Source organism: Tauraco erythrolophus, chromosome Z, assembly GCF_009769465.1.
Source record: "Tauraco erythrolophus isolate bTauEry1 chromosome Z, bTauEry1.pri, whole genome shotgun sequence".
NCBI classification, from domain to species: domain Eukaryota; kingdom Metazoa; phylum Chordata; class Aves; order Musophagiformes; family Musophagidae; genus Tauraco; species Tauraco erythrolophus.
Genome location: NC_141496.1, coordinates 63,874,966 through 63,933,393, shown reverse-complemented (window position 1 = coordinate 63,933,393; position 58,428 = coordinate 63,874,966). Strand labels below are relative to the sequence as shown.

Here is a 58,428-nt window from a genome sequence, read left to right as displayed (position 1 = left end):
AATATTTTACTGACCTGTCTTTCGAAATACTCAGGACTATACCAGAGAGGTCAAGCAGACCACCAAGTGAGATGCGGTTTGAAGTGTCTGCAGCTGTCTAGAACGTTATCCAGTAGAGGGGCTGATGTTTTTATTTATTACGGAGACAGAAGCGTGGTAAAATGCTCCAGTCTTTAACAGTACTTTGCCAAAAAGAGTAACGTATTCTTTTTGTTTAGGCAGCTTGAGAGGCCTATGGATTTTTTTTTTTAAAAGTTGTTAAAGGCAGTAAGGCTTAGCCATTTATAGGCTGGCATCATCCCTGTTGAAAAGCAGAGGAAAACAAGGTTGTGCCATCTGTTAGTAATTTTCATCCCAGTTCTGACAGCCAGACTGGACTGCAGCAGTATGGTTTTGCTCCTGATGAAAAAGCTCTGCTCCAGCCTTCCCATTTTAATTCTCATCCAGTCCTTTTCCTTCTACAGCCTCACCTAGCATCAGCCAAGGGTCATAGTGGCAAAAAATCAGGTGGGGAAGGTGGTAAAGGTGGATTTCCTTTTGTATCATAAGGTCGAGGCAGGGCAGAGCTGTAAACTGCAGAATTATTAAATGAAAAGTTCATTGTGTCTGTTGTCAGGTAGTAAAGATAAACACTTTAATTTCCATTCCAGTAATTGCTTTCAGCTCCTTAAGAATTAAATGAATTAAATAGCAATGAACTGGCATTGTACTTTGCATTTCTCTACATAGCATTTAATTGAAATATAGCTAGGAAAACAGCATATATAATAATGTCTGCATGAATCTAGATAGGGTTTATTAGGTTCAGCACAGCTGAAAATCTATTTCAGAAATACATCTTGGAAGGAAGATTAAATACATCTCCAAGGTTTGTATTTTTTTAGTGCAGCTGCTCTGATAATGTTCTCTGAAAGTATGAGTCACAAAGCTAATCCTGACACAAAGCAAACAGAACAGGTTTTGACCTTTCTTAATTTAAAGTCTTCATTTTGCATGCAGAGACCCTTCATCTCTTCTGAGACCAGAAAGATATGAAAGGCACTTTCAGAGCTGAGCTGCACTTCTGTTTCATTCGTTTTCTTCCCTAATTAGCTAGCCTAGGTTTGAGTGAAACTATGCGCTTTTGAAAGATTTAGGTTTAATTCCGCTTCACACAATCCAGCAAGAATCTTTAGCTTTTGGAAGTGCCCATCCAAATTCACTATCTGAAAAGTTTGTTTTCTGGAACAACCGCTAGTACCTCTACATGTTACAGTGTGTGGTACAGTCAAGACGTTTTCTGCAATACAGATTTTTCATTCAGGTAGCTTTTTGGTGTTAGCTGAGTATCCGTACAGCCTGCTACTTTGGATGAAGTTGCAAAACACAATGCATGAACTAGTGTTCTTCTTCTGATATGCGACTATAATTTTTTTCTTACGCAGATTATAAACCACTATATTTTGGGAGATTTTTATAACATATTGTAACCACGTACTGCCTGTTCATTTAATATTAAAATAACAAATTTAATAAAACAATAGTTGCACATTTGGAAATAAAAATACGTAGATTGATCCCATATGTAGACTACATTAAAATTTAGCTAAACTTTCAATGTAACTGCCATCTTAATGCTTGTGTCTGATTTGGACACTCTTTTTTATTTTTGAAGTTTCAGTTTAAGTGGTTAATTTCTAGAATGATAATGAGAAAATATGCCAATTGTTCAAAAAAAATTACTTCTCTGATTTTGTGGAGCAATAGTCGTGTCTCTGACTTCAGATTAGATGCTAGAAATTTAGCAGAGGTAGCTTTTCTCTCTTTGTGTGTTTCAAACAAAGCATATGTCTTTTGCTGTTCTCAAGGAAAATTTTACATAGGGCAAATCAGCTATGTAAATAAAATTAATTCACTAGTTATTAGAAAACTTGCTAAAATTTGTAGACAGGATCTCTGGAGATTGGATATATACTGTACCTGTTCCAATCTGTGATTGGGGATGTCCTCTGCAGCTGGTATTCCTGGCTACTTTGAAACACAAATCAACAACAAGGGGAAAGAAAGGTTTGCATTCCAGAGACAGAGACTATCCTACTCCTTGAAGAAAAGGTCTGTAACTTTGAGCTCAAGCCTGTTTATACAAAGCTAGAGAGCAAGGTGAAAGAAGTGTTGCAGAAAATCGTTCTTATTGTCTGAAATACACTGTAGTCCAGTTTGCCTCCTGTAGGCTTCAGCTGTCTAACAGTTAAGAAGTCCTAAGTTCTGGTGGGTTTTTTTTGTTGTTTGTTTGGTTTGTTTGGTTGGTTTTTCACAATGAGTGGTGACTAAGAGACACCTCCATTCAACAACGTTAAATTCAACAAGAAACTTTATCAAAATGGTCTTGTTCTGTGGCAAACAAAGTATCACAGCTTCTTACCAAAGCACTATTACACTTTGGAAGTGTGATTTCATAGATTTCATTTCATAGATTTTCTAGTTTGGAAAAGACCTTAGAGATCATCCAGTCCAACTGTGATGTATCATGACAGTAAAATTCATACTAGCTGTAATCGAGACAGCTGTAAAATTGAGACTATATGCTCATTTACTGAAATCTCTTTCAAAAGGTCATTGTAGTCAGTTTACTGTATAGTAATCTCTGAAATTCCTTGCCATTTAAACATCGAACCTCTGTATTACAAAGAGTGGAAGTTATTCTGACATTTCAAAATTTTTAGCAAACTGCATTCCTTTTTCCTAGACAATACCAATTTGAACAAATTTTAATAAAGGTTAATGACGTGTTTTATGCCTACACGGCTGTATGTGTACTAAACTGGATTAGTTTTAGGCAAAGACAGGGTCCAAGGTCCTGTGATAGAAAGGAAAACTTGGTGAATAAAAAACTGAAAAAAAAGCCCACTAAAGAGTCGGCACTTTTATTCCACAAATTAATTTGGTTGTCTTCTGGAAGAACAAAAAGCATTTTTTGAAGGTCACAAGACTGACTGCAGCACTACTGTGCTGGATCAGGTTAACCAAGCCAGGTAAGGTGCAGGTGCAGCTGTACAGTGACCTCACTGCAGCTCTGGTCTACCAAAGGAGCAGCGGATCAATCAGTCTTTAGGTGCACGGAAGCAGCTTTTAAAAACTTGCTAGAGACTAGCGTTATATTCAACCACTTGCGTTCAGTTAGACTTACCACTGAAGTCTGTGTTTTTCCTTTTTACAATTTGATGATAAATTGCTTGCCAGAATGGCTACTTTCTGTATATAAGCCTTTTCATTGTCTCTAGTCCTTGAAGAGAGACTAAATGATCTTAAATTCTCTCGCTGTCCATTTTGTGCTTTCAGCCAGAGAAGTAATGTCCTCTGAGTGCTTTTTACAAAATTTTTTTACATTTCAGAAGTGGCCAAATGAAACTTAATTGAAACTTTATGCAACCAATTCTTATTCATACAGACATGGAAAATTTCAGTTTGAGAAGAAGTAACTATAAATGAATAGAAGAACTATGGCATACAAGTTCATCGTTTTCCACATAATGTTAAAAGCAACAGATAACACTACCTCATAGCCAAGTATATTTAGGATTACAACGAACAATGTTCCAAAATGGGTACTTTTACTAATTTGCTTGGACTAGAAGGGCCATAACTAAAGCTGTAGTCATAGAAGTCCTGGCCCAAAGAATTACGGCAATTTGTATTATTACTGCATTCCTCTCAAAGGGAGCTGTTGGAAGTTACCTCACCAATTTCATCCACTTCAGTATAAAGTCAACTGGGTAAGCAGTAGTGGACTTCCCCAGCAGAACAGGAATAACTTCAACTTCCACAACCAGCTGTGCACTTAACGTCTGATCGCAGCCAAAAGCCAAAGCTGTTCACACATTACCAGAGACAAAGCTGAAGAGTATGTTAGATAGAGCAGCATGTATTTGAACTGTAAGGCCACTATGAAAGTTAGAAATTAAATACAAATCGTTTTCAGTAAATCTATTAACTACAGAATGTCATTGAAAAAATAGTAGATACAGTCTTTTCTTGAACAGCTCAAAATTTTACCTGATCATTAAACCACCTGTCAATTATATTAAACATTCTGAAAAGCTTAATATATAAGCTTTTTGGGTATTTCCCATGTAAACTCTTCTCTCCCAAAGTGCCCATAGCATGCTGTTTTTTGATAGATTGGCCTCTTCAAATCCAGCTCCCGTAGTTAAAAGAAAAAAAGAAACAAGTCTTACACTTAACTCTACTCCAATGTATATTATGACTTAGACACATCAGAAGGATAATCAGTATTACCTCTGGAACAAAGACAATAAAACCTAGGTGTTGTTTTCTTGCCCAATCACCCAGATTTAAAGCAGTGTCATGGTTTAGGCTGCTCTGGCAACCAAACCCTACACAGTCGCTCACTCACCCTCCCCCAGCCCCAGGAATGAGGGAGAGAATTAAAGGAGAAACGGGAAACACGTGGGTTGAAATAAGAACAATTTAATACAGATAAGTAACACACAGTGTAGATGCTCACCACCCCCTCTTATCCGAAGCCCATCTCGTCCCAAAGCTGCAATCCCGGACAAACGCGAGGCCCCGAAACAGAGAGGGGGAGAGAGAGAGATAGTACTCTGAGAGTGGGAGAACTGGAAGAGAGAAGGAAAAAAAGGCAAAAGAGCAAAAGCGCAGAAGCACAAAAGAGCAAACGCAGCAAAAGAGCCAAAGCACAAAAAGCCCTTCTTTCCAGCTGTCCCTCACTTTTACACTGGGCATGACGCTGCGTGATATGGAAAATACTTCATCAGCCTGTTTGGCCCTCAATCCTAAGTTTCACCACAAATCACAAGGGGAATCGTGGCCCCCTTTTCCCGGCTATGCTCCCCCCTTATCCCACCGTGCCTCTGCACTCCGGCCAGAACACGGCACACTGAAAAGTCCTTGGAGTTTCACTTCCAACCACAAATATCAGCTTGCTATCAACATGCTTCTCAGAGCGAGTCTCTGAGTAAAACCAAAACAAAGAGCTCTTCTAGCTGCTAAAAAGAAGAGCTAACTCTGTCCCACCTGAAACCAGGACAAGCAGGAAAGGTAGTCAGCTGATGATTACAATTTTAAAGTGACTATAAACAGTCAGCTTGCTTCAAATGTATCAGAGATAGGGTAAGTATGCAGTTAGGCTTTACAAGTGTTACAATACAGAAGCATTGTAATTGGAATAAAGTCCAGCTATAGCTGTGCAAGCATCAATGTGTTTTCTGTTATTGCAAGTGTAATATAGAATATTCTCTAATGCTACTGTGCCGGAAAGACGATGGTGTCAAAAGAAGCAGCCAATGATTATGATCTAGTAGACTGAATAACTGTGACGGTTTAACTGCTTATATAAATGCACAAAGTCACTACTTAGAATAGGGATTAACGCTGGTTATGACTAGATAAATAACAAAGGTGCAAGTCATTATTATTGCTTTTTAGCCTGCATAATATAGCAGATTGCAGCTGTGCTAAATGATTAACCACAGGTATCTACACCGAAGTTGCTCTTCATTTCATGAAAGGCCTGAAACATTTTTTTTCTACTTGGGCTTTCTTCTATTTGGTATTATGTTGTTTAATTATCTGTGAAAGCACATTTAAAATAGCATAAGCTGCTGTAGAAAAGATTGGTAGAGGAATGGCAAAGTAAGGAAAGAAGCACAAATACTAACAGGATAATAAATATGTTTCAGATGGTGAAGAGATGATACTTTCTCACACTTGTGGCCATTTATGATATACAACAGCTAAGTCTTGATTTAAAGAATGTTTTGTGCAACATGATCACGTGCTCCAGTGGCTACTACAGTTATTTGTGCTAGGCCCTGATACAAAAGTCATTGAAATGTAAATGCTGACTAAATGAAAAGTAAAACATCATGAAGTACTTTGGTGCAGAGTTGATTAGAATGGATAGCCAGCATCATTTACAAGATTTTAAAAATTGTGAGGTAACATTTAACAAGGAAATATTCAATAAACAATGCTTATGTTTTTGTCTGCTTTTTTCCCTTCTTACTGCCTACGCCCCTTCCAGGGCTATAATAATGTATTTTTAAAATTTATTATTTTTGAGAACCAAAATCAAGCATCAAGTCAAGAAAAGTGTCTGGGAACCACCACATGAATTACTCATGGCGATGAACTGTCGTAACGACAAAGGTAAAGAAGAGTTTTGATTATACTTGTGATCTGGTAACACTTGGAAAACAGCACCTAGCAACAGAAGTTGCCGTAACACCTTGCATTATCTCAGACTATTGAAAATACGTCAGCTCTACTCTCAGTGTATATGTTCAGGAAATATTCTGAAAAGGAATGCAAAAGGCTGGCCACACCTGCAAATGTTGATATAGCTTGTCAGAAACCTCTTCCCTGTTTTAAGGAAGAAAAGAGACTTCCTGTTTACTGACATGTTGACATTTCTCCCCTCGGAGTCAAATACGCCCAAGATTCCTCTGGAATATAGAGACTAGAATGATATTAATAGCTCTGGATTTAAAAGATAAGTGAATCATTAAAAGCATTTTCCTCAAATAATGGGATAGCTAACACGTATGGTTTAGCATTTTAGAGCAGAGATTTTTAAACCCGCATTGCTCAAAGTGGCAAAGTGGTTCCTCCGTTCATGGAGTCAAGTTTTTGCTAGTATTGATCTCAGGCTTGAGCTCCCATGTCAATTTTACAGAGTCTAATAAGAGGTGGGCTCACAGTGTGGCTGCTCCCTTTAAGGAGGAAACAGATAGTGTTTCTCTCCATTAGTTGCATATTTCACGAAACTTTTACTAAGTCCAGCCTGTCAAGTTTGGTGAAAATCAGCCAAGAGATTCGGAAGTTCTTCAGGACTGAGAAGATGAACGTGTACCATTAGGCCTTAGGAAGATGTACTACGAAGAGGCAAAAAACTCTACCTCCTGAAAGTTCACGGAAAGAATCATATGAGTTAGTCACAAAAAGGAGAAAAAGAAAGAAAAATGCTAGGGTCAAATTACAGCTCCCTGGAATGTAGGTGGGTAACTGCTGATAAGGACGGGTGCTGATCTGCTTCTCTCCTCCAGCCCTTTCTTCTCTCAAAGAAAAAGGTAACTCCCGTGCTTCTTTAGGTGTAAGGATTGTGTTTGTCTAAAAGACCTGCTTTTTCAGGTCCAGAAATATTCCAGAGGGGAATATATCTGAGTTGGCTGCAAGAGGCAATGTAAGTAGATTCGAGTTTTCTTCTCCTCTCTGACTGCATGGTAGCCTCAATGACACTTCTGATTGCAACAGAATTTTCACTTCAAAGACAGCTCATTTGTGGCAGGATTTTTATCTTGTTCTGTTTTTTAAACGCATACAATATTTCAATGGCTTACCAAATTTAAGAGAGCATTTAAGAAAGCTGGATTCCTTTTTAGTTAAGTTTCATTGACTTTGGAAAGGCTGCATAAGACTGAATGACAACTAGAGACAGGCTCTCAGTGTTCAGTTTTTCTAATGCAGAAGGTAGGTTACACTTACACCTCATGAAGAAGCTAGTCACTTAAGGGTGTTCTTTTCTCTTCTGGGCTAATGGGCAATATCCCCAGAACAGCAACAGCAAATACCATACTGCCACTATTGTGGTAGGGTGCCACTCAGCTTCTGTGCATGAGAAAGGAAAAATTACAGCACGTAATGTCCCACTCATTTCAATGGGATTGCTTGCAAAGCAAGGGCACCAGAACCTTTCCATCTTGTGGCAGCTGTCTCACAAGTTGTTGCTGCCTGAAGATCAAAGGCAGGGAGACTGTACTTACCCTAGTACTTCTTTCAGAAAGAGCCAATATTTCTGGTGCCTTCCAGAGGAGGCAGGGATTGGTCGTCTCACACACAGTGTAAACAGACTGGAAGCCTAACTACACCTAATGTTAAATTTTAATTCTACTTTACCAAGCACACTACCACCTGGCTAATGAACTGCAACATAGCACACTACCAGGGTTACTGGGAGATATAGCACGGTATAACTTAAACTAAACTTACTTATTCAGTACATTTTGTGACCACATTTATGAATTGGCCTTTGTATGTTGTACTGAGTGCATGGATGAGGGAAAAGTAGAAATGACAGTAATTATAGATTTATGGTGAAGGTGATTTAGCCATGAGGTTAGGAGCCAGAAACTTTTACACTAAATTGTTAAAGAAAGCATTAAATAGCATACAAACCTTATGATAGCTCCAAGGTGAAGATCAAAGTTTCTCTGCACAATCTCAAGCAGCTCTTCTTCAGATCTGTCTGATGTTCCACAATGAAACACTGAGATCTCAAGAGGGTGACTCTGATCAATAGCATATGATAGCTGTAGAACACACGCATGCCACCCAAACACAGTTAAAACAGTCCTTCCTACATTTTGCTTAAGAGAAAGGAAAGGCTTATCTTCTGTATCAGGAGGAAGATTTCATGCACATCGTGTCTGCATAAACAAAGCTAGGAGATATGGTTTTGCTATTTGTCTTTTATGTTAGAAAAACATATGGTTTTTATGTTTTCCTCAGAAAATGCTCAGCCTGGTCAAATATCAGACCAAAGCGACATTCCTTAAAAGCAAAAGAGGTATTTTCTAATTTTCCTCAGATTTTGACGTTTTGCATCCTTCAGCCTCAGCTAGATACAAGGTTCTCATGCCGTTGAGACTGGACACTCTGAGATCTAGAAATATTTCTGGGTTTTTTGCTGAGGCAGAGAAAAGATTACGTAGGACAAGATGAGAAAAAGCTTTACATGTTCCTAAAGCACTGGCAGACTTGTTTTCCCAGAATGAGTTATTTCCATGCACTCACTGGAAATTCATTCCATATTTCCACGTACTTTTGAAAACACGGCTATCAGAAGCAGCAAAGTATCTCAGGAGGTATTCCCTGTGATTTCACTTCATTCAGAAGAGAATAGAGGAGCTCTATAGCTCCTTTCTAAACCTCCAAGAATCTTTTCATTAGTTTCTTTTCACCACAGCACTGCACAGCACAGCACTGACAGGTTCTCCTGAAAAGTATTTCCTTTTATCATTCAGTCCCTTTCTAAAATACAGTCCTGCAGCAGTATAGGCTAACATACACTTCATTTTCTTCCATCATAGTGTATTTGGATGAAAATATGTTTTGCTCAAAAGTCACTAAGCAACGCAAACTGTTCTGTGGCTTTCACTGGTCTTCCTCATTGTGTCTGCTTTCTGCAGATTTCAAGTAGTAGTAGTCCAATCACTTGGTTCTGTCTATATACTTCTTAGTAATCAAGAATTTATTTTTGTTAGAAACTGTCATAATCATGACTATCTTCCCCTTAGGTAATTTTGAGATCACGCTAAGCCTGTTTTTCGTTAACCAATAAGCTGACAATTTTATATCTCATTAAATAAAGCCTACATGGTATTGGTGATAATATACAGCTGATTAGTCTGCAGTTCCCTCCATTATTGAATCACAGAATCATAGAATGGTTTGGGTTAAAAGGCACCTTAAATATAATCTAGTTCTAACCCCCCTGCCATGGGCAGGGACACTTTCCACTAGATCAGGTTGCTATTTTGCCCTTTCAGTATGAAGAGGTGGTTAGCATGGAAACAATATCCATAGCAGAGCCAGCTCAATTGTCAGTGTCAGCAGAGGCTGGCCAGTTCTTACTGTAGCATGCAGACACTAATGTGCTGAAAACAGTTTTGTATTTCCACTTGACACATTTTTCCTTTTGTTAATCTTTAATCCAGCCTTCTGAGACTTCATAGGACATTCACTTTTCTGCTCTCCCATCCTCCTGTTTCCTCCCATTTTACCTTCATTGCTAATAGTTGACATCTCTGTAGTTTAATGTTAACAAAATGAATCTTGCCTTGCCTAGAGTCAGGCTCAGGTATTTAAGGAGGGTCTCTGGGAATTATTCGAATAACAACATTCCCACCTAACTCAAGAATTAAGAAAGAGATGTATGTGTTCAAAAATGCCACTCAGAATGTGCGTACCAAAAAATCAGAAGTTTGTCTTCTGTCCCCTCGCAAAAAAAAAAAAAAAACAAAACCAAAAAAACAAAACCAAAAAACCCTAACAAAAAACTATCAACAATTTGCTAACCATCACTATTTGCGCTTGGCTTATTCCCAATCTCACCTTTCCTTGACTAACTCCAAACTTCAAGTTTAATCAGGTATCGAACACATGCACAACATCTAAAGCAAACGGGATTACTCCTAATTGGGATGTCTGGATACTATGTCATTGATCATAACCACATCCAGCAGGCCTCTCCTCTGGTCAGATCACTGCTACTTTTACTGTAGTAATTTGTTGTACAAGGTTAAAGTTATTACATAGCAGCTACTCAGAATAAGTATGTGTATAAACTGATATTGCAAGCTGCCTAGACAAACCTCAGTTGTTTAGCATTCATACTGGGTTGATGTTTAATGGTGAAACTGTCTAGGTGTCAAAACACCTCTTTCAACTTCTTAGAGTTGTAGTCCCCAAATTTCATGCACAAGGAAGAAAGCACATTTCTTCCCAGCGTATAAGACTGGTGAAAGTTTTTCTGGTTTTAAACTCTTTAAAACAATTGAATTTTGTTTTTATTCACACCTCACACCATAGTAGTATACTAGGAACACATGGTCCATGGTGGAGGTGCACAATTATGTCTAGACACTGCTAACATAGCAGTTTGTAATGTGCTGTGCAGCCCAGGTTGGAGTGCTGGGCATGCGTGTGTGTGCAGAGGGTCACTAGAGTGGCTGCAAGCAAAAGCAAGGACGATGCAAAGAACTACCTGAACCAGGGATGGCAATAGAGTTGGAGAAAGAATACTACTGAGAACACACTCCTTGTTTCGGGACCATCGTGGCCTGTGTCTTTGGCTTCCTTCATTGGGCTCCTTAACAACATACCCCCCCGAGAAACTTCCTGGAACCCCATTCTAGTATGAGAAATGCTTTTCTGAAACTGGAGTGGGGCTGTGATCGTAGTATGTATTCTGAGGGGTGACCACACATGAGACAGAATTTCTGTTATGGTGTATCACTTTCACGGTTGCTTTTACCTGGATTAATACTCTTTTACAGAGACCCGCTTTCACCAGAGAACTTGCAATCCAGCGAGCTGTGTACGCTGCAGAACGATCAACTTTGGAGGGATCTTTTCCAGAGAATGCACCTCCACCATTGGCTCCCCAGCCGCCATAGGTATCAACAATGATCTTCCTGCCAGTCAGTCCGGCATCACTCTGCATGACAAACAATTGAATGCATTCATGAGACACAACAGTTTACCCAATCCCACACTAGGTTATTTGGTACAACCTTATTTTGCATTTGCCACAGATGTGACTAATTGTTCACTGTGTTTGCCTTCACATGCAACTGTTTAATGAATGAGGTCTACATGACTGGAGTATTTTTCAGAGATATACTAAGCTGATATACTACCATTTTGAAGACTGGTAAGAATGTGGCACATCTGCAAACATCACAAAAACTGTGCTCTCTTCAAATCAACAATCATGAAATACTGTCTCTGGATTATAGGCCAATGACTTCACTCAGTAACAATGGAGGACAAGAATTTAGAGACAAAAGCCTTCCTGAAAAACAGATCACGTATGACCTAAAAGGTTAACAAGCTTCACTTAGATACATATACTGAAGGGGAAGAGGGAGCTTCATAGTGCTGCATCTCAGTGCTGCCAGCACAAGAGTACAGAGTCTAGCTGTGTTTACCTTAATGGTTCACTGGCGGCACAAGGACCGCTTGGTACTACCTTTCTTTTTCCTTCTTGCCTGCCTATGCCCCAGATAATGGAATCCCACGCTCTTGCATGTGCTTTTGCCTGCCTTCTGCAACCTGATGAGCTGATCTAACTTGTTCAACCAGCAGAGAATTACTAACTTTCTGTCAGATTAGCAAAACTAGTGACTGCAAGCTGATAAATGAACTCCAAAGTGTTGAGAGACTGCATCCTCAAAGAGGATAAACTGCAAAATCTGCTAATTTTAAATCCCCAGCGAAGTAATATGGGAGTAAAACTGACTTTTATTCCTCAATGAAAGCAGTATCCCTAGATCATTCCAGTGTGATCATAAGCATACCTTGTAGTTTTAATTCTTCATTGAACTCTTTATACAAAACTAGATAGTTTTGTGTAACAAAAGTTTTTACAATTTCACAACAATGACTTGCTTACCTAGTACCAGCACCTGGGAATCAGAGAACGTGTAAAATTCTAATGAGTATTGCTACTTAATACAGTCAGGTCTTCCCTGAAATTTGTTCAGCTTTTTGAAAAAAAAAAGAGAAAAAAAAATGTTTAGATTTTCTTGGTTAAAAGTATACCAGTGTGGGAGACTGAATTCCCCTGAGACTGTGGGAGACAAAATAGTTTCCCATGAGACCATGGAACACAAAAAATAGAAATGCATGAGAACTGCAAGCAACAGATAACAAGAACAGATGTGCTGGACACGGGACTGAGAACAGTGATCTTGCGAAGAAGAGAAAGATGTTCTTACAGTAAATAAGGACTGGGACCAAATGCGGGAGTGAGGCTTGCTGCATGTATTTAAGATTGCCAGCTTGGCTCAATAAACAATTTCGCCTGTGCTTTCACCTGGAGCACTCAGTGGGGTCCGTGCCTTACTCCTCCACATACCAGTTCATTGTACTTTTGTGCAAGAGAACTTTTAGAAATGTGTGGCAAAGTAGAATCCAAGTCTGTACAGACTGTCTTCTTTCAAAGTACCATACTTTAGGACTACCTTCTACAAACTTTTCGCTTGGAAGGAGATGATAGATTGTACCCTCATCGAGATATTTCTATGGAATGACTTCTTTAACAACTTTCTCCATTAGCTCCTTCTGTATTTGTTGTAGAGGTATGTCCGGGGCATGATTTACTGAAATCACAAGTGTGTGCATGCGGATGGGCTCCACTGCACCATTTCTCTCCTTGTATTCCATTGTGACCTAGAGAGAAAAAGAAAGGACAGTGAACACTCAAGGCTAAGAGCACCAGTTTGAAAACTGAAAATAAACCTCACAGTTATTTTCTGCAGCAAAAAATAAACAGATGAAGGGAAATGAGATGGAAAATGATAGATTATTGTTGATGCTTAAAATTACTCTAAGAAAATACAAAAAGTACTGAAGTACCACTACCAAAAGACTTAACTAAAGGATATTACATGTAACACCACAGAGAAGCAAAATAACAACAAGGAAGATACAGAAGCCTAAGATTTTACCAGCAGATGTTAAAATCATTCACAGTTTGGCATGTTAATGTAACTTCAAATAGTGAATCACCAAAGTAAAGCCAAAACAATTTTTGGAGGACCCTGCTAAAATGAGCAACTGCAGATCAAGATATCTTGCTTGCTGGAACCAGGTGAGATTCACCTTTCTCAAAGGGGAACAAGGCTCTTAACACAACAGCTAGCGGGACGCATTGACAGGGCTTTAAACTAGATTCAAAGGGGGAGGAGGATAATATCAAGCTTGATCATGACAAGCTGAAAGTGCCTAAAGAGCAACAGAAAGGAATTCCAGATGCTCCAGCCAGGAAGCTAGATTCGTAGGGGGCCCAACTTAAATGCCTCTATGCAAATGCACGTAGCATGGGGATAAAGAAGAGGAGTTAGAGATGGGTGTACACCTGCAGAGTTATGATCTTATTGGCATCACAGAGATGTGGTGAGATGAATCCTACAAATGGAGTGTCAGAATGGAAAGTTACAGGCTCTTTAGAAAGGACAGGCAGGGGAGACGAGGAGGAGGGGTCACCTTCTATGTCAACGATCAGCTGTAGTGCATGGAGCTCTGCCTGGGGATGGATGAGGAGCCGACTGAGAGCTTACAGGTCAGGATTAAAAGGAGGGCAGGGACAGCTGACATTGTAGTGGAGGTCTGCTACAGGCCACTTGACCAGGAAGACCGAGTGGATGAGGGCCTCTATAGGCAGATAGGAGCAGTTTTGCATTCACAAGCCCTGGTTCTCATAGGGAACTACAACCATCCCGATACCTGTTGGAGGGACAACACAGCAGGGCACAAGCAATCCAGGAGGTTCCTCCTGGGCTGTGTAGATGATAACTTCCTTCTCCAAGTGGTAGAGAAACCAACGAGGAGAGGTGCTTTGCTGGACCTTGTGCTCAACAACAAGGAGGGGCTGGTGGGGAACGTGAAACTCAGGCAGCCTTGGCTGTAATGACCATGAGATGGTGGAGTACAAAATTCTTAGGGCGGCAAGGAGGGCGCACAGCAAGCTCACTACCCTGGATTTTAGGGAGCAGATTTCAGCCTCTTCAGGGATGTGCTTGGTAGAGTGCCATGGGAGAAAGTCCTGGAGGGAAGAGGGGCCCAAGAAAGCTGGTTAACATTCAAGGATCACCTCCTTCAAGCTCAGGAGCAGTGCATCCCAACAAAGAGAGAGTCAGGCAATAACCCCAAGATGCCTGTATGGATGAAAAAGGAGCTCCTGGAACAACTTAAACACAAAAAGAAGACCTACAGAGGATGGAAGCAAGGACAGGTAGCCTGGGAAGAATATAGAGAAGTTGTCTGGGCAATCAGGGATCAGGTTAGGAAAGCCAAAGCCCTGACAGAGTTAAATCTGGTCAGGGTCATCAAGGGCAACAAGAAAAACTTCTATAGGTATGTCAGTGATAAAAGGATGACTAGGGAAAATGTGGGCCCTCTCCAGAAAGAAATGAGAGACCTGGTCACCTGGGACATAGAGAAGGCTGAGGTACTCATTGACTTTCTGCCTCACTCTTCACTGGCAAGTGCTGTAGCCACACTGCCCAGGTCACAGAGGCAAAGGCAGGGACTGGGACAATGAAGAACCGCCCACTGTAGGAGACGATCAGGTTCGAGACCATCTAAGGATCCTGAAGGTGGACAAGTCCATGGGATCTCATGAGGTGCATCCACGGGTCCTGAGTAAACTGGCAGATGAACTTGCTAAATCATTATCCATCATATTTGAGAAGTCGTGGCAGTCCAGTGAAGTTCTCACCAACTGGAAAAGGGGAAACATCACCCCCATTTTTAAAAAGAGAAAAAAGGAAGACCCAGGGAACTACTGGGCAGTCAGTCTCACCTGTGTGCCCAGCAAGATCATGGAGCAGATCCTCCTGGCAACTATGCTAAGGCACATGGAAAATAAGGAGGTGATTGGTGACAGCCAACATGGCTTCACTAAGGGCAAATCCTGCCTGACAAATTTGGTGGCCTTCTACGACAGGGTTACAGTGTTGGTGAATAACAGAAGAGGAACTGACAACATCTATGTGGACTTGTCCAAAGCATTTAATGCTGTCCCGCACAACACCAGTGACCAATGTTGTTCCTCAGGGGTTGGTATCAGGGCTGGTGCTGTTTAGCATCTACGTCAGAGACATGGACAGTGGGATCAAGTGCACCCTCAGCAAGTTTGTTGATGACACCAAGCTCCGTGGTGTGGTTGACACACTGGAGGGAAGGGATGCCATCCAGAGGGACCTTGACAGGCTGGAGAGGTGGGCCTGTGAGAACCTCATGAAGTTCAACAAGGCCAAGTGCAAGATCCTGCACATGGGTCGGGGCAATCCCAAGCACAAGAACAGGCTGGTGGAGAATGGATTGAGAGCAGCCCTGAGGAGAAGGACTTGGGTGTTGGTTGATGAGAGGCTTGACATGAGCCGGCAATGTGCGCTGGCAGCCCAGAAAGCCAACTGTATCCTGGGCTGCATGTGGAATCATACACACAGTTACAGCTGGGATTTGACCTTGATGATTTAAACCTGTGTTCCTGACGAGTTGGGAAACACCGATAAAGAGGAAGAACGCTGATAGAAAGGAAAAGAGAGTGTGAGCAGCTGACATGGGGAGTGTGAGAAGCTGACACAGGGAGTGTGAGAAGCTGACGTTCAGCTTAGCAGATCAAAAATGGTGGTTTTGAGGCATAGGCAATAGCAAAGCTAAAACAGGCGTGTGCACTACTGGTTGTAACCAGCCATATAACTAAGCAAAGGGTGCGTGGACACATCGTGGCTGGAAGAATGATCTATAAAAGCTGCTTGTAAATTGCAATAAACATCTCTGGTGTCACATCTACGGAGTCCGTGCATTTCAGCCTCCGCAGCTGCATCCAAAGAAGTGTGGTCAGCAGGTCAAGGGAGGTGATTCTGCCCCTCTGCTCCACTCTCATGAGACTCCACCTGGAGTACTGCGTCCAGCTCTGGGGCCCCCAACATAAGAAGGACACAGACCTATTGGAGCAGGTCCAGAGGAGTGCCGCGAAGATTATTTGAGGGCTGGAGTACCTCTCCTCTGAAGACAGGCTGAGACAGTTGGGGTTGTTCAGCCTGGAGAAGGGAAGGCTCCAGGGAGACCTTCTAGCAGCCTTCTAGACCTTCTAGGAGCCTTCCAGTACCTAGAGGGAGACCTACAAGAAAGCTGGAGAGGGACTTTTTACAAGCGTGTGTAGTGATAGGACAAGGGGTAATGGGTTTAAACTGAAAGAGGGCAGATTTAGATTAGATAGAAGGAAGAAATTTTTTCACTTTGAGAATGGTGAAGTACTAGAACAGGTTGCCCAGAGAAGCTGTGGATGTCCCATCCCTGGAAGTGTTCAAGGCCAGGTTGGATAAGGCTTTGAGCAACCTAATCTAGTGGAAGGTGTCCGTGCCCATGGTAGTGGGGCTGGAACTGATGATCTTTGAGGTCCCTTCCAACCCAAACCATTCTATGATTCTATGAGATGAAAGGCTGTATCCTTTGCTACTTACTGCATGGTTTTACATACATGTAAATGATACAACCATTGCTCCGTCCTTAGGATAGGTTTTCTTACTTTCCCATCCTTCAAAAATTCTTGAATAGATATATCATACAGAAATCAGTCTATTCACCTGACAAAAGGTAGGGATGCAATCCATGTTGCACTGCGACAACAGCAGCAGTATGACTCTGATGTAGTTCATCCCCTCTAAGCAACAGAAATTAAGACTAAAACACCTTGTTGTCTTGAAATGCCACATGTATGGCTTTCCTTTCGTCTCCTGCAGATTTCACAGCTTGGAAGACAGAAATCTTGCTGCCTTTGAGACTGCCAAAGTGCATCACTCTTAAAGCAGGCTGAGTGAATCATCCACTCAGCTCTGCAACACAGTTGTCATCGGCTCTGATCACTGATCAAATATAGTATACATGAGGTTTGAATCAAGAACAGCCCTGTTTTAACTGAGAAACCATAGCATTATCCCAGTCCATGTTTCTGGAATCCTGATATTTATTCAGAAAAAAAACCAAAACACCTGTTTGTCAGTAATTTGTTAATCTTAATCTCCAGGGGGAAAAGAAGCAAAATATAAGTGCTATTTTGAGGAAACCTGCTAAGACACTAATAGAACAAACAACCCATGTGCGCTACATACAAATGTGCTCTATTAAACTCACATCACCTTGGAACATGAAAATGCCAGCACCATTTTTGACAAACATCAATTCTGATTTAGTAGCAGAGAGGGTAAATGATGTCTGTTGTTTCTCACCTTGAGAGTTTATGCATCTGTGTTACAAACCAGTGTTTTTCCGTCTGGTCTAACCCAGGGCCATGTTCCATCCCGTTCCAGAGCCTTTATCCTTGCTGTCAGTTTGTGTGCCAGGAGGACTGTTAAGGGCATACATTCCTCAGTTTCGTCAGTAGCATAGCCAAACATCAAACCCTGCATAGAGAAACAGGGAACTGCATTGAAAACGGGCAAATAAGCCACTCATTTCCATTTCTGCACCTGTCTTTGCCACATAGTACTTTAAAACCACCCAAGTCTAGAAAGACACAGCAGTTAACATGCAGAGTGAATACACTTTGACATATAACCAGCCTGAAATAAAGTTTATGTATCTCCATGCATAAGATTCAGAGCCACAGAAGGGTCTGGTTCCTAAGAATGACTCTGCCATAAGCATCCATAAGAATCCGCTGCAAAGGCTTAATAGACGTAAAGCTCATAAAGACTGCCCAGTCTTCTCCCCACACATGACAACTAAGATAACACTGCATTTGATGTCTAAGAAGTAAAATCAGGCTACTCAAAGAACTTGAAAGACCAGAAACTGACACCTAATGATAAAAAGCTTAATTGTAATTCTGTCCAGTAAGGCCACCGGATAAGGGAAAAGCCACTTTCACTGAAACTGGTGAAGCCATGTTACTTTTTTGCCCATCTGGTGATTATGAGAGTGCACAGTGTTCAGCTGCTTATTCTTCCATTTTGCACAATAGCTTTTAAGGAAAGGCTCTGGTCAAATGCAATTCTAAGTGCCTATGCATAACTAAATATGAGTACGTGCCTGGAATTAAGTTCCATTACCTGATATCCGGCTCCAATGTCATCATCACTCCTGCCATGGGAGACAGCATGCTTGATTTCTTTACGCTGTTGTTCTAAGGCCACTAAAACTGTGTAAGTCTTACAGTCCAATCCTAGTGAAGGGAGTTTTGTAAAGTTAGGTGGTACATTCTTGAGAGTTCACAAATTACTAGAGAAGCTTTTAGGGATTATCTAGTTATTTTGGACAAAACTTTTAAAATTCTAAGCAAGTAATCTTCCTATACTATGTTTTGTATTGCTAGTGCAAGCAGACAATCAGCACTTTCATGTTAACAGTCTCACGGTGTGGTCAAGTCAGCCCTTTTACTTCAAACCTGGGAAGGGTGTGGGGGTTCTGGTGGCAGGAGAGGGGCTTTGCTCCCGGTGACCTCCCTGGTTTTGGAACTGGGTCAGATCTGGTTCTGGCCACCAGATCGGACCCCCATCCCCCTCGGGGTTGAGCTCATCAGTGCCTCTGCGAATTGCCCTATTTAAGTCGGGACAAAGGAACTGGAAAAGGTGCTTTGCCCAGGAGCAAGGAGAGAAGGGAGGAGGGCACTGTCCCCGCTCCCCAGCTCCTGGCCGGGCGGCTGCCTGCATCGGGCCAGCGCCGCCCACTGAGGATGGCGGCGGTGGAGCTGGCTGGGGAACTCGGGGAACACCCCACTCCTGGGGTGCCCACTGGGCTGAGTTCACCCGGAGAGGACTGAGATCTGAGAGAAACAGCCGCATCAACACCGGGTCAGTGAGGATGGAGCGGGAGGAGGTGTGCCGGAGCCGAGTTTCCCCTGCGGCTGGTGGTGAGATAGCAGGCGGCCCCCCTGCAACCAAGACGGCCTCGGTGGAGCAGAGACCCACTCGCAGCCCATGGAGAGGAGATGCCTGAGCCTGAGGATGGTCATGTTGGGACGCACGACAAGGCAGAGAGGCATCTGGAGTCTGCGTGACGACCCACGCTGGAGCGAGTGGCTACAGCTCCCTAAGTATCCAAGACTGTGGTAAAACCCACACTGGGGCAATCCGTGGGGAAGGATTGTTTCCTGTGGGCTGGACTCACACTGGAGAAGTTTGTGGATTTTTCCTCGTGGGTAGGGGATCCACTGGAGCAGGGGAAAAGGGTGTAAGGACTCCTCCTCCTTTAAGAAAGAAGCAGCAGTAACAGCACGGAATGAATTGACCTGCACTCCCCCAGTCCCTGCCCCCTGCTCCGCTAGGGGGAGGAGGTAGAGCCAGGAGGAAAAGGAAAAGGTGTGTGGGGGGGGAAGTTGTCGGTTTTAAGATCTGGTTTTGTTTCTTTTTATCCTCTCAAGTAACTGGTTTTGTTTCCCTTTGTCCTTTTAAGTAACCGTCAATAAATTGTTTTGCTTTTAAGAAAGCTCTGTCTGTTTTGCCCGGGACCATGGTTGGTGGGTGCTCCCTCTGTTCTTGTCTCACCTCTCAGTCCCTTTATTATATTTTTCTCCTCTCCACTTTACTGGAGAAGGAGAGACTGTGTGAGTTTTAGTTGCTGGATCAGCCTAAAACCATGACAAAGACATAAAGAATTCCCTTGAGTATGAACTTCAAGTTTCATAGGCATATGTACCACAAGGACAAGAAACATCAGTGTTAAAGCTTTCAATGTACAAACCTGCAGATGTAACCACCTTCTGACATTTGTGCAAACACTAGTTTTTCTGCATCAGAGAAACAAGAGGTACCTGACACTTTCAAGAATAAGTCTTTTACAAGTATGCCACCTTAAAATAGCTCCCTCAGTACCAGGCACTGAAAAATGCATATCAACATCTGTGCAGTTTTCTCCTAGGCCTGGATATACATTTCATTTTATTTTCCAGAAAATCATAAAACCATAACTTTGGCCACATGCAGAACGGACCCAAGAATGAACACATGAAGGACCTCACTCACCTTTGGAAGAGTCATCATATCCTTTCCTCTTAAGAGTCTGTCTTACAATTTGTTGGTAATCTACTATAGCCTGGCATGTGATTTCTCCACAAAGCAAAATCATTCCAGTTTTTGCCACACACTCTGCAGAAAAAAGATAGCACATCAGAATGTTATTGCTACTATTTTACAGTTATACAGGGAGATCCTGAAGATGGTTCTATGAACAAAGGATTAGTCATAGGGAAAACTCAGTGTAAAGCCCTAGCATACATATGGGTCTGTGTGCAACTGCTCCTCTCTTCAGCTGATATGAACATTAAAATGCCTGCATCAGAGGGGGTCCATCTTACACAATTATGGTCAGATGGACACAGTGGCCTTCCATCAGCAAATGTCTATAAGAATAGGCCAAGTATATAGTGCTATTTCTCCAAATACTTCCCTGATCTACAACAATTTCAGCTCAGGATCTTCCTGAAGCTAAAGGGACATCATTTACTAACAGATGGCATTACCAGTGTTTGATAGATCTTTGTTACAGTAATTCACCAAGTCGTCCTTGGCAACCACAAAAACTTTTAGCATCTACAGGATCCTGGAGCAAGAAGCTTTGCGACTTCATCACAAATTTTGTGCAGAATCATTTCATATTTTATTTTGTTTTTTGTTTCAAGCATCCACCTGGCCTCCAAACTTGTCTGTTTTTTGTTAAAACATATAGCAAACAATGACAAAAAATTCACCACATCAGTACCACTTAGAACCGTCTAGCTCTATTTCATATTCCATTCAATTCCCTGTTTTCCAGACTGGGACATCCTAGGCAGTTCACTGAAAGACACTGCATGGCTATGATCATATTCATTACTCTTGCCATACAATCTTACTATAGCCTTTTCTGGGGATGGGGCAAGAGAAACAGATTGCACATAGTATTCAAGACAGGCAACCACGGATTTATATGAATTAATGATGTTCTCAGATCTACTCTTCATTCCTTTCTCAGAAAGCCCTAACAGTCACCTTGGGTTTTTACTGCTACTGAGCAACAACTCTTTTCACAGAAACGTGTCTATTACAACCCCAAAATCTCTCTCCTAAATGCTTGCTTGCAGGGAACTGCAACACTCACTTTCTATACATGGGGATAAGATTGCTCCCTTCCCCCTTGCATTAGCCTACACTGAGTTTCATCCATCACTTTTATCATCCAGTCACCAACTCATCTGAATAATTTTATTTGCTTTCAAGATTAAGTGCTACAGGCAGGAATATAATATAAAATTGCACAACTATGGACTGCAGCATCACATAAAGATAATCAAGGTAGCTTTAATTGGCAGCTTAGTTTAGATAATCCAGACAAGCAGTAGAGAACTTAGCACAGGGTAAGCTTTCTCTGTCTGCAAGAGGAATTAATCTATATTGAACTACTAAGCTACATCCGAGATGGCATAGTATCTCTGAATTACACTGTGGACATAGTGAGAGCCCATAATAATACAGTAGCCCTAAATGTATAAGGTGTATCCAGACCAGGCAGCAACACCACTACAGTGCAGGGTATCCTGGTACCATTATTTTCACACTTGGTCTTGTGCTCCTGCTCTAGTGACCCCCGTGTTCTTTCTGTCTGCTACACCCAGCAGACCACCTGCATGCGTGAGGCACGTACAGTGCTGTGCTGTGAATCCTGCGCTGGAGGAGAAGACCCTCTATTACAGGTGTAAGGCAGAGAGGAACAGATCTCAGCTTTTCCAGTGTGGTCGTTAAAAAAAGGGGAAGCCTCTCTCAAAGAATATAAAGCTGGGGAACTGGGGCTTAGACATATGGAAGAATAAGGCTGCAGTCACCACCAGCAGCTGCTAGAAACTCTCCCAGGCCCATTGCAGGCAAACAAAGCTTGATGGTGATGCCAAGACCTCACCGCATGATGATGCTTTTTTAGTATCAGGATAAGAAAGATTCACCTTCCTACCTTACATTGCTTTCCATCCCAACTGAAATTTTACTCAACCAAAAGAAAACACAGCTCAGGAGCTGCACTATAGCTGCAATTTATAAGTAAGCCCAAGCAACACCCTCACCTGCTCTACGCAAGAGAAAGCTGCTGTATAATGTTTTGGGCTGTTCACTGGGGGGTGATTTCTTACATGTTTAAGTCTCCCCAAAAGATTATTTAGAACATCATTAGTAGGTAGAAACTTACACCTTCTCTTTAGTACTGTCTCAGTTGGTGGTTACTTACTTTTCTCTCTTGACCCTCATTTGTTGGGCGGACCAGGAAGGATTTTATTTTTCAAGAAAACAATCGGCTTCCCTTAATCAGAGAGGAAGGAGAACCATTTTTCTGCCTTCTGATTTATGCTACTGGCAGCCAGTGTCTCTTGCTTGACTTTGCTGCTACCCAGTTTGTTGGTAACACAAAGAGAGAACGGTTTGGTCCTGCTGAAATGAAGCAGTGCCAGTGTAATAATTCAGAACTTCAGATGCAAAATTTGCTGATCTGAAAAATCCAAGCAGCAAATAAAACTCAGAGAACCACAGATGTATTTTTCTACTGGTAGATAGAATCTAGTTTCAACATCTCAGTAAACCATGCAATTATCCGCAACTATTATCACAGCAAAACAGAAATTCTAATTTTCACCTGATAAACCCCGTGTTGAGTGCTGTAACTGCTTTCTCCAGCCTACTACTGTTTTAGCACACTCTATGTCTGGTTAATCTATTTATCTTTTCCAGACTTATGCTTTAATGTTATACTCAAGTTTTCTGATTCCAGTCAGCAGTTTTGATATGTTTTTTTTCCCAACAGGCTATAGAAATCAGGGATTTATCTATGTAATCATGTCACATCTCAGTCTTCTTTTAGGGTAAGAACAACTGATCATGTTTCTCACATCTCTTATGACACATTTTTCAGATCTTGTCATTTTTGCATCATTTCTCTGTTACTATCTCCAGCTATTCAGCAGTTTTGGAAACATAACTGCCAGGAATACTGAAATACATGCTTCATCAAGTCTAACACATATGCTAAACCCTCCCTGCAATGTCTCCTCACTGCTCATCTCTATTCATCAAGGATCACATGAGGTTTTCCAGACGAAGCATCATATTAGATCATTGTATTTGTGAGATGCAGCAAGTCCTCTGTGCTGTAACTATGGCCTTGACGGCTTGTTCTAAGAAAAAAATTACTGCATTTGGAGAGCTCTTTAGACACATTCCTCTTCTGTGTCCATTCCCCCTTGGCAACCCAGCTCATTCCAATTTGATATGTTCTTAGCCTCTGGAAAAGGTGATGTTGCTAATGACAACGACCATGTAGAATACAGGGTAGTCATAACAGAAAGTTGCATGAAAAAGGCAAGCCATTTCGATAATAATAACATTCAAATGAACTGTGCATTTATTTTCCTGTGAACCAAGGGCATCACCCTGCTTCTGTAAAAGCGCAGTAAATATCTATTCAGCACTTCTGGGTTTTGAATTTTATTAACACGTTTTATTCGCTCTATGAAGAAATCCATCTTGACGTATCTTTCCTCAGTTATCTTTTTCCATCATTTTCTTAGATTCCTCATTATCATTAGCTCTGTCAACCAGAATTTTCCCTGATAATACTGGCTTCTCCTGATCCAATTCTTACATTTCAAGATTTTTAATTTATACGGGAGTACTATGTATTTCCTGTATTTTTTGGAGCTTTTTTCCTGCCTGCCCTTCTCCTCTGAGTCAGTGTTCCAGAGTCGGCCTCTTGGCTGACTGTGGAAGTGTTGACTACTAGCCAGCTATTGCAAGAATTTTGGATCATGGGATGTTATATCAACATGGATTACTTGTTGTACTTCATTAATCTGTTTTGCTATCTATATTCTACTTAACACAGGCAACTTTAGCATCTGGATCAATATTGAGATGAGCATCTAGAACAGCATCACTTATCTGATCACATATCTTATCTAGAAGATAGAAATAAGACAGACATAACATTTCTTTTTGTGATAAAAACAAAACAAAAAAGTTATTTCCTATTAAAATTTCATTTCCAGTGGGCAAGAGACTTCTGTTTATAGAGCACCTGCAAAAACACAGTTTTAGCAACTTATATGTACCAGAAAAGTATGTCTTACCCTGTTTTCACTCCTCTCTTCAAGTCAATTCTAGCTGACATTCTGCTATCATCTGCACAGGCCAGCAGCCTCCCAGGTCAGGGAGCAATGAAAAAGGCCTGCAAAGGCATTCTAAAATATTAGTTTCAGGAGAATGGAAGATACAAGTAGTAACTTTGGAAGAAGTCTTTAAGCTAAGATCTTTCTGTAGAGGATTTGCATTCTTCTCCTCTTTATTTTGAACTTTATATTGCATTTTCTGTGTGAATTACCTATTTTGATCTACATCTTATAACTGCCAGAGGCCTGCACTTAAGGCAGTGTTTATCCTTTCAGCACTTCCTGTGGGTACCTCTGAGATCTCACGTGTCAACTTTTTTGGATGACGAGAGGCATTGCTCTCCCTACAAACAGGTACACTAGATTGAAGTCCACTCCTGCAATTATCCACAACTATCTGGCTCATCTGAGTTTAGAAAAGCATCTGCAAACATTCTCTCAGGGATAAGTAATGACCAGTCACAAGTTTCCACAGTTATATTTCTGAGTTTTTGTCTTTTCTTTAAGGGCCAAAGCACTGGAGAAAAAAAAAGTTTTTACCTATTCTGTGTTTAGCACCTATGATTTACTGTCCAAGTAAGATTTGAGTACACCAAACACACTTGATTGGTTAAAAGTTAATGAACAATTTAGCGGACAAATTGAGATTCTTTGTCTCATCAGGGTAACTGAACCAGGTAAAAGCAATCCATGTTATTTCTTCAAAAGTACAGCTTTGAAAAGTTGCGTATCTGCAGAACCAACATGAGGAATATGAATTATCTTCACCCACTATTATTACAAAAAAAGATACACAAAATACGTTCAGCCAGTTGACTACACAGCTGGATCTACAACACTGTATCAATAAACCAGGTGCCTATGTTGCTTGCAACAGCCTATATAATTATCTATGTAATTGACAGTCCGAAATAACTTCTCCTGCAGGAGTGACTACCGTTACATATGTGCATAGGCTCAAGGGCCCAAAGTGGAATTTTATGAAGAAGTATAACTGAATATCGACCTTAAACTACTCATTTGCTTTTAAAGATAATCTGGTCTGGAAGCAAATACCAAAATGAAATTGTAAGGTAAGAGCAGGGTTATTCTGTACCCCAAAAGATCCGTAATTCAATGCAAAGTTTAAGTGCAAATTCAACTTTAGGATGAGAACTACAGACTAGTATCTTCCAGAACAATCTAAAAGCAAGGAAAAGTGGAACACACTACCCTGTAGCTTTGGATGGATGAGCCACTGTGCCGTCAATATTACCTCACTCACATACAAACTAAAAACAGGCTAAAAGCAAAGCACGAGTGCTAAAAATGTATGTGCCCCTTCTATTCACGCAGGCTACAGTGATTTCAATTTTAGCATGGGATTTGCTTACAGAGGCGCACAGGTCTCTTCTTCATTGGCATAATTTTCACGTTCTGAGTCAGCAATACCTATACCTTTATGTTTTGTTTCTAGTGTTCTCTCCAATCAAACCGAAGCTAAACATTTAACTATGAGTTTCATAAACGTTTGCAAAGTAAGTCCAAAAATTTAGAAGCTTGAAAAAAAGTGAAACAACAACAAGAAAAGGCGACTTGATAGCTGTAAAGCCTATCTTCAGCTATTTGTGCTGCATTGATTCCCAGGTCAAGCATTACCTTACTGAAGTTTCTTGCTAGCATACTTACTCAGAGAATTGGAATCCTGGTTGGTTACTTGAGCTGCACTGCACCATCAGTGATAAAAATTGGCCACAGTTTGAAGACACAAGGACATAAGACAAAAGACAGAAACATCATGTGGTCATAATTTCAGACCCAGAAATCGTTTGTGCAATTAATCATAAAATCAATAATGCCAAGTTCCAAAGTTTGTCATGACTAGTTTGTCAGCAACCTTGAGGCAAACTGAGTCCTGAAGATTACAGAATTGATTCACACCAGTGGGTCGGACGCTCAAGCAGGAATGGCATAACCTGCGACAAATGATAAGTTTTATTGCCTTCAGCTATTTGCACCATTGCAACATACAGTGCAGTTTTTTAAGCAAACAAGTGGTCGTGGTGGTTCAAGATATGATGCTACATGTTGCGGTGGTCTTGCAGCTGTCGGACTGTTCCCTAGAAGCCAGGAAGACAGACTAATATAACTGGTTTCATACTGTGCTGTTCCCACCTAATGAATAAGAATCCTGAGAATACAGATGCACAAGAAAAACACAGCTGCAAACCTTCAGTGTTTGACACCACTCTCATTTTCTCACTATTAGGTTTTTGATCTTTCCTTCAACTACCGAAAAGGTAAAAGCTAATATTATTTTAAGTCTTAACATTAAAATGCTCCATTTGAAGGTTCTGCCATAAAAGGAACTGTTGCTATCTTTACTGTAAATTTGAGCCACTAGTATGTCTGCTGAAGGTCCAAACTTTCTTCAGTTCATCAGTTAACATGCTTCTGGATACTTATTTGTGTAAACAAAACTGGGTGAAAAATAGCTGAATTTAATGAACAGCTGAAGTGTTGTGTTGCAGTCTCAGATCTGGAAAATACAACGCCTTTGCACAGTCTACAGCATATGCAAACTTGTCTTAGGGAGAGCAACGTGGCTAAGAGGCATACGTAGTATTACAGCAGTATCTGGAATGAAGCTCTGATGAAAAGCAATGCTTAGTATTCCAAATGTTTCAGAGATTCAGAGTTCAATGATCACCTACAATAAACTTGTGCATAAAGTAATATTTTTTCTTGACAGAATTATAAATGAAGTTGTAATTCCAGTGTATGTGGCAGCTCCAAGTCTACCTGTAGAAGACCTCTCCACACTTACTTCTCTCAAGCAGAAGTTTACAGTTGTCTATGCCAGACTATATTGCATACTAAACAAATAAGACAAATTCTTGTCAAGCAAACCAAGAAACTAATCTGAAGTCTATTCAAAAGAATTAATTAGTTCTTTCTTTTCTCCATTGGGGAAGATATGACCAAGCTTTCATCAGATAGCATTCTTCAGTGCAAGTATTAATAAATATTCAATCAGCACTTTTACTTACCAGAATGTCCTTCAGCAACAGATTCTGAGATAAAAAGAAATCATTCTTCTTTTTTTGAGGTATGAATTGACATGTCTTGGTATCTTTAGTGAGCCTGTAAATGAGAAAGACGCAAACCAACTAGACCACAGAACAAGCGCAGACAGAAGGTGAAGTGGAAAGCTTAATGTATCTGTGTAAACTGGTGATGTAACTGCTTCTGCATGCTTGTTCCTCAGAAGTTCAATAGATTAAGACCGTTCTGTGTGGATTTTACAATGCATTGCTACAGAAACTCCTTTCATAAGGCTTTTATGTTTGGTTAACCTTGGCCCTGCTAAACTCTGCAGAGTGTTATCATTACGTGAAATGTGAATGCAGATAAGCCAGAGTTCAGTGCTTTTGCACACTTCTCCAAGCCTTCATACTCACTCTTTCCTCTAAGTGCTAACTAAAAAGCACTTCAAGATAGTAACACAGGGCAGAGACTTTATCTGAATCTGTAAGGGCAAATGATGCTTTCTCCGAGGCTTAATATCCATACGTTATACTCAGCTGCAGTACTGAACCATGCAGAAATACATCTCTGTGTGAGAACAGGTGTTTACAATAGTTCCAGGTGGTAAGCTGTGCTCTTCTTCCCAGATACTGTTTGTCTCAGTGGCTAAGCAAGGAGCTGTAGAGCAACCAACAGCATGCTCTGTAGAAACAGTGATGAAGACAGTGGGTTTGTTCTAAGTTACTTTGAATTCTGAGACTAAAAGTTATGCCCTAGCTCAATAAATCTTAAACTTGTCAATAGTCAGGCTCTCGCAATCCATTTTACAGACCCCTTTTCTCCTACCGTTTGCCTTGATGAAGAGATACTAGTGGGAAACATCTGGACTCAAGTATATAAGTGAAGAAGTGCTGCCCCTTTGGAAGCACTCTTTGTCTTTGGCTTATTTCAGAACACAGTGCAACGTCACGCTGGAGCACCTGACTGCAGCACAGTGTCACAAAACTATCTAGGAATGACAACACGTGCGTCTGGTCTTAAAAACCCTTGCCCTGCTGAGCAGCTCTACACTGCTGCAACACATTGTGTTGAGCTCAGCTTCTCTAAATCAGTAGCAATTTCTGAAAATGTTACTCCATAACCTGAGCGTGTTAAATAGTAACAAGAGTACCACTGAGATGCAGGTACAACTTCAGCTACAACTGAAGGATTTACTACAGGTCATCACAAGCAAACCACATCCCCTACCAAGCCAGCAAACCTCTCACAAGAGATGTGTGTTCATTCTGCAAAGAAGTCTTCAGTGCTAGAAAGCAGCATGCCTTCACTTCAGGACACTTCCCAGAAATGAGGTGTATGAGGTAGTAAAAGTGGTAATGAAGGCAAAGCATTTAGACAAGTAAGTAAAAGTCAACCCTCAAAAATATAAAGCAAAATTGTATTTCAGATGCAAGAAATACTGGAGAAGGCACTGCCTAACTGTGGTAACTCAAGTGGTAGCTAGTATGCTGCAACAGGCCAGTCACCCTTGGTGAAAACCACCACTCTCCAGAGTGATCCTTGAAGAGGTGACTTTATTGGAGTGAAGGGAACATCTGCACCCTTTTTGTCTTTGTCTTTTTTTTTTTTTTAAATCCTAGGAAAAGGTTTTCCACACATAACACCAAAAAAACACCAGTTCTCAGAGAACAATGATTGCTTAAGTGTGTATGAAGGGAATAAGGAATAAAAAGGAATACTTTAAACCACAATTAATGATTACCAGAAGTGCCCTAGGAAATCCATTAACTCATCTATTTCATTGTCTGTCTTTAACTTCAGAACTGATTACGATACCATACAAAATTAAACTAGTCATACAGAGATTTTTGTGCAACTCTGTGTAATAAATACACTTTGAGCTCAAGTTATATGTTCAGTAAAATATTTCATATAAAGCATAAAAAACATTCATATGAAGAATTTCAATCTTCTCCATCATGAATTCATATTATGCTTCATTCTAAAATACTTGTGCTTTACATCGTGTCTTGCACACTATTCTCATTCAATATATGGTCCTCAGCATGTTTTATAATGTAAGGTTGTCCCAGTTTTAGCTGGGACAGAGTTTTTTTTTAACAGCCAGAAGAGCTCCCTGTTTTGGTTTCACTCAGAGGCTCACTCTGAGAAGAATGTTGATAGCAAGCTGATGTTTGTAGTTGGAAGTGAAACTCCAAGGACTTTTCAGTGTGCGGAGTACAGAAACACGGCAGGATAAGGGGGGAGCATAGCTGGGACAAGGGGGACACGATTCCCCTTGTCATTTGTGTGGAACTTAAGACTGAGGGCCAAACTGGCCAATTAGTATTCCATATCATGCAGCGTCATGCCCAGTATAAAAGCGAGGGTCAGCCGGGAAGAAGGGCTTTTGCGCTTTTGCTCTTTTTGCACTTTTGCTCTTTTGCGCTTGCTGTGCTGCTGCTCTGCTGTTTTTTTTTTCTTTCTCTCTCTCTCTTTCTCTCCCTCTCTGCCCCTCTCTATTTCGGGGCCTCGCGTTCGTCCGGGATTTGCAGTTTTCGGGACGAGACGGGCTTCGCATACGAGGGGTGGTGAGCACCTACATTGTATTAAATCATCTGTATTAAATCACTCTTATCTCAACCCACGGGTTTCACGTTTATCCTTTAATTCTCTCCCTCATTCCTGGGGGTGGGGGAGGGGGAGTGACCGGCTGTGTGTGGGGCGGTTCAACATAACCCACGACAGTCTTAATTGGCGCCCAACGTGGGGCCCGAAGGGGTTGAGATAACGATGTGGCTGGCCGGAATGCTGTTTGTTATGCTTGCGTACATGTTACCGGACATTCATAATTTATTGTCTTATCTACCCTATATGATGTTAGGTGGAATGTTTATGCGGTTTTCTGGCTCTGGGTGTTGGACCGGCATGAAAAGTATGTTATCGGTAATTAAGGGTTTTGCTATACTGTACGGTGTAACTCTGATAAGATCATCGGTGCTGGGTCCGGCTCAGTCTTTGTATTCGGCGGTGCAGAGGGGGATGGTGATGTGGAACTCGTTTATTAATTTTGAGCGTCACCTGGCGGATATCATCGCCAATTATACCGGTGACTTTTCATTCACAAAAGCTTACGTTGATTTTGATAATGCCGAACATCATTGGAATAATTTAACCGGTTTGATTGTCCTGCAAGGTCTCCTGAATATATGTTTAATTATCTATATATTCAAAATCAATCGGCCATTTAGGGGTGTATATCAATTTATTTCTCGGGTTATTGTGCTTGCCATCTCAACTCCCATGACAAGCACTATAGCTACTCAGACTACAACGTTATCAGTTGCCCCCGTAAGGAAAAGAAAATGTATACAAAAGTTAGACGACGAAGAAGAGGAATCAGGGCCATCACAACAACCAAATGAGGAAGAGCAACCAGGACCATCAAAGCAACCAGACAAAGAAGAACAACCGGGGCCATCACAACGATTGGAGGAAGAGAAACCAAGGAAATGTCTGCGAAAGTCAGAACGCAGAGGAGAGGATGATGATGATGATGAAGAGCGACCAGGGCCATCACGTGAAATGAAGCGGGAGCGTTCTGTTTCGCCCCAGAGGAAATCTCAGTGGAGGAGGAGTGACATCATAGATGAGAGGATAACCACCAGATCTCTAAAAATGAGCGAGCTGCGAGATATTCGAAAAGATTATGGCCGCCTTAAAGGTGAGCCCATTGTCTCTTGGTTGCTCAGATGCTGGGACATGGGAGCCAATAGTCTGGAGTTAGATGGTAGTGAAGCTAGGCAGCTGGGAGCCCTTGCCATGGATGGAGGCATTGATAAAGCAATTGGAAGGCAGACACAAGTCCGCAGCCTCTGGAGACGACTCCTGGCAGCCATAAAGGAAAGGTACCCCTACAAGGACGAGGTGCCATGTAATGTAAGCAGGTGGACCAACATAGAAAAAGCTATTCAGTATCTGAGAGAACTGGCTGTGCGAGAGTTGATTTATCTTGACTCGAGAAGCGGACCAAGACTCGAAGATCCAGATGACGTCCGGTGCACACGACCAATGTGGCAGAAGATTATACGGAGTGCGCCAGCCGCATATTCCACCTCATTGGCAATAATGGACTTCGGGGACGATGAAGCACCACTATCCGTAGGTAATCTGGTCACCTACCTCCGACGATATGATGATGACACTTCTATACGAACCTGTGTTGCGGCTGTGGAAAAGCTGTCTGAAGAGGTCCGAGAATTAAGAGAAAAAGTAGATTTCCCACCACCCGAACGTTCTAGAATTTCAGCTGTCAGAACCAGGCGTTACCCTCCTCGAGAGAGACAAGAGAGACGGTACAGATCACGGGGTGAGCTATGGTTCTACCTCCGTGATCATGGAGAAGACATGAGAAGGTGGGATGGAAAACCCACCTCCGCTTTAGAGGCCAGGGTACGCCAGTTGGGAGGAAGAACCAACAGGAATAGAACTTTCTCCAATTCCTCCAGGACAGCTGTTGCCCCAGTCTACAGTGAGCAGTCCACTAGTCAAAATGGGAGGGCTGATCCTCCTAGCCATCCTGACTCCAATCCTGCTGATTCCTCTGATGAATATGATAACAGGCATTAGAGGGGCCCTGCCTCCAGCCAGGTGGAGGAGAGGGATAATCGAGTGTACTGGACTGTGTGGATTCGGTGGCCTGGCACATCATACCCTAGAAAGTATAAGGCTTTAGTGGATACTGGTGCCCAATGCACTTTGATACCATCGAACTTCAGAGGGGCAGAATCCATCTCTATTTCTGGAGTGACAGGGGGGTCTCAACAACTGACTGTGTTAGAGGCTGAAGTGAGCCTAACTGGACAGCAGTGGCAAAAACACCCTATTGTAACTGGCCCAGAAGCCCCGTGCATCCTTGGCATAGATTATCTTAAGAGAGGGTATTTCAAAGACCCAAAAGGGTATCGGTGGGCTTTTGGCATAGCTGCAGTAGAGACAGAAGAAGGCAGGCAGCTGTCTACTTTGCCTGGTCTCTCAACGGACCCTTCTGCTGTGGGGTTACTGAGGGTCGAAGAACAGCAGGTGCCAATTGCTAATACAACAGTGCACCGACGGCAATATCGTACCAACCGAGACTCTCTAATTCCTATCCATAAGTTGATTCGTCAACTGGAGAGTCAAGGAGTCATCACAAAGACCCGCTCCCCTTTTAACAGCCCTATATGGCCTGTGCGTAAGTCCAATGGCGAGTGGAGGCTGACGGTAGACTATCGTGGCTTGAATGAAGTTACACCACCATTGAGTGCTGCCGTGCCAGATATGCTGGAACTTCAGTATGAACTGGAGTCAAAGGCAGCCAGGTGGTACGCTACAATTGATATCGCTAATGCGTTTTTCTCAATTCCTTTGGCACCGGAATGCAGGCCACAGTTTGCTTTCACTTGGAGGGGCATCCAGTATACCTGGAATCGACTGCCCCAGGGGTGGAAACACAGCCCCACTATTTGCCATGGACTGATCCAGACCACACTGGAACAGGGTGATGCCCCAGAACATCTGCAATACATTGATGACATCATTGTATGGGGCAACACAGCAGAAGAAGTTTTTGAGAAAGGTGAAAAGATAATCCAAATCCTTCTGAAAGCAGGCTTTGCCATAAAACAGAGTAAAGTCAAGGGACCTGCCCAGGAGATTCAGTTTTTGGGAATAAAATGGCAAGATGGGCGTCGTCAGATTCCGATGGACGTGATTAATAAAATAACAGCTATGTCCCCACCAACCAACAAAAAGGAAGCACAAGCTTTCTTAGGCATTGTGGGTTTCTGGCGAATGCATATTCCTGACTACAGCCAGATTGTAAAACCCCTCTACCAAATAACCCGAAAGAGGAATAATTTTGAATGGGGCCCAGAGCAAAAACAAGCCTTTGAACAAATTAAACAAGAAATAGTCCATGCGGTAGCCCTGGGACCAGTCCGGACAGGACAAGATGTCAAAAACGTGCTCTACACCGCAGCCGGGGAGAATGGTCCCACCTGGAGTCTCTGGCAAAAAGCGCCAGGGGAGACGCGAGGTCGACCTCTTGGGTTTTGGAGTCGAGGATACAAAGGATCCGAAACCAACTATACTCCAACGGAAAAAGAGATATTGGCAGCATATGAAGGAGTCCGAGCTGCTTCTGAAGTGATTGGTACAGAAGCACAGTTGCTCCTGGCACCCCGATTGCCAGTGCTCGGCTGGATGTTCAAAGGGAGCGTCCCGTCTACACACCACGCAACTGATGCCACATGGAGCAAGTGGATCGCGCTGATCACACAAAGAGCTCGGATAGGAAACCTCAATCGCCCAGGAATTTTGGAAGTAATCACTAACTGGGCTGAAGGTAAAGACTTTGGAATGTCACCAGAGGAGGAGGAGGTGACACGTGCTGAGGAGGCTCCACCTTATAATGAACTATCAGACAATGAGAAGAAGTACGCTCTGTTTACCGACGGGTCCTGTCGCCTTGTAGGAAAACATCGAAAATGGAAAGCTGCTATATGGAGTCCTACTCGACAGGTCGCAGAAGCTACCGAAGGAGAAGGTGAATCAAGCCAGTTCGCAGAGGTGAAAGCCATCCAACTGGCTTTAGACATCGCTGAACGAGAAAAGTGGCCAATGCTCTATCTCTATACCGACTCTTGGATGGTAGCAAATGCCCTGTGGGGATGGCTACGGCAATGGAAGCAGAGCAGCTGGCAACGCAGAGGTAAACCCATCTGGGCTGCCCCGTTGTGGAAAGACATTGCTGCTCGAGTAGAGAAGCTGATTGTGAAAGTACGACATGTAGATGCCCATGTACCCAAGAGTCGGGCCACAGAAGAACATGAAAACAATCAACAGGTGGATCAGGCCGCCAAGATTAAAGTGGCTCAGGTGGATCTGGACTGGCAACATAAAGGTGAAAAATTTCTAGCTCGTTGGGCCCATGATGCCTCAGGCCATCAAGGAAGGGACGCCACATACAAATGGGCTCGTGATCGAGGGGTGGACCTAACTATGGACACCATTGCAGAGGTGATCCATGAATGTGAAACGTGTGCTGCAATCAAGCAAGCCAAGCGGTTGAAACCTCTTTGGTATGGAGGGCGTTGGTCGAAATATCAATATGGAGAGGCTTGGCAAATTGACTATGTCACACTTCCACAAACTCGCAGTGGCAAGCGTTATGTGCTTACAATGGTGGAAGCGACCACTGGATGGCTGGAAACCTATGCTGTGCCCCATGCCACCGCCCGGAACACGATCTTGGGCCTTGAAAAGCAAGTCTTGTGGCGGCATGGCACCCCAGAAAGAATTGAGTCGGACAACGGGACTCATTTCCGTAACAATCTTATAGACACCTGGGCCAAAGAGCATGGCATCGAGTGGGTATATCACATCCCTTATCATGCACCAGCTTCTGGGAAGATTGAACGATATAATGGATTGCTAAAAACCACACTGAAAGCAATGGGTGGTGGAACCTTCAAACATTGGGATACGCATTTAGCAAAAGCCACCTGGTTAGTTAACACTAGAGGATCTGCCAATCGAGCTGGTCCTGCGCAATCAGAACTTCTACGTACTGTAGAAGGAGACAAAGTCCCTGTAGTGCACATGAGGAATATACTCGGGAAGACAGTTTGGGTTATTCCTGCCTCGGGTAAAGGTAAACCCATTCGTGGGATTGCTTTTGCTCAGGGACCTGGGTGTACTTGGTGGGTGATGCAGAAGGACGGGGAAGTCCGATGTGTACCTCAAGGGGATTTGATGTTGGGTGAAAATAGATGATAAAATGAATTGAATTGTGTGATATTAATTGCTGAATAACCCTGTCCCTGCATACCATCATCACTATGGTTGTCACATTGTACTAATGTCATTATATTAAGAATCATCCAGGTTAATGAAGAATGAACTTCGTCAGAATCAGAACTGATTCCAAACAACCAGCAACTTCTTCAAGATCAACATCTTCAACCTGCAGACAGCGGCCGGATACACCAACTACGAGCTCCAGGCGCCACACGCAACAAAGACTACATGTCATCCGTTCTACCGACTGAGCGAATTCCACGTCGTCTTTCCTGCCCTGAGAGACTGCTGTAACAGATGAAGACACATTTTGGAGGGATGACCCATGGCTAAGGGAATAGTATATATGTAAGGTTTGAGCATGACATGCATGGTATGGAATAAGGGGTGGATACTGTCCCAGTTTTAGCTGGGACAGAGTTTTTTTTTAACAGCCAGAAGAGCTCCCTGTTTTGGTTTCACTCAGAGGCTCACTCTGAGAAGAATGTTGATAGCAAGCTGATGTTTGTAGTTGGAAGTGAAACTCCAAGGACTTTTCAGTGTGCGGAGTACAGAAACACGGCAGGATAAGGGGGGAGCATAGCTGGGACAAGGGGGACACGATTCCCCTTGTCATTTGTGTGGAACTTAAGACTGAGGGCCAAACTGGCCAATTAGTATTCCATATCATGCAGCGTCATGCCCAGTATAAAAGCGAGGGTCAGCCGGGAAGAAGGGCTTTTGCGCTTTTGCTCTTTTTGCACTTTTGCTCTTTTGCGCTTGCTGTGCTGCTGCTCTGCTGTTTTTTTTTTTCTTTCTCTCTCTCTCTTTCTCTCCCTCTCTGCCCCTCTCTATTTCGGGGCCTCGCGTTCGTCCGGGATTTGCAGTTTTCGGGACGAGACGGGCTTCGCATACGAGGGGTGGTGAGCACCTACATTGTATTAAATCATCTGTATTAAATCACTCTTATCTCAACCCACGGGTTTCACGTTTATCCTTTAATTCTCTCCCTCATTCCTGGGGGTGGGGGAGGGGGAGTGACCGGCTGTGTGTGGGGCGGTTCAACATAACCCACGACAAAGGTGTATCTACACTCCAACCCCAGCCTTGAATGTAGAAGGAAAAAAAAAAAAAGAAAAGAAAGCGTAAAGAACAGACACCCTTTGTAAATGAGAAGCCAAAAAACAGGGGCAAGAGACACTAGAGCAGAGGGAAGAGGTGCCAGGGCAGGAGAGACATGAAGGCGGCAGGGTGCTGGAGAAAAAGGTGGCATAAGAGAAGTTGCCTGAGCAGGACTAGAGCAGAGAGACAGCCACACAGGGGCAGACACACAAAAGAAGACATAGGTCCTCTGAGGGGTCTGCAGGCAGTGGAGGAACCCATGCCAGAGAAGTGGAGATAGAAATATGGAGGAGTGAAAGAAAAGCAATCACAACACACTGAGCCCAATCTCATGCTCCCTATCACCTCACCCAAGGGCCTGAGGTCAGGAAGCAGGGAGAAGAGGTGTTCAGAGGGAAGTTGGGGTGTTCTCTCTAAGTGATCTTTTGTCCTCTTTATTTTTCAATACTAGAATCAGTAATTAAAAGTTTTGTTAATTGTCAATAAATTAAGTCAAATTCCCTGCAATAAAACTGTTCTGTTGCCTGTGACAGTGGGTTTATGCTTTACAAGACAGCTGTCCCAGCCAAGATTCATGTATCGCTGATGAATTTGTTCAAGGAATGTCAACAGCTTCTGTAAGAGTAATGTTTTCCTCTGTCTCTTTCTCTGATATTTCTTGACCCAGTGTAAAAAACACCATCAGTGCCACTAGATTCCGAAAGCTGCTGTGGAAAATGGAGAGATAAATTGGAAGATCTTTTAAAAATGGGATCACTTCAGCAGCTGAACTTTGAGTACTGCTCGGCTTCTCAGGACCTCATGAAAAAAGTACTGTTGGAGCCACAGAACTGTACCTGTCCCAGCTGAAGTCCATGCATATTCTGCTTATGTTTGGCACACCAATACAGTATTTCAGCCAGAGGCTTGTCTCTTTTCGTTTTGCAAATTTGTTTTTGCCACAGTTCCACTGTTTTTCCTCATCGTCTATATAATATTTCAGCTCAACTTGCTTATGCAAAGAGATAGATTGAGTTCTCACAGTTGAAGTGGCTCTTGTGCCTCAGTCACTTTGTCTGTAATCAGTTCAACAACGTGCGCTCCAACGCAGGTCGCTCGGTTCAGCCCCAAATGAAAACACCGTTCATTCACATACCCACCTCAGAAAACTTCTGCAGACAAATGCTGCTCTTGTGGACAAACACGTTCAGGTCCTTCTCTCCGGACTGCTTCTGGCACTCCATCAAGACCTCGCAAGGTGATTTCCCAGCCTGTCCTTTGCTAAGGCCCATTGCCTGATGAGAGTCTCCCTATAGACATGTTAAAAAGCTACTTGGCTGCTATTTTTTTCCAGGTGAGGCCCCCAGCTTTTCAGCTCTTTCCTCCGGCCTCTTCTAGCTTTTGAGCACAGCCAACATTCCCAGCTCTTCTTATGTTCTTCTTTCCAGGAAGACCACTTGAAGTTTCAGGCATATCACGCTCTCAGGTTGATCAGTTCTGACATATAGGCAGGTCTACAGCATCCACCTACTCCCTTGCAGACCCCAACTGGTTTAATTGCTGACTTCCACAGGATGGAGAAACACATCTCTTGAGCAGAGTCTGGGGTTTCCACAGGTTCTCCCTGAGCTGAGTGATTTTCACAGGTTCCTCCAACTATTGACTGGATCATATTGTATTATTTCCAACTCCTATTTATGAATTTTATAGATTTCCTCAGCAGTTCTAGTGTATCTCCTGGACTCTTCCTTCCTAAAATCTATTACAAATCCATTGAAATGTGTAGTACATACTCAGATGTGTATTTCTGATCTGGCCTTTCTACTCTTAGCTTCAGTTGAACAGGGACTGAGGAAAATCAGTTACCATTTCCTGGAAGCAGCATCCTGTATTACAAGAATCTGGCCAGGGACATCAAGGGCAACAAGAAAAACTTCTATAGGTATGTCAGTGACAAAAGGATGACTAGGGAAAATGTGGGCCCTCTCCAGAAGGAAATGAGAGACCTGGTCACCTGGGACATAGAGAAGGCTGAGGTACTCATTGACTTTTTTGTCTCAGTCTTCAATGGCAAGAGCTGTAGCCACACTGCCCAAGTCACAGGAGGCAAAGGCAGGGACTGTGAGAATGAAGAACCGCCCACTGTAGGAGAAGATCAGGTTTGAGACCATCTAAAGAACCTGAACGTGGACAAGTCCATGGGACCTGATGAAGTGCATCCATGGGTCCTGAGGGAACTGGCAGATGAAGTTGCTAAACCTTTATCCATCCTATTTGAGAAGTTGTAGCAGTCAAGGGAAGTTCTCACCAACTGGAAAAGGGGAAACATCACCCCCATTTTTAAAAAGAGAAAAAAGGAAGACCCAGGGAACTACAGGCCAATCAGTCTCACCTGTGTGCCCAGCAAGATCATGGAGCAGATCCTCCTGGCAACTATGCTAAGGCACATGGAAAAAAAGGAGGTGATTGGTGACAGCCAACATGGCTTCACTAAGGGCAAATTGTATCTGAAAAATTTGGTAGCCTTCTACGACAGGGTTAGAGCAATGGTGAACAAGGGAAGAGGAACTGACAACATCTACGTGGACTTGTCCAAAGCATTTGATGCTGTCCCGCGCAACATCCTTGTCTCTAAATTGGAGAGACATGGAATTAACAGATGGACCACTGCATGGATAAGGAATTGGCTGGATGGTCGCAGTCAAAGAGTTGCGGTCAATGGCTCGATGTCCAAGTGGAGACCAGTGACATGCGGCATTTCTCAGGGGTCAGTATCACGGCCAGTGCTGTTTAACATCTATGTCAGAGACATAGACAGTGGGATCGAGTGCACCCTCAGCAAGTTTGCTGACAACACCAAGCTGTGTGGTGTGGTCGACACGCTGGAGGGAAAGGATGCCATCCAGAGGGACCTTGACAGGCTTGAGGGGTGTGCAAACCTCTTGAAGTTCAACAAGGCCAAGTACAATGTTCTGCACATGGGTCAGGGCAATCCCAAGCACAAGTACAGGCTGGGCAGAGAATGGATTGAGAGGAGCCCGGACGAAAAGGACTTGAGAGTGCTGGTGGATGAGAAACTCAACATGAGCCGGCAATGTGCACTGGCAGCCCAGAAAGCCAACCATATCCTGGGCTACATCAAAAGAAGCGTGGCCAGCAGGTTGAGGGAGGAAATTCCGCCCCTCTACTCCACTCTCACGAGACGCTATCTGGAGTATTGTATTCAGCTCTGGGGCCTCCAACATAAGAAGGACACGGACCTGTTTGAGCGAGTCCAGAGGAGGGCCATGAAGATGATCCGAGGGCTGGAGCACCTCTGCTATGAAGACACACTGAGTCAGTTGGAGTTGTTCAGCCTGGAGAAGAGAAGGCTCCAAGGTGATCTTATTGCAGCCTTCCAGTACTTAACGGGGGCCTACAGAAAAGCTGGAGAAGGACTTTCTAGAAGGACATGTAGTGACAGGACAAGGGGCAATGGCTTTAAACTGAAAGAGGGCAGATTTAGATTAGATATAAGGAAGAAATTTTTTCACTCTGAGTGGTGAAGCACTAGAACAGGTTGCCCAGAGAAGCTGTGGATGCCTTATTGTCCTGGTTTTAGCTGGGACAGGGTTAGCTCTTCTTTTTAGCAGCTAGAAGAGCTCCGTGTTTTGGTTTTACTCAGAGGCTCGCTCTGAGAAGAATGCTGATAGCAAGTTGATGTTTGTGGTTGGACGTGAGACTCCAAGGACTTTTCAGTGTGCCAGAGTGCAGAAGCATGGTGGGATAAGGGGGGAGCATAGCCGGGAAAAGGGGGCCACGATTCCCCTGTGATTTGTGGTGGAACTTAAGATTGAGGGCCAAACTGGCCAATTATCATGCAGCGTCATGTCCAGTATAAAAGTGAGGGTCAGCCGGACAGAAGGGCTTTTGCGCTTTGGCTCTTTTGCTGCTTTCGCTCTTTTGCGCTTCTGCGCTTTTGCTCTTTTGCCTTTTTTTCCTCCTCTCTTCCAGTTCTCCCACTCTCAGAGTACTATCTCTCTCTCTCCCCCTCTCTATTTCAGGGCTTCGTGTTCGTCCGGGATTGCAGCTTTGGAACGAGACAGGCTGTGGATAAGAGGGGGTGGTGAGCATCTACACTGTGTGTTACTTATCTGTATTAAATCGTTCTTATCTCAACCCACGGGTTTCCCATTTCTCCTTTAATTCTCTCCCTCATTCCTGGGGGTGGGGGAGGGGGAGTGACCGGTTGTGTGGGGGGTTCGGTTGCTGGAGCGGCCTAACCCACAACACTTATCCCTGGAGGTGTTCAAGGCCAAGTTGGATAAGGCTTTGAGCAACCTGATCTTGTGGCAGGTGTCCCTGCCCATGGCAGGGGAATTGGAAGTAGATGATGTTTAAGACCCCTTCCAACTCCAACCATTCTATGATTCTGTGAAAAGAACGCACTATCACGGTGTTTTTCAGTCTAGAATATCTTGGATATCTGATTCCCGTCAGTAATCCATAAACAGTTGTTTATGAATTAAACTGCATTCTTAGCGTATTTTAAGTTTGGAAATTGTCCAACATAAGAACATTTTAACCCCAACAGAGTGCATTTTTGCTCTCTGCAACTTGAGTTCTTCACATGAAATTAGAATTCTTGTCTTCTTCTCTGGATTTCTCTTATGAAAGCTGTTATTTAGTGAATAGCCTTTCTAGAAACTGAAAATACAAAGTTTATGATGATGGAGACGCTAGCAGTCAAAAACCTGTCGCGAATTCAGGTACATTTCCTTTGAAGATCCTGATTCTCTTCCAGTCACAGCAGAAGACTCTAAAAATACAAATATTTCTCTGCAATAAAGCTACTTTGCAACAATGTTTCAATCACTTCAGTTAGAGTACAACTTGACTCCAAACTGTAAGTCCTTTATATTCCAAATAGACTATTATGATGGTATGAACTACATGTGCCAGCAGAATAAAAACCTGAACATAAACCAAAAGCTTCCAGTTCACAGCTCCAAAGGACAGAAAGTGGCACCTAAACCAAACACCGATTGGTTTGAAGCGATGAGACAAGGTCGGTTAGGCTGGTAAAAAACAAACCAGAAACCAGGTGGAAAAACGTTAATTTGGAATTCGGGCATGGATTTTAAAGTATGATTTATAAACAAAGCTGAGAATCTCCGGACACGGTAGCCTCTGGTAAGTGACACTTTTTTTGGTGTATATCCATCAGCTGTAAAGAGCTTTGGTGGCACGCAACACGTCGACGCATCACTTTCAATGCAATTTTTACCTCAGAGCCCACCAACTGCCGTCGCCTGTACCAGCCACCAGCTTTTAAGATTTCAAGACACCAACACAGGCATTCCCAGACGTAAGGAAAATCACTCTTCATTTAAATGTAATTAGTTACATCCAACGGCAGCACTCCTCCGCGTTCCTGCGCGGCAGACCCGCGAGCACTCCCTCACGACGCGGCCGGCAGCTCCCGCCCCACAGACAGGCGCGGGACGGGGAGCATCGCTCCCGCCCCGCCCACCGGCCGCCCGACTCCGCCGCCGCTGACGCCGCGGGCGGGGCGGGGCGGGGCGGAGCCGGGCCGGGCTATGTCGGCTCCGCGGGCCGCTACGCCGGGCCCCGGCGGCGGGGCGGCGGAACATGAGTCCGTGCTGGTGCGCGGCCGAGGGCTGGAGCTGGAGCTGGGGAGCAGCATGCAGACGTCGCACCGGCTGCTGGCCTACAGCGACGCGCTGCTCTCCATCATCGCCACGGTGATGGTGAGCGCCCGGCCCGGCCGCGGCGTGGGGCCTGCCCGACTCGACACCACCGCGGAACCCGGGCTGGCGGGGCTGGGGGCGGGCTTTGCGCCGCGGGGAGGCCCGGCCGGGCGAAAACTTTGGGCGGCCCGAGGTGAAAAGCCCGAGCAGCCGCAGGTTGTCCCGGGCTCTGGGGGTTGCGCCCGTGCGCTGTCCCTGCGCTTGCCCGCCTGGCGAGCAGCCTCCCGGTCGGGCGCTTTCCAGGAGCCGTCCTTCCTCGCCTGTTCCGCCCAGCCCCGTTCCTTTAGCGCTTCCGCGAAATGCCGGCGCCGCTCCCGGAGCCCGGGAGCCGTGTGCCGGCAGCAGTACACGGCTGAGGGGGGGGGGGTCGGGGGGTGTCGGGCGGGGCAGGTTAACAGCGTTGTCCCTGTGCGGCCGGAAAGTGAGCCTGTCTTCCAGGGCTGCGGGCTCCTGGTAGCTACGTGATCCAGCAGTATTGGCGGCTACCTGAAGTTTTTAAGGTTTTAACAAAGCTCTCAATAAGGAAACAATGTCACGTACTAATAAGGTTTTGTTATTTCAGATTTTGCCTGTGGCTCACACAAAAATACATCCTGATCAGGTATCATATGTCTTTTATGTGGTTGTTTCTCATGTCCTTGCGAGTACGTGTAGCGACCTAATTTAGCATCCCCCACTTCATCTCAAGTTCCAGGTTTTTAAAAATAAGCCCAAGCCATTAAGTAACATTAAAGCTAACAGAAATTTCCCCTAGGGGGAGGAGCTGTTGAACTTGGGGTGAAAAACTTAAATACTGAATATCTGTGTAATCTGCAGAAGCTGTGATAGGAAACCTGAATGATCTATATATTGTTGGCTGTAGATTTTATCCAGTTACTTTTGTATGAGAAATGGATTGCCCATCTGACCAAAACATCTTTCAGAAACCTTCTTATTACCTTTGGTAATACATGGTCACCTAGAGAAGCCAGTTACATAGTGCAAGCTGAATGCTGGTTTTAAAATCTGATAAATAATAAAGATAGTCAGAATAAGCAAAAGTGTAAAAAGACGACTATGGAAATGTAAATTAATAATTTGAGAAAGCTTACAGGTGTTTTTTTATCATGTTTTATTTTTATGCTCTTCAGAACAGACCTAAGCACAAATATTTTGTCTCATTTAGTTTAGGAAACTCAGGTATGATCCATAACATGGCAAACAGGCTGCATTAGTCTATTTAAGCCATTGAGTGGTACATGCAAATTTGCTGTGGTTAAGCCCTTCCCTTCCTCATTGTTAACAATAATCACGTGAAAACCTATGTGATGCTTCTCCAGAAGGCAGTGCGAAGACAATAAAAGTGGCATTTTGTGGCCAGCCCTCTTCTGAAATGTATTATCACAGTAAGAGTGAAGAGAGACTGTATAATTGAATCAAAAGGTCAACAGAGAGAGCATTGGGAAGCCCTTTTACAGATTGAAAAGATGTGTTGGTGACATCATATGCCACTAGCTAGACATTTCAGCATACTTAGAAGTGTCTGATAAACCAGTAGCTCTGCATGGTAGTAAAAAAATTGCTGGAAGAGAACTGTGTTCTTGGCAGGCATTTTCAAAAAAATCTATCACATGACTGCATGTCCTTCCTCATTTGCAGATACTGCTAATAATTTCACAATGTAACATTTAACTTTCCTTTCTCTGTCCCTGGATGTCACTTTCTGTTGCAGAAACTAGGTGAAAGTGTTCAGCAACTTCTTCTAGCAAAAATTGCAGTCTACTTGATGACCTTCTTAATAGTCACAGTGGCATGGGCAGCTCACGTAAGGTAGGAACAGTGTTCAAAGTTTAAAAGGACGGGAGGTAACTATGTGTCTGATACATTTCTGTCTTGCTGATGTATTTCTGAATTGTCTTTTGTTGGATAATATAAAAAACTTACTGTAAAGAAATGCTACCCTAAGCAGTGAATTACTGTACCCTTACACCTCTGACGCAGTGATACAGAGAAAACCAGGCATTATATATCTTTTAAATTAGAGCTACTCTTCATTTTGCTTCATATTCTAGATGGAATTATCTTCTAATTATGTTGAAAAAGTATTACTTTGTAATTTGTGTGCTATGGAAATAGAGGAACTGATACAGTACAGCTGGCTTAAAACTTGTCTCTCTCAGTCCTCAGCAGTGCTTCTCACAAAATCGATCGTAATGTTGCAGATGCTGGATTTTATAGAGCTGTGGGCACTGCCACCTGCCCGGTCTTGGTAGCTAAAACGAAACTGGCATGCAGGCATCATCATATCACTGGAATCAGGGTAGTTTTTGTTTGAGTTTTGAAATTTACAAATGTTACTGTATTCGTTCCTTAAGTAAGTGGATTGACTGCATTCTAATAGAGGTGTGCAACCTGTAACTCAGTGCTTGAAGCTGATACTTCACATCAGTGCTTTTATCACGTTGCTTTTCTTTGCTTGCATAAGGGAATGCTGAGGCATAGTCTTTGAATAGTTTAGGGTTTTGTGGAGGGTGATTGATTCTATTGATTCTAAGTGACATTTTCGTAGATCAGGAGTTTCATTAACAAGGTGTGGTGTGGGGCATTTTGAAAGAAAAGTGTGTTTTCTCTGCGTAATAGTAACCGTGCTGTATCTTCAAGAGAAATAATTTTAAGCCTTAAAATTCTGAAAATATTCTGGCCCCAACAGCATGAACTTGCCTTTCTTCTCCCAAGTAAATCTCAGAGAAAATGAGAATAATAGCTCTTCACAATGGCATGTGAGACAAAGAACAATCTGAGACTCTAGGTGGACTTTGAACTCCTGGATCTGCTCTGGAAGATCTGTGCAATGCTGTTGCATGGCTCGGATCCCTACACAGCATTGCTTCTTCTGACAAGCTGAAAGTCAGTCTGGTGCATGTATTTTCATTTTGGCATCAGAATATCAAATGGACTTGTTAACTGTTCTTGTGTGAGCAGCTGAACAGTGCCTGCTGGTGAAAGTCTGGCTTTGTTCATGCTTCAGAAGCGTTTGCTTGAGCAATGAGCACAGGCTGTTGGTCTCCAGTTAGTTCTGGGCCTTGCCTGTGTTTGAGTAAGTAGGTGATTAAATGACAGCTAACAACAGCTGACCTGTGGCTCCCAAGCCTTGTGCAACTCACTAGCAGTTTGCTGGCTGTCCTGTCCTGGGCGTGTCAGGTGGCAAAAGATGGAGCTGTTCTGGAACAAAACCGCTTCGGGAGAAAGCAAACCCTGAGACTTGTCTGCATTCATCCTATAGTGAAGTAGCAAGTCCTCCAGAGAATCATCATCAACTCCTGCTCCCGAATCACCCTCATATCTTCCATTTTCCAAGGAATGATTGTAGCTCACTACCTTGTTAAGTTTTTGGTATGTGACTCTGTGGGTTGGAACTGACATCTGGATCACTTCTTCACAGATGAATTGGCTCTTAACAACAGAGAGATTTACTTCAAAGTAAAAATATAATTTCAGGTACAGAGGAAGGATAGAGTAGGGGGAAAAACAAAAAGCGACAGTTTGCTACCTCATACGCCATTTGTCCTTCCAGTAGAAATGAGGTTCGTAATAACTGCTCTGCGATTGAACTTGAGTGTTCATATCTCGCTTCTCAAATTTTTCTAACAAATTACTTCCATGTTTGAGCTAATGAATTTTGGTAGCACTTGGACTACTTGTATAAATTCTGGAGCAAAGGAAATCAGGCTCCCCTCCCATATCGTAAGTGTACAATTTGTATGCAGTGTTATAAAACATATTTTGGGAGCTGGCTTGTTCATGATATCTTGCCTTGCCTTGACAGGTTGTTTCAGGTGATAGAGCTTATAGATGATGTCCTCGCTCTTCTAAATCTGGTGAGTCTTGTCAGACATGCTGAATGTTTAACTGGCAAGTACAGGTCACCTTTTCTTAGATCTATATATCCAAAAGTTTCTAATTTAAATAGCGTAACTCTTCCAAATTTTCAAGTCAGGAAGATGCAAAGAGCTTGAATTCCTCCTTGCTAAAGTGGCTGATTGATAACTAACTTGCTTTTAACTTTGACGTATTTTACTGTAAGCCAAAAGAAGCTCTGCAATAGGTTAGTCTGAAGTTCATATGAGGAAGCTGAAGAGGCTCCTGTGGCAAAAGCTTTTTACTCTGTTCATCTGTCCAGCTGAAGTATCTGTCCTCCAGGCTTAGGAAAATGAAATGTTATGTCTTTTGTGGCAAAAAATCTTAGTGGTAAGTTTCAATTATAGTTATGTTTTCAGTCATTTCTCTGTTTAAGTTGCTCAGAAATTCATTCTGAAGTGTATTTGCAACAGAGGATTAAATATTCTTTCAAAGTCTGCCACTGAGAGACCCATCTCTGAAGCAGCGTTTTGAGCTTTACACTTGTCTAAATCTTACCTCTTAAAAAGCCTTCATTTATTTGAGTAGGTTTTTTAACAAGCCCCCTTGTAGTATCTTGGTTACTGATAGTGGTAATGGGATGCTGCAATGGTGGACATACTCTTGCTTTCAGCTAAAGCTTTGTATTTTGCTGTACTGTTTAAAATTCTGTTCTCTGACAGTGTGCAACCACACAGTTAATTTAATTTTGTTAATAAAAATACTGAGTTTAAACTCCATGAGATAACACTACAGGAAATTATGTTAGAGGACTAGCTTAACGTATGTAATTCTTATCTAATGTAGCTTTCAAAGCAATGCATTTCTTTGTGCTTGAGGGGTTGGGTTTTTTTAATTTGGCTTTTTTATGTATGAAGCATTTGTGATCAGAGATTAATGGTTTTGACAGATCAGAAACATCTCTTTAGGAGGTGTGGTACTTTTGGCATTGCTGCTTTAGAAAGATGCCTGTTAAGAACTACAGCAAAACTTTACTGGTGGAATTGGTAACAAAACTGTAGTGTTTTCTAAAATAAGCCGGTACATTTTGGAAGGTGCGTACAGAAGTGGCCATTTGTTACAGTCCAAGCTCAGCAACTTTAGAAATGTGTTGTTTTTTTGTGGTGCAGTATGAGCATTTGATCTGTTTGTGTTGCATTCTCTGGACATACCTTTAATGAGGGCTTTGCATTTTACCTAGTGTTTCAGTACACCTTTTTCTTTTTTAGGCTTGTATGATGATCATAACTTTCTTGCCATACACAGTAAGTACTTTTCTAAAATTTGACATATGTTTAAATTACAAGTTTTTTTTCTTTATTTATTTGGAAAGACTTTACAAAGTATTCAGAAACCCAGGAAAGTGTTACTGTAGTATAAACCCTGAATCCATTGTAGTAGTTAAGCCTTACTTTTTTAAAATTCACGAGGACATATTATAACCTTTGGTTACTGCATGTTATAGACCTGACAGAAAATAGGTATTCTCAAAGAAAAATTATAATCATGGAAAGTCATAGTTTCCCGTGATTTCTTTTTAAAAAGCAGCTCTATTGAAAAATCTCACAGTTGCCTGATGAACATTTTGCATTTTGTAAGGGAACTAAGGCTGTTTCAACTTCCTCTTTAGATGACAGAACATTTTCCTTTTGTAATCTAGACAGAGCTTTTGGTATCACTTCTGACTTACTCACCAGGGCTGATTATGGCAGTCAGTCAGTCATTTTTTTAAATCTGCAAATTTTGTGTTCTGTGCAATTTCTGATCAGATGACTTTTAGACCTAGCAAGAATGTTTGCAACTGAACACCATATTAGCAGAACAAAACAGTTGCTTAAAATGCATCTTGACTTTTATGATATCTGTAGAACAGATTTGTAGGACAGGCACCTGTTTCTCTGTGGATATATCTGTGGTCTGTATTAGTCTGCAGAGAATAAGGCTGTGATCAGTAAAGCAATCTTTGTCAGTAAGAGCACATACTTGTTACTTTGCCTTGAAGCAGAAACAATTTTTGGAAAGTTGTCAATGTTTCCCTAACACTACTCCCTGCCTTTTTTTTTTTTTGGTCCGCTAATGAAGCTGCAGAATTTAGTACAACAGGGAGCCATGGAGGTAGAGAAATTAAAAGATTCAAAAAGATACCCTAATATCAAGAATTTTCACAGCTATAAATGTCTTGTCCACTGAAAACACTGTTAAACTTCATGCTCAGCTACAAGCCAGTCTGTAGCTATTATGGAGACATCATGTTAGAGAAGCTAAGGTTTTGCACTATCAACATGAGAGAAAAGCCATCTCTCCAGCTGCCTTTAGTTGGGATGCCTGCACGTATTTGTGGCTAGAAATTGCATTTAGTGGAATTACGTTGAAATGCAAAGTTTTGTTTAGTTTTTTGAGTTTCAGTATTGAATGAAGAGTACTTCCCTTGCATTTTTTTCTAGTTTTCCTTAATGGCCTCGTTTCCAGAGGTACCTTTTGGCATTTTCCTGTTCAGTGTCTGTGCTGTTGTCATTGGCCTTATACAGGTATTGGAGCTATTCATTTACATTTTCACTTTTAAATAGATTTTCTTGGATAGAACTAAATCTACATTTATGTGTATAAGTTGCTAAATGTCTTTTTTGTTTATATAGCATTCTTTTTTTAAAGTGTGCCTATTGTGAAAATATAGTATCTGTATATAAGATGAAAGTTTGCTTTGCCACTGACCTGTGAAGCTGATTTATGCAACTAAATCAGCTGATCTCAAAGTCCACAGAATAGTAATTCCTTTCCTGTCTTGGGGAAGTAGCAATTGGCTTTTCCTGCTGAGTTTCTTACTGAGTCATGCAGTGATGGCTGAGTGAACATGGGCTTTCAGCGTCAGTCCAGTGCCGCTGGTTTTCTTCTGGTGCAGTGCTTTGCTGCTTTCTGTTCCTTATTGTGGAGGTCTTCTTTCCTCTTCATGTAACATCCATGGTCATGACAAGCTCTGCAGAGGAGACTAAAATTTTGGCATACAGTGTATTGTGAAATCTCAGAGTTTCTAAAACTAGCCTCCATGTGGGGGTGAAGAATAAGGTTGAAAGTGTTTTGAAATTTGTTGATTTATAGTTTCACAGTTTTATAATTGAAATGCTGCATATACTTGTGTCCCGGTTTTGGCTGGAACAGAGTTAGGTTTTTCTTTTTAGTTGCTAGAATAGCTCTATGTTTTGAATTTAGTATGGGATTTGTTACGAGAAGAATATTGATAGAATACTGATGCTTATCGTTGGTGCTGAGACAGCAAGGACCTTTCAGCTTGCCATATTTTACCATTGTGCAGGAGCACAACAGGCTAGGGGGAGCAAGGCTGGGAAAAGGGCTCACAATTTCTAATTTATGATTTGAACTTAGATTTAGGATTGAGGGCCAAATTGGCCAATGGAGTATTCCATATCATGCAACATGATGCCCAGAATATAGGTGGGGGTTGACCAGGAAGTTGAAGTTCTGTCTTTTGGGGGATTCTCTTGGTATCTTCTGGGACTCTCAGACTCTCAAGTGGTCTCTCTCTTGCTCTCTTTTCGAGCCTCTCACTCATCCAGGATTGCAGTGTCAGGACTTACCTGTTTTGGGATTGCTTGCCAGGATGGGTGTTGGTCACCGGGTGGCAGGTGGTGGCGCTGTGCATCACTTGTTTGTATATATTATTATCATTATATATATATATTCATATATTATTATAATTTTTGTTATTATTTTGTCATTATTGCTTTTAATTTCACATTATTTTTCTTGTTAAATTGTTCTTACCTCAACTCACGAGTATCCTTACCTTTTCCCCTTTAGTTCTCTTCATTCCCCAGGGGGTGAGGGAGGGTGAGCAAGCAGCTGCGTGTTGTTTAGTTGCCAGCCGGGTTAAACCACGACAACTTCTATGTAATAACTTCAGTAATGCTCTCCTCCTTACAGGCTGTGATAGTAGTGTATGGATTCTATCACCCACACTTACTGAATCAACAGATACAAGTGTCTGAAAATCAGAATTTCTATAAACGTCATATCTTAAAGATTATTCTAAGAGGACCAGTTTTATGCTTTTTAGCAGCCATCTTTTCTTTTTTCTTTATTCCTTTGGTAAGTACTCACAGTTAACTGAAAACTTTGATGCAGCGGTTTATATTAGTTGTATTTAGGCCTGTGAATTCAAATAATGATGTTCATGTTAAATACGAAGACTTTCTCAGTTGCTAGTTCTGTGGTGTTGTGATCGTGGTTGTTATTTTGCATTGAAGGTCTTCAGTTCACAGATACCAATCCGTAATTTGATCCACGAGTTTAGATAGTTTTGAAAGAATATCCTGCCACAATATTTGCTTTACTTGCTCTGCCTGATATTTTTTTCAATGCTTCTCTTAATTAGAAGCAGGTCTTCTAAACTGTAACTTAGCATCCTGCTCATTGTAAGTAAGTGAGATAATGTGGAAGGTTACACGAAATAAACATCACATTGCACAAACTGAAGACAAGTGAATATAGTTGCTGCACTATCTCGGGGTGTAAGAGCAAATAGAATAAGCAGACCAGTTAGCCAGCCTGCATCTAGAACCGAATGTTTTTGGCTAAGGCCTGCTCTCCCACAGCCTTTTTCTCTGCCATCTTTATTAAATGGCAGTGAGTTGCTCCTACCTAATTAATAGCTTTTATCTTTCTCAGAACCCCCGCTTGGAACTGAAATCTAGTTTTTGTTTCTATCCTGAGCTTCCTTTCTTCTGTCTTGTTCTTTAGGAAAAGGTGGTTTTAACTGAATTTTGAGAAAGATTCCATGGGAATTAGCAGTGTTTAAATAATCCCCAGATGTGGGAGGAATCAGGTTTCTGTTGATAAGAGACAGTTATGAGTCCAAATGTGAAAAGGCATAACTTTAACTGAAAATGTTTTCCTCTTACACCCTTATTTCCCTCTTCTCCTTCATTTTGTTCATTAGTGTATTTTCTTTTAATATTAATGACAGTGAAATTAGTCTCCCAAATTGCCCGTGTGCTTAGACCTGTGCAAAGCCTGTGAACCACTTATGCCCCACTGAGGTGTCTTTGGAACACAAGTAGTAGAATCATAGAATATCTCAAGTTGGAAGGAACACATAAGGGTCACATGGGATAGTTCTCTAACTTCCAAAGAAGTCATTACTGCATTTTTGTTAGCAGAGTTATTTTCCTTCTTGTTTTAGCTTGCTTCATTACTGGCAGTAAACTAGCTATAAAAAACAGTATTAGGTTGCACATGGAATATTCAGGAGGTGCATGTGCATTTCAGGTGGCCCTTTTCTATGTCATAAAGTCAAGATTTGTTTTTCTCAATGTGATTATACTTAAAGCTTGAGAGCAATAGTTTCATATTAAACTTGGAAGGTAATTTATATTTTGATAACTAAATTTAAACTATGTTCATTTTCCTCTCCATAGTCTTATGTACTTCTTGGGCTCGTAATCGTTTTTCCACATCTCACTCGATTCATTACACAGTGTAAAACCAAGATTGTTGGTGAGTAACAATATTCATAGCAGTATGTTCAGATATGTTATTAGGTTGTCAACATGTTAGCCAAACAGTCTGGAATGAAGTAGTTTTAGTTCTACTTCCATTTTCAGTCTTGGAACATAGTGATTTTGGGGTTTACTGCCATGCTTCCATATAGTTTTTCCCTTATTCCCTGATTTCCCTTAGTTTGTGACTACATTTGTGTACAGCACAACACATTCAAAAATCATGTGTTCAGCTCTGGAGTCCCCAACACAAGAAGGACATAGAGCTACTGGAACGAGTCCAGAGGAGGGCCACAAAGATGATCAGAGGGCTGGAGCACCTCTGCTATGAAGACAGTCTGAGAGAGTTGGGGCTGTTCAGCCTGGAGAAGAGAAGGCTCCAGGGTGATCTTATAGCAGCTTTCCAGTACCTAAAGGGGACCTACAGGAAAGCTGGAGAGGGACTTTTTACAAGGGTGTGTAGTGATAGGACAAGGGGCAATGGATTTAAACTGAAAGAGGGCAGATTTAGGTTAGATATAAGAAAGAAATTTTTCACTCTGAGAGTGGTGAGGCAGTGGAACAGGATGCCCAGAGAAGTTGTAGATGCCCCATCCCTGGCAGTGTTCAAGGCCAGGTTGGATGAGGCTTTGGGCAACGTGGTGTAGTGGAGGGTTTCCCTGCCTATGGCAGGGGGGTTGGGAACTAGATGATCTTTAAGGTCCCTTCCAACCCTAACCATTCTATGGTTCTATGGTTCTATGATTCTATGATCATTTCTGAGTGCAAAACCTCTCTGGTTTGTCCTGAATATGCATGTGCATGCACACACACACAAGTATATGAATGATGCCTCCAGGCCATCTATCCCTTTTCCCTCCTAAAAAGGGAGCATGGGGATTGAAGAATATAGAAAGCAAGCTCTATGCCTGTATCATTTTCTTCCCAGCAATACTGTATGATACCACATTTTCAAACTGGCAAGCAGAGCACCTATAAATCAAACTTTTTCAGGGTAATTAACTGTTTAGGGTGTTACGTCTTATTAATCTAACTGCTCTGGTCTGAAGGTGTGCCTTCACACATGGCTTAAGTGAGCCTACATCCATGCTTCCTTCCTTCACGCTCTTTGCTTATATTCTTTCTGCCCGCCTTGTGTCAGCACTAACAGTTTCACAACCACACCAACAGCCAGAGCTGCTCTCAAACTGCTGAGAAGGAGGTTGCCAGTGCCAAAATAAAGGAAAAGATGTTATTGTGCAACCTACTCAGCCAAAAGGTGGAGTGCCTCCCTTTGAGAGCAATATAAAGTGACCACAAAACCACTGAACAGATCATGTCAGATCATCTCCTGAGATGAGTCAGAAGAATAACACCTTTGTGCTTCTGCTGCTGCTGTTCAGCCTAATACAAGTCCGTCTGTCTGCACCCCAAATGCAACATGCTTCTGACTCCCTCGTGTGGCAGCAATAATACACAGGGAGGCAGAAATGTTCTGAAACTGCTAAAGCCAGATGCTTTGAGCCAGAGAATAAACTCATACACATATTGCCTGTGCCTACTGTGACAAGATCACTGCTGTTTGCAGTCAGGCTGTTTTCCAACAATGAAGGGGTTAAAATTATTGTGTAAGAATTTCATGAAGCGTTTAGAGGGCTGTTTGCAAGTACCTAAAGAACATAACAAGATGAGCATACTTGAAGCTGCGGGGAGTGATTAGGAGGGAGGCTCTTTTCCAGAACTGTCTGCCCTTGAAGGGAACATCCCGGAGAAGGTATGAACTTTGTTCTCATGTTTTTCTGAATTGTGAACATGAGCAGCATTGACTTGGGGAAAAGGTAATTCCAGCAGGGGGAGATCACGACCACCGACTCATGGACCACCTCCCCTAAACATACCCCAGACCCAAAAGAAAGGAGCGGAGGAAGAAAACTGAGCATGGGAAGTAATTTACATGTAAAGCGAGAGAAAATTAACCAATTGTTTAAGAGAATAACAAGGAACATGTAAACACGTTATGAACACGCATGATTTTAGTGTGTAACTAAGTTTCTGTCCATGGGCCAGGTGTCCATGCCAGGACAAGACATCCCCCGTGCACCCGGCACCACAATAATGTCACTTTCTAACACCACAAACTGTTGTAGAGAGTTTCTGTCTGGATTTTCAGTGACAAGATCATGTCTGTGTATGTCTCACCTTGTCAGACAGATGACATAAATTACTGCTCTGTTGGCTAAGTTGTGATTACCCTTGCTTTTCATTCAGTTCCTCTCTCTGCTTTCTCTGGAAGCTATAAGGTTTTTCTTTGTCCAGTCTATACACCTGAAGTGGTGCAGCTTGGCTAGCTGGGCAGTTCAGAGTCCAGTCTTTAGAGATGTGTTTGACGTTTCCTAGAAAAGCTCCAGAGGTGCACCAAAGATTGGATTTGTTTTAAAGCATGCCATTTGATGTCCCAGTGCAGCCCACATGCTCCAGGAGTTTCTTTTCCCATGCAGTGTAAGTTCTCCACACTTAGAGGATCTACAGCTATTAGGGCTTCCCGAGGCACAGCATCTGATTTGTTTAGCTCAAATGTTTTGTTCAATTACAACTTTGAATCATTATTCACTTCGTGGAAATGGTCTGCCATACAGTTGAAAGGATAGGGTTTCTTTGTCCCTGAAACACTTGTTGTCCTGAAAGCAACATGTACTTCAGGCAGAGGCACAGCTGCTGAAAAAAGTGGAGTGACTGACCTATGTAGATGAATGGCACCCTTCTTTCTACAGAAAAATTTTGGCAGATGGGGAGAAAGAGAAAGGGAGGTCACAGTATGTTGTTTAACTACCTTGTTTTATAGTACCTGCTTTTGTCTTTCATTTGTAAACATATGGATTTGTTTCCAGGTCAGAGAGATGAAGAGGAGGAACACCATAGCTTAGAAACCTTCACTTTTTACCTCAGTGAACCTCTGAGTAAGGAACGGGTAGAAGCGTTCAGTGATGGAGTCTACGCTATTGTAGCAACCCTGCTCATTTTGGATATATGGTAAGGCTTTGTGTTGCCTCCTACACTTTGTATTTTAAATAGAATATTAACTTTTGACTCTGTGTAATATTTGAGGAAATATTGGAGAGGGACTTTTTACAAGGGCATGTAGTGATCGGACAAGGGGCAGTGACTTTAAACTGAAAGAAGGCAGATTTAAATTGGATATAAGGAAGAAATTTTTCACTCAGAGGGTGGTGAGGCACTGGAACAGGTTGCCCAGAGAAGTTGTAGATGCCCCATCCCTGGAGGTGTTCAAGGCCAAGTTGGATGAGGCTTTGGGCAACGTGGTGTAGTGGAGGGTTTCCCTGCCTGTGGCAGGGGGGTTGGAACTAGATGATCTTTGAGGTCCCTTCCAACCCTAACCATTCTATGATTCTATGAAATAAAATTAACCAAACACTGTCTTTGACTTCTAAAACCTGCAGTGGTTACTTTAAATACGATTTTCTGGAAAGATACAGAACACAAACAAAAGATATTTCTAACACCCACGTTTCAGCAGTGGTGATCGTCTATTTAATGTATGTTGGGGTGACTTTTGCTTAGTCATGTTTTCAGATAAAAGGCTTTTATCAACAAAAGCTGTTTAGTCACTGTGGTAACATTATTACATTAACCTAAAGGAATGCCAACCTACTTTTAGGTTCCCTTCCAGATCTAATTTATTTGCAGAGCTGTTATTTGAAATATTGGTTTTAAGTTACAAATTAGAGAACTACAAAATGAATGCCTGTTGTTCCCTACTTGCTCAGAGTAAAGCAATATAGTTCAGTGTTGCTCCAGGTTGGTTTTTATAACAGAAATATGCAAAGTAAAGTAAGTTTTCTCTCCACAGTGAAGACAACGTCCCTGATCCCAGAGAAGTTGAGGAGAAGTTCCATGGCAGCCTTCTTGAAGCTTTAAGTGAATATGGGCCAAACTACCTTGCCTACTTTGGCTCATTTGTAACAATTGGTCTCCTGTGGTTTGTCCATCATTCACTTTTCCTTTATGTAACAAAAGCTACACGATTAATGGGACTGCTTAACATACTTTCATTGGCTTTCATTGGTGGGCTTCCGCTAGCTTACCAGCTGACCAGTGAATTTGCAGAGAAGTCTCACAATGAAATAGAAGCCATTCAGGTCAGCTGTGTTATCACTTTCTTTGCCAGCATATTTCAGTTTGCAATATGGACTACAGCCCTCCTCCATGAAAGGGAAACTTTGCATCCTTTTGCTAGATACGGTGGCAAGGAGCATGCCTTCATGTTTGCCAAGCTGGCTCTCTATCCTTGTGTAAGCCTCGGGGCCTTCTTTCTAACATGCTTGTTAAGTGAATTCAGCACACCAATTTTCCATCTTATGCAGATCATCATCCCATTTGCTTTTCTTGCGCTGCGCATTTTTGTTAGAATCTCTTTAACTGTCATAAAGTCTGTGATGTCTCTCTCCAGACCGAAGGTGGTATTGTTAGAAGAAGAGGAGGCGTGTTTGTCTCCTACTGAAACACTGTCCTAAATTTCTGTGCAGTGCATGGTGAAGTTATAACGGTAACTGCAGTTCTTCTAACTGTCAATATTTTCATGTGTGGATAATATTGATCTAAACCAAAGCCTGCATTGGCCATAACTGGGGCATATTTAAGTTTTAGGTGGTCATGCTAGAGACCTTTTCTTCAAAACCTGTAACTGAAAAAACTGGATAAATAGGGGATACAAAGAAAAGCATGTTCTCCTTCCTTTAGAGTTGGCACTTTTGGAAGAGTGCTGCTTGACATGTAAGTGCAGCGATGATCAATAAAGAACTGCACAAACAGATTCCTAGGAAAATGCCCTTTTTTTCTGACGTATGGCAGTCATTACGGCAACCAAACACAGATATAGAAGCTGGTTGTACTGCTGTAAGATAGTGAGTGAGGCTTGGAAGGCACGGAGACCTCTGGATTTCTGGATGGTGCATCATGGTAGAATGTCTGCACATACAGATTACTCGTCTCCCTGTCTTTTTTTTTAATGGTTACAAAGTTTCTTCTGCATAGTCACAAACTTGTGATAGCATTTTGAATTGTGTTTGAGTGGCTCTGAGCATGAGTTTAGATGAGAATTGCAATTGTGATCGTATGCAGTCTTCCAGGCTACCTGAACACAAGTTCTTCAGGCATATCTGTTCTTTTAAAAAAGGATATGTTTAAAAAATGGGGATTCATGTGGCTATGTATCCAAAGTTTGAACTAACTTTGGTATCTCCCAGGGAAGAGATTGAGAGACCCGTGGGACTAGAGGTAAATTTGTTTTCAGTTCTGAAGCAGCTGCTTATTATCAGACTTTTTGTGTTTGTTTTCATGCCTATTGAGAGGAACATCCTTCTGTTATTCTGAAGGCGTAATCTCATATTCAGAGAGAGTGTAAGACTTTCTTGCCACTTACAAGAGTTCCCTATCAGGTAAGGGAGTTGAGTTTTTCCCTAAGTAGATGCTAACTAGAAGATCCCACAGATTTCTGAGTCTCAGAAAGACAGCAAAAGAAACTAACCCTGTAGAAGTTCCAGTCCATGGCATGTTGAATTTTTTTACACTTATGTGCAGTTTGATAAGCTTATTCTTATCAAATGTTACCCTGCAGAGAGCTGTACAGAAGGAGGAGGCAAGATCATCTAGCCTCTGGCTGCCCTGCAAGCCTTTACATTTCTTTTTGTCAGAGCCATTAGTTTGTATCTTGAGATGTCTTAGTGCCTGATTAATGCCATATTTAAAGGCATTTGAGGGATTTTGTTGTTCCTCTTAAAAAAAATAAAAGTACTGTGGCAAAGTATGCGTGTGATAATTGTTAGTGAAAAGAAATTCAGATCTCTTGTTTCAGTTGAGATCAGTCTTGAAAGCACTTGTGTTTTTGATTTGAAGCACCTTGGTACCAATATGTAATTGTTCAGATATTCAAGACGTTTTATACCTGGTTGAGGTTAAATGACTTGCAGTAGGATTCTGCATTGTGTTGTGTATTGCAGGGTTTTTCTGATTCTTAATAAAAGCACTTTTGGTTCTACATGGTTTTGTTTCCTGTGTGCAGCAGGCACATAATAAGCAGTGAATATATGTATTTGTAATAAATTTCCATCAGTGAAAAAACAAAGCTTCTAGCCCTTTATTTCTGCTCTGCAGGTGCAACTTAAATCTATTACTAGAATTAAAATGATGTTGGACATCATTTTTTTTTTTTTCCTTCAAAACCATCAAGGTACCTTCCAAACTCAACCAGTCTGTGATTTTGTGTGAAACACTCAAAAGCTTTTAATATAATATAAAGAAATGTTGATTTTACTTCTGTTGGTACTTGAAGAAAATGAGACCTGAAACTGAATCTCACCAAGGAGTTTCGTCCCAGTGTTTACAGAGATGCCTTGAAGAGCAGTGAATTGCAATATATACATACTACAAGGAACTATATTGGCTAACTAATAAATTTTTCCTTTCTTGTTTTCACTCCACTTGCACATAAGCAATTTGTTCTGCAGAAAGAACATTTTTTTTTTTTTGCTTGTAGTCAAGATACCATTATTCAAGCCAAATTCAGTAATATCTCAGAACCTACACTTGAGGGCAAACTTGGCCTGAGTTTTTGTATAAACCGTTGGTTTAGGATCATTCTGATAGTTTTGGTAAGTTCTGGAGAAACAAACTGCATTTCAGAAGGAGGCATTAATTTCTGTAATTCTCAAGGAGAAAGAACATTCCCACATCTAACTGTAACTAGCTCTTCTTTATGACCACAGGTTTCTGTCTCTAGAAAAAATAAAGTAAAATGCTTACAATTATTATAATAATCACAGAATCACAGAATAGATGAGGTTGGAAAGGATCTCTGGAGACTATCTAGTCCAACCCTCCTGTTTTTGGTTGGCTAGAGCTGGTTGCGAAGGTCTCTGTCCAATCAGACTTCGTG

At 42.2% G+C, this 58,428-nt stretch overlaps 2 protein-coding genes across 3 annotated transcripts; one reads left to right on the top strand and one right to left on the bottom strand.

Moving 5' to 3' along the window:
- Nucleotides 1–6,913: 6,913 nt before the first annotated feature.
- Nucleotides 6,914–20,840, bottom strand: LOC104374128 (S-adenosylmethionine synthase-like). Its single transcript, XM_086629890.1, has 8 exons — nucleotides 20,771–20,840; nucleotides 20,274–20,396; nucleotides 18,363–18,475; nucleotides 17,595–17,714; nucleotides 12,904–12,972; nucleotides 11,054–11,236; nucleotides 8,194–8,327; nucleotides 6,914–6,920 (listed from the first exon to the last, which is right to left on the bottom strand). Exons 1-8 carry the CDS (start codon nucleotides 20,838–20,840, stop codon nucleotides 6,914–6,916), a joined length of 819 nt encoding a protein of 272 aa, XP_086486016.1.
- A 21,097-nt stretch (nucleotides 20,841–41,937) lies between these two features.
- Nucleotides 41,938–57,565, top strand: TMEM175 (transmembrane protein 175). 2 transcript variants are annotated; one of them, XM_086629059.1, is made up of 10 exons: nucleotides 41,938–42,108; nucleotides 42,671–42,709; nucleotides 43,820–43,917; nucleotides 45,914–45,965; nucleotides 47,214–47,249; nucleotides 48,429–48,512; nucleotides 49,924–50,088; nucleotides 51,417–51,495; nucleotides 54,365–54,506; nucleotides 55,345–57,565. In XM_086629059.1, exons 1-10 carry the CDS (start codon nucleotides 41,938–41,940, stop codon nucleotides 56,006–56,008), a joined length of 1,530 nt encoding a protein of 509 aa, XP_086485185.1. In that variant the 3' UTR covers nucleotides 56,009–57,565. The 2 variants fall into 2 exon arrangements, with proteins under 2 accessions (XP_086485185.1, XP_086485186.1); XM_086629060.1 differs by lacking the exon at nucleotides 48,429–48,512 and having other exon boundaries at nucleotides 42,029–42,108.
- The last annotated feature ends 863 nt before the right edge of the window (nucleotides 57,566–58,428 follow it).

Excerpts from the sequence above, each read along its gene's own strand:
- LOC104374128 (XM_086629890.1), bottom strand. The coding sequence starts at position 20,840 with ATGCTAAAAGTTTTTGTGGTTGCCAAGGACGACTTGGTGAATTACTGT. Across the intron at positions 20,397-20,770 it reads CAAAGATCTATCAAACACTG|AGTGTGTGGCAAAAACTGGA; the intron begins GTAATGCCATCT and ends TTTTTTCTGCAG. Across the intron at positions 8,328-11,053 it reads GTAAAAGAGTATTAATCCAG|CTATCATATGCTATTGATCA; the intron begins GTAAAAGCAACC and ends TGTGTTCTACAG.
- TMEM175 (XM_086629059.1), top strand. The coding sequence starts at position 41,938 with ATGTCGGCTCCGCGGGCCGCTACGCCGGGCCCCGGCGGCGGGGCGGCG. Across the intron at positions 42,710-43,819 it reads CAAAAATACATCCTGATCAG|AAACTAGGTGAAAGTGTTCA; the intron begins GTATCATATGTC and ends TTTCTGTTGCAG. Across the intron at positions 54,507-55,344 it reads CTGCTCATTTTGGATATATG|TGAAGACAACGTCCCTGATC; the intron begins GTAAGGCTTTGT and ends TTCTCTCCACAG.